This window comes from Elgaria multicarinata, chromosome 2, assembly GCF_023053635.1.
Source record: "Elgaria multicarinata webbii isolate HBS135686 ecotype San Diego chromosome 2, rElgMul1.1.pri, whole genome shotgun sequence".
Classification (NCBI taxonomy): domain Eukaryota; kingdom Metazoa; phylum Chordata; class Lepidosauria; order Squamata; family Anguidae; genus Elgaria; species Elgaria multicarinata.
The window spans coordinates 84436575-84508663 of NC_086172.1; the positions used below are offsets into that span (position 1 = coordinate 84436575).

General features: G+C 43.8%; 1 protein-coding gene across 2 annotated transcripts; it reads left to right on the forward strand.

Moving 5' to 3' along the window:
* The first annotated feature begins 1645 nt into the window (after window positions 1–1645).
* LOC134393679 (ras-related and estrogen-regulated growth inhibitor-like) lies at window positions 1646–38652 on the forward strand. 2 transcript variants are annotated; one of them, XM_063118741.1, is made up of 4 exons: window positions 1646–1812; window positions 28249–28305; window positions 33710–33783; window positions 36671–38652. In XM_063118741.1, the coding sequence occupies exons 1-4, from the start codon at window positions 1716–1718 to the stop codon at window positions 37154–37156; spliced, it is 714 nt and encodes a 237-aa protein (XP_062974811.1). In that variant the 5' UTR covers window positions 1646–1715; the 3' UTR covers window positions 37157–38652. The 2 variants fall into 2 exon arrangements, with proteins under 2 accessions (XP_062974811.1, XP_062974812.1); XM_063118742.1 differs by lacking the exon at window positions 28249–28305.
* The last annotated feature ends 33437 nt before the right edge of the window (window positions 38653–72089 follow it).

The following is a 72089-nucleotide window of genomic DNA, read 5'->3' on the forward strand; positions in this document are numbered from 1 at the left end:
CACATGACACCTTGAACTCTGATGCTTAACCAAAAGCCTTAACCAGCAGGGTTTAAAATGTCTTCTGAACACGCCCAGTGCGTAGTAGAATGACAGGAGTTTATGTTATTATTTTTAGCTCAGGTCTAATTTCATGCAAAAAAGTAAAAAAAGAGAGCTTTCCTTCATTAAATACTTTGTGCATTTAATCTCCTTCTGACTTCATTGTTTACAATTTTCTAACCCCCCTCCCCACACCATGTACTGCATATAAACATGAAAATCCTCATAATACTCCTTGCATCTGATGAAGTGAGCTATAGTCCACAAAAACTTATGCCAGAATAAACCTAAATGTTTAAGGTGTCACAAAGCTCTGTTGTTTTTGCTGTTAATAAAGTTTCTTTGAATTGATATTCATGTGGACATTAAAGGGATATGGGTGGCATATGAGAAGCATTTTTGAATGTCGAATATGAATGATTTGGTGTCAATCTTCAGGCTCCCTCCTCAGGGTACTCCATAAGATATATTTGTCTCTAGTGCACCTGCACAGTAATGCAATGTCCAGTTGGCCATTTTATATGCTGGGGTGGTGGTTAGTATGAACAAAATATAAGACAAAGCTGTTTTTCTAGTATAGAATTATTTATTGGTGCGTTCTCTTCCCCTCCTTACTGTTTTATTATGATTTTCTTAGAATGTAAGCCTATGCGGCAGGGTCTTGCTATTTACTGTTTTACTCTGTACAGCACCATGTACATTGATGGTGCTATATAAATAAATAAATAAATAAATAAATAATAATAATATTTATGTTTTGCAATTCCTCCAGGAACTAAAGTTCTCCCCGTTTTTATCCTCACAACAATCCTGTGAGGTAGGTTAGGCTGAGAGGGAGTGACTCAGACCATCCAGTGAGAAATGCGAGGCAAGGTTGGGGGACAGCACTAGCTCTGTTATGTGTTGTGTCCTGTTTCGCTGTTGTGGCTGAATGAGGCTGTGAGTCCATCTATGCCTGTCTGACTGTCTGTCTCTCTGTGTGTGAAGACAGAGCGCGTGCGAGCGCTTCCTTTTGTGTTTGTTTTTCTCTGTCTCTGCGCTGCGTGTTGTAAAAGGGTACGCTTATGTCTGTATCTGAGTTCTTACCAGGAAAGAGATATTAGTCTTTTGCTTCCAGGAAAGCATGGAAGATGATTTCCAATAAAATACATAATGGGAAATGTTTTTGCATTATTATTGAACATAGTTGACTGCGTGTGTGCATGCACAAATGTCATGTATGAGTTTGGGGGGCAAAGTAGGGCCCATCATGGCCTTGATCTGTTCCTGCCTTCCCCTCGTGCCCAGTGAAGGAGAGAGAGAGAGAGAAAGAGAGACTTCTTCGGGTTATCGCACAGAGGGCAGCTTTGCGCCACCCACGATCCATCTCCTCGTCTTCTTGAGGGGGTGGCGAGGAGGACTCTTTCTCTCTCTTTTTTCTGCGCTCTCGGGGGCTGCTGCGATCCCAGAAAGAACGGGCGCGTCGTCGGTCGTCGTCGGTCGTCGGCAGCAGCAGCACAGCCCCTCTTGGGCGGAGCTCGCCTCTCCGCTTCTCGCACGGACGCCGACGCTGCTGCTCGCCCGCGAGTTTAGTGGCAGAGCCGGAGCCCGGGCGCATGGAGCTCCCAGCAGCAGCAGCGCTCTGACCGTCGGCTGCCCCCACCGAGCGCGCCTCCCTCGCCGCCGCCGTCGCCATGAGCTTCCCGCGGCCCCTGCGCCGGTCCGTGAGCCTGAGCCCAGGGCGGACCCTGAGGCTGGTGGTGCTGGGACAGGGCGCCGTGGGCAAAACAGGTACCACTCGGCCACTTCCTCCGGCGGCGGGTTTCCTTCGCAGCAGCTGAGAGAGAAAAGCGGCACTTTTGCCCTCCAAAGCCCGGTCTCCCTTCCGTCCCCACCCAATCCGGGCCCCTCCTTCTACGTGAGGACTGACTTGTCCTCTGTCTCTCCCCACGCTGAGGAAATCGCCCCTCGCAGGCTGGCGGCGACGGCACCTCCTCCATTGCACTAAACTTTCCAGACCGGATCAAATCTTCTCAGGGACGCGGGGTTGTTGTGAACCAAGCGGCGCAACACCCGCGGAACCAGCGCAGTCACAATTGCCCCGGGTGGAGCGGGGGTGGGGGAGGGCTCGGGGGGGGGGACATTTCAGTTTCCCTCAACGATTCAGGGCAGCGGGTAGAGCCCGTCAGCGTGGCCCACGTGGGCTGGGACCTCCTTTCCTGCCGCAGCCCCTGTCGCCCTAGATTTGCAACTGGAAAGCTTCGTCGTGAATGTACTGCGAGGTCTGGGGAAGGAGCTCCGGTCCCTCCCCCCTTGCTGCTGCTGGCTCAATTCGGAGATTGTTAAGGGGAAAGAAGCGCTGAAAACGTCCCAGGGAGTAATCGGGTGGGCAGACTGCAGGAGTGTCAGATCTTTTTCCTAGAACCCCCCCCCCCCCGCAGGTACACTGGCCAGAGCCAGGTGCAAAAGGCAAACACGTGGAATGAAAGAACAGGGTGCCTCTGAGCATGTTTGGAGCCTAGGCATTTGTTTTGAGTACCTGAACTGAACTGAGCTCACCGTCCCTTTTACTCAAAAAACCACCCCTGGTTAACTCGCAAGCTTTCTTCATTACGGCAGCTTGATTTAGGCGGGAAAAGTAATTTCCCAACTAAATTAGGCGACTTGGGAGTCAGACAAAGATCACTGATGTAAAAATTGTGGAGTTGCTCTGAATCTAACCTAGATTGTGGGGCTGGGACCATGTGTTACTCGCTTCTTGTGTTAGCGGAGGGATGAGCCGGTTTCAGTCTTGTGTGGTCTGTTTTGATCTTAAAACACACACACACAACAGACTCCCCCACAGCTCAGTAACGTTTGTTAAATTTACAAAGCAATATCACATATTCAGGCTCTTTTTAACAACATGAAATTGATGTGTTAAGTGATCCTGAGTTTATAGCTGCTCTTGCTTGAGAATATAAGAATTGTCAGGATTAGATCAGTGACTGCATTCTTTACCAGGATCCAAGCAATAAGGAGGCACCAGGACAAAGCAGTGTAACAGAAACTGGCTCCCAGTTGGTTGCTTTGCAGCTATTAATTTATTTACTTTTTATTATTGCATTTTAATCCCCCTCTTCCTCCAGGAGCTCCGGGCAGCATGTATTTTGTGTCTCCCTTTTATCTTCACAACAACACTGTGAAGACAGCCCCAGGCCATTCAGTGAGTTTCATGGGTTGGGCAAAGATTTGAACCCAGATCTCCAAAGTCAGACTCTCTTATCTGCTGCCCTATGCTGGCTCTTGTTTTATGTTCACCATATGCCTGGGGTCACTGTATGAGCTTTATGACTGTGGAGGGATTCTAAGTTAGACCTTCTGTATCCTTCTCCAACACTCTCTCTGCTGACTTGCCCTTTTGATTAGCATTAAAAAACCACCTTTAAAAGCATGTGTGGAAATAATCTCCTTGCAGATTCACTCATGCATTTTAAGTGTGGAAGGGGATAAAAAGAAGGGGCTTATAATGCCCCCCCCCAATACCTCTTTGCATTTACAAAGCAACTTTGTCATTAAAAGGATCATGCCCCCAAATCCTTTGCTGACTGAAAGGGAAATGAACATCGCTCCTCGAATCCCACACATCTTTCTCACACACAAGATTTATCCTTGCAATGTATGCTTCCCCCTTCTCCCAATAGATTAAGCCTGCTTTAATCTATGGCCAACACCTTGACTAATTGTGCCTCAGTTCTAGCTAGAGCCTCCCAGCCCCCTCCCCTCTGCCTTTTGCTGTCTCTGAGGGGTAGGTAACCTGGTACCCTCCAGGTGTTTTGGATGACAGCTCCCATAATCCTTGACAATTGGCCATGCTAGTTTTCTGGGGCTGATGGGAGTTGTAGTTAAAATCATCTGGAGGGAACCCAGTTACCTACCCCTTTTCAAACCATATAAACTTCTTTTCCTCTCTTTCTTATTCCCCCTAACGGCCCCCTGCAGAGCATTCAAAACAATCCAGCCAAACTCACAGCACAACTATGCTAGGTTTATGGGGATGATGGGAGTCGCAGTCCAACACATCTGGAGCGGCCCAGGTGGTGGAAAGCTGTCGAAGATGCATAAAACCTCCCAGAGAGCTTTGGTTATGGGGTGGTATATAAATGTAATAAATAAATAAATAAATAAATAAATATTGTTTTTGCTTCAGCAGACAAACATGGCTACCTTTCTGGGAATTCATTTCTACTAGGAGTGTTGTTGCTTCCATCCTGGCTCAATTTACACCAATCCTCAGTTTCTTTCAAATGAAACAATACTCCACTTCTTAACACCACCAGTGCTATGCATTCCCACTTCCTTGAGTGGTAAGATATTCCAGGGGCAGCATTACCTGGGTTAGGTTCCTTTGGATGAAAGAGCACTGGAGACTGTAGGTTTGCTTTATTTGCACATTTACAAGCAGAGTATGGTGGGGCTAACTGGCTCTTAGAAACAACCAGCAGATATGCTCCCCCACTTCTCCAGGTTGCATCTTAATTTTCAGCTAACTCCGCTGGGAACTCTCAATTGTCTCTCCCTGCTAGTGAGGACAGGAAACCATCCACAGGTATTCGGAAATACTCTGCTTCTTTTGTCGGGTCCCTGACTAGGGATGTATGAGAATTTTGTTTTTGTTTGCAAAACATGAGAGCATGCCCCGTTTGCAGCTGCAAGTGTGAGTGTGAGCACATGTCTGCCAAAAAATATTTGTAACTTGTTGAACATGTGCTCATGTTTGTCTTGCTCCCAATTCCCAGTTCAATTTGCGCAAATTTCCTCAGCAGGCGAAATCAGGCCTGCTTTAGTCCATGGAGGATATTTATACAAATTTGGAGAGATTTGCGCAAAGTTCCATTCAATTGCTACTTGATTCGCACAAGTTTTTCATTTGCACAAAGCAAGCAGCAGCAGGTGCAAATGGGAATAGGACATGAGATGAGCAACAAGACAATATCACTTGTTTGCCCATCCTTATTCCTGGCCATGGCTGGATTGTGTCCCAGGATGACACCAAATTATTTAAGGTTCTTAAAGCACAAAGGGATTGTGATGAGCTCCAAAGGGATCTCTCCAAGCTGGGAGAGTGGGCATCCAAATGGCAGATGTGGTTCAATGTAAGCAGTGTAAGGTGATGCATGTTAGGGCAAAAAAACCCAACTTCAAGTATAACCTGATGGGATCTGAGCTGGCGGTGACTGAACAAGAAAGAGATCTTGGGATTGTGGTGGACAGCTCGATGAAAATGTCCGCCCAGTGTGTGGCAGCTGTAAAGAAGGCAAAGTCCATGTTAGGCATTATAAGAAAAGGAATTGGGAATAAAACTGCCAGTATCTTACTGCCTTTATACAAATCTATGGTGCGACCACAATTAGAATACTGTGTACAGTTCTGGTCACCACACCTAAAAAAAGATATTATAGAGTTGGAAAAAGTGCAGAAAAGGGCAACTAAAATGATTAAGGGGCTGGAACATCTCCCCTATGAGGGAAGGTTATAACAGCTGGGATTGTTTAGCTTGGAAAAGAGGCGGCTAAGGGGAGATATGATAGAGAATTATGCGTGGTGTGGAGAATGTAAATAGGGAGACATTTTTCTCCCTCTCTCAAAAAAATACTAGAGCCAAGGGTCATCCCATGAAGCTGATTAGTGGAAGATTCAGGACAGATAAAAGGAAGTACTTCTTCACACAGTGCATAGTTAAATTATGGAATTTACTACCACAAATTGTAGTGATGGCCACCAATTTGGATGGCTTTAAAAGGGGGTTGGATAAATTCCTGGAGGAGAAGGCTATCAATGGCTAGTAGCCCTGATGGTTATGTGCTACCTCCATTATCCGAGGCAGTAAGGCTGTGTGCACCAGTTGCTGGGGAACATGGGTGGGAGAGTGCTGTTGCACCATGTCCTGCTTTGTTGGTCCCTAGTCAACAGCTGGTTGGCCACTGTGAACAGAGTGCTGGACTAGATGGACCCTCAGTCTGATCCAGCATGGCACTTATGTTATGTCACTTCCTGGGGGCTGGATAGTGCGTCCCTCCCCTTCTACTCTAGGAAGTTCATCAGTTGATAAGTTGTATTTGTAAATGATCTATCACAGAGGCAATGCAACAGATCAAACTGCTATTATCACCTCTCTTATCTCAAACCTGGAGCAAGAGCTCATAAGACAAAGTTTTGTCTCAGACCAAATCACCAGTACCCTGATCAAGTCATTTCACTTTTCTGTGCTTCTGTTTCCTGTTGTCTCTTTAGTGTCTCTGGGTTTTCTTTGCATATTTCATTAAGAGGGTGCATTATTTAATGAAAAGGGAACTACATAATACCTGGGAATATGGATGAGTGGCTCTGTCAGGGTCCATCTTGTTGGTTCTCGGTTTTTCACTGTAAAGATAATTCTGTTCTGGTTAGGTATGAGGTTCCCGCCCCCTTTCTTCCAGAGATCCATACCTATTTTGTGCACATTTTTCAAATGTACACATTTTTGTATGCATGCACTCACTGACTGGGTTCGGCCAACTCAATAATCAGCAATGAGTTAAATAGTCAACAGTGGGTTAAATAGTAAACGGCTGTTTATTGTGTTGTCTGTTGGGACTTTTTCACACCACAGTTGGTTATTTGGCCTAAATAACCAACGGAAATAACAAACACTGTGCAGAGTTGATTTTTTGAATATATTGTGTCATATGTTGGGCACCATTGACTATTTCATCACACACAGTTGGTTATTTTCAGCAACGACAGAGTCCCCTGGCAAGAGCAACCAAAGCGATGGCTGCCACTCTAGGCCAGCCAGCAGAACTTGCAATGGCTGATGGGATACCAGTGGGAGGACTGAGCAGGGGGATGCATCAGTCAGACACACAGTTGACTAATAGTCAACTGACGCTGGCCTTATTTCACACCATGGTTGATTATAATCATGTCGTGTGGGGAGCACCCTCTCGATGATCAACTGTGCAGTTGACTATTAACCCACCATTTATTGTGTTGTCCAAATGCAGCCACTGACTAAAGTCTTGTTTGTATGCATGAAAGAATTATATGCAGTTTTATTTGCACATTTTCCAAATGTGTGCGTGTTGTCAAATGCATTTCCCCTTTTTTTCGTGGAACTCATCACAAGCTCAGAAATATACAGATTTCCAGCCACAAGTTGCATTTGGTTCTTCGTTTAGCTCCAGGGGGTGGAGATTGGGTTAAGCCATTTAAAAGAAAATCTCAATGGAATGAATTTCTCACTCATCTTTACCTGGGAATATGTTGGTGCTCCACAGTAGCCTACTCGCATGTCTGTTTAAACTGTCCTGCTACTCTTACAAATAAGAACTTACTATAAAGCTAGGTGGGTAAAGCGTTCTTGGTGGTAATTTATCATTCTTCCGTTTTTGAGTGTAACACTACTTAAAGGAAATATTTTACTCCATATGTGTCTGTTATGAAGCACTAAAAGGAAATATCTCTTACCATAACAGATAACAGTGAGGGAGTGAGACATCAATCTTGCAAAAGCTGTTGCAGGTGTATCATTCTTGTCCTCCAGGCATCAGTGAAGTAAGTTGAAAATGATGGGCTTGAACATTTACAAAGGGTATTGAGAGCTAGTTTAGGTGGCTGTAGGCAAGCTGCTCCTTCTCACCGTTTGCCCCACATCAGTAATGCAAGGGGTGACAGTGCTGACCTTTACCATATAGCAGCATTCCCCAACCTGGTGCTCTCCAGATGTGTTGGACTACTGGCAGGCTGGGTGGGGCATGCTGGAAGTTGTAGTCCAACACATCTGGAGGACACCAGATTGGGGAAGGCTGCCTTATTAAGCTTTTATGAGGATTACTGAGAAGTAAATAATGGGAAGTGCTTTATTTAAATGTTAAGCATATGAGTAATCCGAGATTCCTTTCATAGACATTTTCTCTGGGTTAATGAACTGTTTAAAAAGTGAGGTGAAAAGTACAGGTTGCTATCTCGAACTATGGTAGAGTCTTTGCTTCTCCTCAACTCCTACCTCAAAGCAATTGCTTACAGTGGTGGACTTGGCTTTCCACTAGTTCAGTGGGGGCAATGTGTTTAGAAACATGCTAATTACTCTTGTTTAACCTGGCAATTAAAGTAAATTCTAGTGTAGGAATTGAGAAACCTTGTGGGGTGGGGAGCTCATGCTGGCAGTGCAGGAGCAGAGCCCCATCCGCCTTCTCTCTCTTTCTACTACCCCCTTTTCTCCCTCCCTCCCCCCCCCCCCAGTGGGACAGGAGTTGTTCACACTACATTTATTTATTCATTACCTTTATATATCGCCCAATAGCCAAAGCTCTCTCTACACCATGGGTTATTTAACTTACAGGGAGGATGTAGTGCATGCAGCCACCACTTTAAATATCCAACCCCCACTCAGCGGGTGCTGTATGGTGCGAATCCAGCAAGTGTGGGTTATATGAGGGTTAAACAACCCTCACATAACCCATGCTCAGCAGGTTCGCATGATGTGAGAAACCCTGAGCAAGGGTGGCATGTGCAACGACGCCTGTGGGCATCATGGCTCACTGTGAGTTAAATAACCAGTGCTGAGCTAGAATGTGTAGACGGAACCCGTTCACGAACTTTTTGGCTTCACTGGCCCTTTAGTTCTTGGCATACACTCTCAATCTCCCTTAATAGTCCTGGGTGACTTTTCATATCCCTCAGGAACGGTGCCGTTTGAAAACATTTTTATTACTGACAGCTTTCCCCAATCATGAACATCCCCCAATCATGAGCAGCTTTGCCTGAGTATATATAAGATTTTCTGATGAAACTGGAGAAACATGCTGAGGCTGAAAATACAGCCAGCTTTTAGGTATTAGGTTTCAAAGAATTCTGCTTCCCTATTAATTTTGTTTGCCCCAGAAAGGAGGTCGTCTTCACAAGCCACTGCAGAGATGATCTGGTTTCTTTAATCACAGCCAATGTGGGGGATGTGCTTGGGCTGAAGGCACCCTAAGAACATAGTCTGCTTCCCCATAGAGTAAGTTTAATTCCAAAGTTAGCAGGTTACTTTCTTTGACGCAAGTGAAGGCGTTCCACTTTTGTTTGGAGTGTATGAAGAGAAGTCGAACAATTAAAGTGAATATTTTAGCCAAGCCTTGTACATCTTAATATTTATGTTGAGTTCAGAACTTTAATCTAGGAGGAAGGGCTATTTGGAATGTGAAAGGAGATCAGGAATTTTATTTTAAAAAGCAACCCAAATGAATAATAGCACTTCAGTAGCTCTGTCCACCACTAAGTAGGCAACCCAGATCACTTATATAGCTCTCATGCAGCTTTTGCTAATTTCCATTTTCACATTACAGAATATGTCCGTTTTGCAGCATGCCCTACTAGGAGTTGCAATTGCTGCCTTTTTAGACAAGAAAGGGAGGATGAGTTTCATGGTCAAGGGAATTTCACAGGTTGAAGACAGACATTCCGTTGCTCCCGGTGCGTCCCATAAATGTGGCACCTACATGAGGTTCTAACACTGTCATATTGAATGTGATCGTATCCAGAACCAGCAAGAGCTTCCACATGAGAAGAACCCATGCGTGTATGCTCAGACATCCACCCACTGCCCAGGTGCTGCCTTGCTTGCAACACTGAGCTGAGTCCTATGGCTAAAAGCTCTTATTATGGAGTAACTGTAAGTGGGATCCTGTGAAAAACAAAAGCAAAGCAAAGTAGCAGATGGGAACTGAAATTGCTTCCATGGTCACATGAACTGTATTTCACATAGCAGATGGTGGGATAGCTTACATACTGCAATTGAGGGGGAAATGTGTAGAGAGAAAAAGTGAGAACTAGTAGAAAAACCCAAAGAACTAAGGTCCTGTGGACCTGTTGTAAAGTTAAATGGTTTCATCCGTCAATTGCAACAGCATAAAGCTGTTACTCAGTAAAAAATATAGGGCTTTGTCTAAACCAGTCTTCCCCAACTTGGCACCCTGTAGATTGTTGGACTATAACTCCTATCATCCAGCATGGTTGGGGATAATGGGAGTTGTAGTTCAACACATCTGGAGGGAGTCAGGTTGGAGAAGATTGGTCTAACCTTATAGCAAGCGACATGGTCATGTTTCCAAGCTGCCGTGGTGGTGGAAGCCTGTTAGATTCCTATGACCCTAGCCCTTTTCAGACAATATCCAGGCTCCAGTGAACATGTAGAGGGCCAGAGCAAGATTTCACCCACCCCAACCTCTACACCTTCATTTGAAGGTTGGAACACAGATTGCATGGATACAATTGTATGCATTTAAGTAGAGTGACCATATGAAAAGGAGGACAGGGCTCCTGTATCTTTGTTGCATAGAAAGAATTTCAGCAGGTGTCGTTTGTATATATGGAGAACTTGGTGAAATTTCCTCTTCATCACGACAGTTAAAGCTGCAGGAGCTATACTAGAGTTACCATTTTAAAAGAGGGCAGGGCACCTGCAGCTTTAACTGTTTTGATGAAGAGGGAATTTCACCAGGTTCTCCATATATACAAATGACACCTGCAGAAATTCCCTTTTCAATACAACTGTTAAAGATACAGGAGCCCTGTCCTCCTTTTCATATGGTCAGCCTACATTTAAGGCTCTACATCAGCCTTCCTCAACCTGGTGCTGCCTCCAGACTTGTTGGACTTTAACACCTATAATTTCCAGGTTCCTCTACACAATGAGGAACCCTGAAAAAGCTGCAATTCAGATTGCCTGAAGCAAACCATACATGCATTGGCTCTGTTGTGACAATCTTTAGTGGCATTCATGAAGGTTGTGGTGCGGCCAATGAGCTGCTTCCCCCATTCCATGTGTCCATTGAAGACAATATCGTCTGAAAAGAGTGTCACCCTTTTCATTTCAGCCCTCCGCCCCATCCTGTTCAGCATGCAACATTTATGAAAATTACAAAAATAGAGGGGGAAACTGACTCGAGCTATGGCCTAACACTTTTCCGCTGTTGTTTGCCCATTCTGGGAGCTTTCATTGCTGATCTTTAAGATGCATCAGTTGAGATGCCAATTAATGGTTGAGTACCTGGACACTATTTAAGAAAGGTCAGCAATTGTTTAGAAACAGTCTCTAAAAAAGAAAAGGAACCTGTCCATCCAGCTGTAACCATATTATTCACCATATTTAAGTCCATTTCTGTGGTTGTGATACTGAATCAGGTCTAAGCACTACAGTCCTTCATAAATATAGAAAGCTGCCTTTTCCGGAGTCAAACCATTAGTGCCATCTGGCCTGTTGGTCTTCAGCTATGGGGCGGTATGTAAATGTAATAAATAAATAATTAAGTTGGTGGGCCAAAATCCATGACTGGATTTTAATAGCCGTGCTATCACCATATAAATATATGGGTAAAAATTGGGTCCCAAAATGCATGATTAGGCTAATGGGAAGATCTGGAAAGCTTTAAGATTTACCAATCCAGCTCAATGTGGTCTGCTCTAGTGTGATGGGTAATACCTCTCCAAATCTCATCTAGAGATCTTTCTCTGCCCCACTAGCACAGATTCTCATAACTGAGTTGCCAAAGTTTGTCCATGGGAACAGAACTTACAAACATGAATACAAAGCATGCTCTTTCCACTGTGACCTGAAACACACATTACTTAAAGCTGTAGCTGCTAGTAAGCACAGTGACCTTCATCTGGATTGGGACCCTAGCTTGAGTGGGTGGGGTAGGCAGCCTTTAATCCTCCGCCAGCTATGGTCCAATCTGGATCACACTCCATCACCACCCCACCTACAATTTATTAAAACAAGTGGATCACTTATTGGCAATGTATATATTACAGCCACCCCCAATCCAGATTGAGATTGCAGCAGGATAGGAAGGGCTAAAGCTCCACCCACAACCCGTACACTAGGGTGCAATCTGGATTAGGACCCCTGCACTTATTCTAAAGTTTTTAAAAATGTAGGTGCTAGGTATATTTTTAAAGTAATGTGAGAGTTATGCTGCTGGTGTCACAAATGTTTCAATTGTAGCTTGTGGTGTTAGGAAGTCGCATTCTGGTTGTGGTGATCCACACTGAGACAGACCTCTGTCTAGAAAGGTTGCATAAGCTGTCAGCAAGCAAGTCCGGCTGGGGCATGGAATTGGCTTGTCTTGGAGCCATGGGGAAAATGTGTCTCCCCACATCCTTTTCCTGGCTGGGACAGAGAGCTGATTCTTATGTTCATTTCTGATGTGGAAAAGTAGCCACAATGCCATTTTGTATGTGTGTGCGCGCACACGCACGGGGAGCATATTTCTTGGAAACTCCTGAATAAAGGAACTTGCTGTTTAACAGCATTTTATTTTAGAGATGTTTTATTATTATGTTTTGCAATTGCAAGCCTTTGCGAGAGTCCATTGATGGAAGAGATCGGGGTGGTTATAAATTTCAAAAGGAAATAAAAAACTAGATTCTATAAAGCTAAAGCTGTGAGTAACTGAAGTGGAAAGGGATTTTCCTTTTACATCGGAATTTTGACCTGATACAGTTTCCTTAAAAATCCTTTCATTTTTGAGATAGAAGGTGTTGCTTAGAAGACTCGGGGCATTTTTTATATTGCTAGGACTCAAAAGCATTCACAGTTGTTAAAAATTGAGTTATACAGAAATTTGTGATGAGGTTGACATAGTATTTTATAGCTACTTAAGGCTGCAATCCTGTGCACATTTACCTGGGAGAAAGCCCTATTTAACACAGTGGGTATTAATTTCTGATTAAACATGCATATCATTGTTCTATAAGCATCCAGTCCTTAAGTTTGTGAGGTAGTCTTGGATTTCTTGGCTAGAATTACTGACATTGTTCTTAGTCCCATTGCTGATAGTATGAACACATCTGAATTTGGGGTGTTTGGAACTTTAGAAAGGGAAGATCCACTGGATCAGCCATTTACTCCATGTAGAAGTACTAGTGCTTTATAGTGAGAAAACTCATACTACGAGATCTCACGGGACCTCTCAATTTTAGAAGAATTCCACAAGACCTGCACTAATTTGAGCCACAAGATGAGAACATTTAGAATAAGTTGGAAATATTTGTTTTTTCTTAATAAGAAGCGGCAGTTTCTCATTCCCAAATGTGCCCTTGGGTCCAAAAAAGTTGGGGGCCTCTATCCTATCCCGTTTGGCCACTCTTCCAAAATGGCTCCATTGGCCTAGTTCCATGCATAAGGGTCTGACTGGATCAGGCCTCAATTGGGAGAAGGTAAAAGGATTGTGGGGGAGAGGTGAGCAGGATAAGTTGCAGTTGTCTCATCTCTCAGATAAGCAGCCAATCTAAACGTAAAGAGGGACTCTCTCCAAGTTGCAACCTGGCAACCCTAAAGGCTTTAGTTTGATAACAAGGGTTCCTTGCAGGATTATTCAGTGGGGCCTCCAACATGGAGCCCATGGGCACCAATAAGCCCACTGATACTTCTCTTGACTCCCCACCAGGCTCCCCGCCCTTCTAGATTTTTATTTTATTTCTTTCTTGTTTAGCTGGGATACTTGAATGCTGCAAAGTGAAATGCTTTCCTTTAGCACCCATTATTTGGGTTTTGAAGCTCAGACCCCCACCTGTGCCAAGTTATTTTTCTTTTAGTCTCACCATTTTGCCTTCTGGGAAATGAGTGTTCTGTGGCTGACCATGCCCACCTTGGCAGCCATTTTACAAAAGGGCAATTCTCTCTAGTAGCCTTTTTGTGAGAGCACCTATGATACTAACAAAATTCCAAGTGTGCCCATTGAGCCAAAAAGGTTGGGGACCCCATATACACACGTGTGTGTGTTCTCCCACTCTGACCTCTTGAGAGTGGCATCAGAAAATATAATTAAAAATTAAATAACCTTTTCTACTCTATAAACCTCTTCCACTTTTAGTATCTGCATAAGCACCCACACCACATTTTCTTTGTAATGTTACCTGCAATAAATGGAAATGCTTCTGAAATTCTGTTCTCTGCATGGCCTTCAGGCTTTGAGGTGGACAAAAATGGTATGGCGGTGCCTGATCTCGATGTCAACCTTGTTAAGTATATGAAAAGAAATACTTGCTTAGTCATTAAAATTGTGTGTGTATGGCTATTTCAGGGTTAAACAGAGAAAGACTATCTGTGGGCAATTACCTTGAGATAGAGGCTGTTCTGGGAACCTTGCCAAGATTCTAAGTTAGCCTCATCACAGCTGTATGTAATGTAGATAAGAATTGTGTAGATCTGTATATAGTTTCTCACTTGTGTAAAATGGAACTGATCACTGCTTACTGATCACTGCTCTATGATCACTGCTCTCTGTGTATGCCTCAGTGTGCTGATCTGAACTGATCTGAATTGAACTGCACAGAAGCCTGAAGGAAATAAACCAGCTCTGCTGTGTAAGACCTGTGTGATGTGTGTTTGTTTCTGAGCACAAACAGAGTTCCAGAGAGAGAAAAGTTCTGGCACAATAACCCAACAAAGGTTATGGGCCCAGTCCAGTCCAGGAAGCCTACGCCAGCCTAATCCAGGCAGAAGAACCAGAACTTGATGGGAACGGTGCAGTATCAGAACCAGAACCAGGAGTCTGCTAAAACAGAAAACTGTTGATGAAGGAAGACATCAAGCTAAAGCCAGTGCTGCAAAGTGAGGAAAAATCTCAGTCGGCTGACTCTGAGGAGGACTCTGAGCAGGAGGACGGTGAGATACAAATTCCTAAAGCAGAGGAAATGGCAGGAGCTAATATGTCTGGTTTGCATCAATTGTTGGAAAAGCTGAATGACTCTAACTATGCATTATGGTCTTACAAAATGCAAATGTATCTGATTCAGGCTGAACTGTGGTATGTAGTCACAGAGGATCCACCAGATAGAGCAGATCCACAGAATGCTAAATGGTTTAATGACGATGCAAAAGCAATGGCAGTTATTGCATTAGCTGTGGAAGACTCTCAAATTTCCTTCATTCAGTTTTTGAATACATCAAAAGAGTGCTGGAATGCGCTACAAGCTGTATATCAAAGAGAAACAGCGGGCAGTAAAGTAATTCTAACCCGGAAACTGTATGGAATGAAGCTGAAACCAGGGGAGTCTATGTCAAACCATTTGAAAAGCATGAGAGAAATCTTCAATCAACTCAGGGCACGAGGGATGGAGTTTACAACTATACACCAAGTCTATGTGATTTTGTCAAGTCTTGATTCATCGTACGATGCGGTTGTCACCATGATGGAAAGTCAAGAGGAGAAAAATTTAACCCTTGAGTATGTAGCTGGAAAACTACTGGAAACCTATGAAAGAAGACAAGCTTCAAAACAACAGAGCCTTAAACTTCCTGTGGCTGAATTTCAACAAAGCCATAAATCTTCTGACGTGGTAGCTGCATTAAAGGCAAGGAAATGCTTTAATTGTGGTTCCACAGGACACTTAAGGCGGGATTGCAACAACAAGAAAAAAAAACAGTCGACAGCAAAGTGGAGAGAAGAGAACAGCATGAATGAAGCTGAGTCAACAAAGAAGTGTCTTCTAGCAAGAGTCAAAGAGACAATGAATCCTTGGTTTTTGGACTCTGGGGCTTCAATAAGAATGGCAAAAGACAAACTTTCATTTGTAACCTTGGAAACTTCTACTTCAGAGCAAAAGTGTGTTATCCTTGCAAATGGAACAAAAATCCAGATTTGTGGTGTGGGTAATGTATATTTTGATTGTCTGGGAGTTGAACTACAAAGTGTTTTATATGTACCAGAATTAGAAACAAACCTTCTAAGTGTGTTTCAGTTAACAGAAATGGGGTATGAGGTTTGTTTTACTGAAGAAAATTGTACTATAAAACAGGGAAACAAGGTGTGTGTGCAGGGAATAATGAAAGATTCTTTGTATGTGATTAATACTTGTACAAAAAATGAAGTTGTAGCCAGCAAAGTCACAACAAAAACAATAGCCAATTGCAAACCACACCAAGAGTGCATCCATTTAACTCATAAAAGGTTTGGTCATGCTAACTATAAAACAATTTCTAAGATTCCAGAATTGTGTGAAGGGGTGAAAATCAAACCATGTTCTAACTATGTAGAATGTAATGTATGCAGTGAAACCAAGTGTCATAAGTCAAACATTCCAAAACATAGTGAGAGAACAACAAAAAGAATTTTTGAATTAATACATGCAGATCTTGCAGGTCCTTTTGAGACAAGTCAAGGAGGAAACAGATTTTTCTTGTCTATTGTTGATGATTACAGTAGATTTGGATTTGTGTATGTGTTAAAACAGAAGAGTGAAACTTTTGGAAAGTTTAAAGCGTTTGTTAAGTGGAGTAAAAATAGATTTAAAGAACCTATAGCTAATCTAAGAACGGACCGGGGAGGTGAATTTCTCAGCAACCAATTTAAAAAATTCCTCAGTGATGAGGGTATACAACATGACCTTACTGCTCCATATTCACCATTTCAAAATGGAGTTGCAGAAAGGAAAAACAGAACCTTGCAGAACATGTTAAGAGCTCTATTGAAAGAGTCAGGATTGTCTAACCTGTTCTGGGCAGAAGCTTTGTCCACCTCAAATTATTTGTTAAACAGGCTTTACCACTCTGTACATGAAAAAACTCCATATGAAATGTTTTACAAAAGAAAACCTAGAGTGTCACATATAAGGGTTTTTGGAAGTAAATGTTTTGCTCATATTCAGAAAGAAAACAGACCAGGAAAACTAGCTCAGAGAGGTTTGGAATGTAAACTGTTGGGATATGATACACAAACAAAAGGCTATCGTTTGTGGTCTCCATATCACAAAAGTGTAATTGTGAGCAGAGATGTAGTTTTTCATGAACAAATGCAGGAAACAAAACAGTATGTAAGTTTGCCTGTAGAACAGAAAGCTGTAGAAACAGAAGAAATTCCTGAACAATCTCAGCAAGAGAGGGAGGGGGAAGAAACTGTAAAGGAGGAAACTGTGCCTGTAACTATGCCAAAGCAACCAGAAAGGGAACGCAAAGCTCCAATTCGTTATTCAGATGAATACCAAAGCAAACAGGTTTCTCATAGAGCTTTACTAATAGCCTATGAACCTACTTCATTTGAGGAAATTCAGGAAATGGAACCTACAGAAGCTCAGGGCTGGCATGAAGCAATGTCAGAGGAAATCAGAGCAATGGAAAAAAATGAAACGTGGGAGCTAGTACCTTTACCTGAAGGTCGTAAAGCCATTACCTGTAAATGGGTATTCAAAGTAAAACAAAATGAGAAAGGACAGGTGGAACGTTACAGAGCAAGATTGGTAGCAAGAGGATTTGCTCAAAAATATCTAATAGATTTTGAAGAAGTTTATGCACCTACAACAAAATACTCAAGTGTAAAACTTTTGTTAAAAATTGCAGCAGAAAAACAATTGAATGTATTTCATTTTGACATCAAAACAGCTTTCTTATATGGAGATTTAACTGAGGAAATTTACATGACTCAACCAAAAGGTTTTGTTAAAAATCCAGGGTTAGTTTGTAAATTGAAAAAATCCATATATGGTTTGAGGCAAGCAGCAAGGTGTTGGAATAAGAAACTGGACAATGTATTGATCAAAATGGGTTTTAAACAAAGCAAAGCTGATCATTGTTTGTACACAAAACAGGATGGCTCAAATGTAGTGTATTTGCTGATTTATGTAGATGATTTGTTACTGGTTTTTAATGAAGAAGAACAGAAAAACACATTTGTAAACCAGCTGCAAAGACATTTTGAGTTAAAAGACCTTGGTTCAGTGAAAAGTTATTTGGGAATGCAAATTTCAAAAGATTCTAACACAGGGTCATTTCTGATTGAACAAAGTGGCAAAATTAAAAAATTGCTGGAAGAACACAGCATGGAGAATTGTAAAATTGTTGCCACTCCTATGGTCACTGATTTTCAAAATCAGACAGACAGTACTGAAATGGAAGACATACAGAAATATCAGAGTGTGATTGGAAGTTTACTTTATCTAGCAAACCTAAGTAGACCAGATATTACATTTGCTGTAAATCTTTTAAGCAGAAAAATGACAAAACCTTCTGTAACTGATTGGACAGCTGTAAAACGTGTATTGAGATATCTAAAAGGTACAATCAATTACAAATTGGAAATATCTACACACAAAGATGGAAATTTCTGTGTTTATGCAGATGCTGACTGGGCTAACGCAATTGATAGAAAGTCTACCAGTGGAGCAGCATTCTTTTACAATCAATCCTTGATTGATTGGTATACAAGAAAACAAAATTGTGTAGCAACCTCTAGTGCAGAAGCAGAATATATCAGCTTATCTCTGGCTTGTAATGAGATTGAGTGGTATAAACAATTATTTGCTGATCTAAGGTTGGAAATTGAGACACCAGTAACCATATTTGAGGATAATCAGGCATGTATTAGTATGGCTACATCTGAAAAGTGTAAACCAAGAACTAAACATGTGGATGTTCGTTATTCTCATGTGAAAGATATAATTCAGAAGGGCTGGATTAAGCTTGAATATTGTCCATCTGAAATGATGTTGGCTGATTTATTCACAAAACCAGTATCAATGGTAAAACACAAAGAGATGCTTTTAAAGCTGGGTCTCAGATTGTAACACAATTTAAACAACATGCGCAAGAGGAGGACTGTTAAGTATATGAAAAGAAATACTTGCTTAGTCATTAAAATTGTGTGTGTATGGCTATTTCAGGGTTAAACAGAGAAAGACTATCTGTGGGCAATTACCTTGAGATAGAGGCTGTTCTGGGAACCTTGCCAAGATTCTAAGTTAGCCTCATCACAGCTGTATGTAATGTAGATAAGAATTGTGTAGATCTGTATATAGTTTCTCACTTGTGTAAAATGGAACTGATCACTGCTTACTGATCACTGCTCTATGATCACTGCTCTCTGTGTATGCCTCAGTGTGCTGATCTGAACTGATCTGAATTGAACTGCACAGAAGCCTGAAGGAAATAAACCAGCTCTGCTGTGTAAGACCTGTGTGATGTGTGTTTGTTTCTGAGCACAAACAGAGTTCCAGAGAGAGAAAAGTTCTGGCACAATAACCCAACAAACCTCTCCATTCCTTCCTTGTAATGTTGCCTTCTGTTGTTTTTCTTGACATTTTTAATCAGTTTAATTGGGTTCTCTTCTTAATATAGTCACATGCACTTTAACTTTGGGAGCCTGCCCAGTTCCTGCCGTGGAATCCGGCACTTCTCAGAACTCCGGGCTGATTTTGTTTCACTGTCTTGGCCTTTACCAGTAAAGGCCTTAAATACGCCAGTAATTACAGGCTGCTACACTTTGTTGTTAATAATCTAGCTGTACTCACCTGTGGTACAACACTCCATGTGTTGTCCTCTTAAAGCTATTTCTAGAAATGTCTCTCAAATTAAGCCTGACCTTTCTTACATCCGATTACCTCCCACTGCACTGCAAAACTGCCCAAGTGAATACACAGCAGTATTCCACTGTGCAAAACACCCTGGTGAGGCAAGTGTGAAGGATGAGAGCTTTGGCACTGCTTTTTATGTAGTCCTCACCTCATGGGGTGAGTATCCTCATCCTTACCTGGTTCTGAATTGGCTCAGTGAAGCAGCAGCTTGTGTTCAGACTTTCCTCTTGACTCAGAGGTACAACTGGTGCCTGCACTGCTAGTGTTTTGCCACCAAAGGAGAAAGCTAAAGGATATTTGTCCTTTGTTGTAGCTCAAAGGCAAACATAGGAAATATCCCAGCAATTTGTAGAAGCTTCTCTGCTCTATTTGTCTTCTCATTGTAGAGGTTGAGGCCTTCATTATTTCTGGTTCCCTTGGTGATTGTTTGGGTGACCTATTATTAAGCTCCTCATGCAAAGCTCCATCACCTGCACTGATTACCAGTTTGTTTGGGAGCTCAAGTCAAGGTGGGGTTTATTACCAGGTTAACAGAAGGACAAGCTGGGCCTTACAGACAACCTCAGAGGCACTGCTCACAAGCTCACCATCAAAATCTATTAGATTGGTAAGCTCTAGAAACAGGGCATTTTTGGTAGTGACCCCATGTTTCTGGTACAGCCTCCCAATGGATATATGTCTGGCCTGTCGTTATTAGCATTTGAACAGGCCTTTACAACATTCTTATTCTAACCTACTTTTAATTTAAGTGCTGTGCTTGTGAGCTGTCTTTGGGGGTGTGTGGCTTTGTTGGCATATAAATATCAGAAATACAGGACTGTCCTCTCAGCTCTCCAAAGTAGAGGATTATCTCCTGTAAAGTAGGACAGCTGGCCTCTCTATTGTCAAGCTGGCAACATATATTTTACTGTTTTCTCCATGGGCTTCCACCCTGGAGGGTAAAGCACAGTAAACACTGTATAAATAAATTACATTTTGCAAATACTAAAAGAAAACAAATGTCAACGTTTTGACCTGTTTGCGTTTCATGGTTTTGCATGAATCATGTTTAACATTGTGGGATCTGTGAGGAGAAACATACAAATGTCATCCAAGAATTCTTGCTTTTACCGCTAAAACCTGAAATCCATAGCTGGTCCCACATTCTGCACATGGGACCTGCTGTAAACACATTAACAGGGGAGGGGCGGCACCTATTTTGAAATTATTGGGGAGGCTGTTCCCTGCAGGGTGTCTCAAATTCTTTAGGGAAACATGTGCTTCCCCAATATGCAGTATGTGTATTGTGGGCTGCTTCTTGTACTGAATTATGGCTGAGATGCATTATTTTTCAAGATCAATCCCCTTTAATGCTATTGATGTATATAAGATATTTCTGTACTAGAAGCAATTTAATAAATATGTATATACAAACGAGAAATAGTGCCATGTGTGGGCATGTGCTACTCTTGGGCAGTTGCTGAGGTCCAGGATCCTGGCAAGGCCAATACCACTGATGTCTGCTATTGGCCTCCTTTTAAAATTTTAATTTCCCACAATGCCTCCTGTGTAGCATCACTCTGCAGCACTGTGGGAAAGTAAAATGGCTGTTGACAGTCTCAGCTGCTTGGTGCTGATTGGAGTATTTTGCTTCCTCTTACTGCTGATTCTGCCTGGGGCCAGTGATACAGGAGATGGCTCTCCTGAGAGCATTTTGTTGCTGAGTGTTTCCTCAGACCCTAAGGTGGCTCTGAAGGGAAAGATACTGCAGGCATTTATGTGTGATACCAAATGTCTGTACCTGTTGTAAACTGCTTTAAAGACAAGAGCAAGTAAATGCCTTGCTCTTAACAAAAAATGCTGACCTCCCTGTGTAAGTTGACATGTAATCTTGCTGTTTTTGAAAACAGTGATGTGTGTGAATTGAACGTTGTAATTCACGCTCCTCGTTGCTTTAATTTTTAATGAATCTCTATGAGATATTAGAGCCATTGTCTTCAGTTATGAATCCATGACTGCACATTTCTTAAGAGTGGGAAGTGTTATGCTGCAAGCCTAATGTTAAACCACAGTTCTCTGTTTCATCTGAAATGGGGACCTGTGGTTTAGTGTCAATTTACTTACCAGGTTCCTATTCCATAGTTCGATCCTGGTTAGTAGTTTGACATTAAACCATCATTTCCCTGTAACAGGGAACTGTGGTTTAAAGAGACCAGGATTGCAGGGTTAAAGGAGAGCGGGGAGTGCTTAATAAAATATGGATTATTAAGTAGGAACATTACATCCAAACCAGCACAAATGCTTGATGAAACATAAAGTCTTCCAACTTTTCTGGAAATGGCAGGGCTTTCTTTTGTTGGTGGCACCCTGATTGTGGAATGCTCTTCTGGTAGAGATTCAGGTGTTGTCATTTAAGTATCAGTTAAAAACATGTTTATTTGTGCAGGATTTTCGGGGGGAATAGGCAAGTGCTCTGTTTTTGATTGAATGTATTGATGGTTTTACTGTATTTTATTATGCATATGTATTTTTAGAGTGTTGAATTGAATCTTGTTTATGCAGTGTGCTGTCTTTTATAGAAGTTGCCACCCTTGGCTCATTGTGAGGAAGGATGAGATATAAATCCAAGAAATAAACCTTTCCAGAAATACTGCAATGAAAGGGGCTTTATAACCTCTTAAGGACCGCGGTTATGGAAAGCCCTGCCCGGAGTCATTGCTGTTTGAAGCTGTTGCATTGATTAGGGTGACCATATGGAAAGGAGGATAGGGCTCCTGTGTCTTTAACAGTTGTATAGAAAAGGGAATTTCAGCAGGACAAGAGGGCAGGGCTCCTGCAGCGTTAATGAGGAGGGAATGTGATGAGGAGGGAATTTCAGCAGGTGCTGCATGCATGCAAACGACACCTGCTGAAATTCCCTTTTCTATACAACAGTTAAAGATGCAGGAGCCCTGTCCTTCTTTTCATATGGTCACCCTAGCATTGATGGAATGAATAGCGTGGCCAACTGATTAGACCTCATTTGGCAAGTGGGCTCATTCAGTTTGAGGATGCAAGGCTTTAAAATGCTTTTGTGTCTGTCTGTATTTTCCCAATTGAATTTCCAGTATCTGTTGTGTTGGGGCCAGTGCAATTCCCGTACTTCTTTCATTAAAGGAACCATCTTCCTAAATTTACTCCCTAAATGATGGAGGCACGCAGACTTTGTGCTTAGTCTAGGCTTTAATCACATATCTCTTTCCCAAACAGGAGCCCACCCATCTCTTTTTCCACTTCTTTCAGTCTCTGCCAAAACCATGTACATTCTTTAACCTCTGAATCCTCTATATTGTCCTTGTCTGCCCCTCTTGCCCCTAGCTGGCTGGATGCTTTGTACAGAGTTCTCTGTATGTGTCCTTGGAAGGGTGACCAGTACTTTCATAATCCAGTCCTTTGTATTCCCTCTGGCTGTAAGTAATAGTTTGGTCTGTGTAATTTATTTACTTTTGGTCTATGTAATATATTTACTTTTTTTAACCCCTACATTTAGAGGAACAAGTTATAATGGCTATAACTGTAGTCCTGATTACTTCAGTTGCTCACACAAGGGATATTATGTGAAAATTACTATGCTGTTTTAGAAATTTCCAAGTAATGTATAGTTCGTTATGCTAGTTTTTTAAAAAATAAGAATATGAAAAGTATTGTTCTGATGGGCCAAATGGTTATTTGCAAGTGTTATTTGGTTTTGTTTACTTTTGTAACTTTTTATCTCATTTTTCAAGATGAGTTCTTTGAGTAGCAACTTGAGATGAGTCTGCATACACACACACACACACACACACACATACACACACACAGAGAGAAAGAGAGAGAGAGAGAGAGAGAGAGAGAGAGAGAGAGAAACCAGTGTTACATGCTGCCTCCTTGTCCTTCATGAAACCAGTTTATTTATTTATTTCATTTCTATATCACCCAATAGCTGAAGCTTTCTGGTCAATTCATGACCAGTCCATGCCTGATCCCAAATGGGAATCATAATTGCCACTTAGGATTTGCCAGGAGGAGTAGGGAACCAAGTTAGATTACTTGCACCTCGGTAGTTCTTAGACGTAATACTCTCCTTACAGATTGTGTACCTTTTCTTTCACCATTGAAGGTTCTACAAGATTGCAGTTTATTTCTCTATGGTGGGTCATGGAAATCTGAATTCCTGAATTCCTTCACCTTTCTTCCCTGAATAATAACCATGTGAATGGGCTATGCATTCAGCATGGACTTGGGCTTGTCGTAAGGAGCACATCAAGATCTAGAAGACTTAAATTGAAGTCCAATAATTAACTTAACAGTGTGGCAGGAGCATAAAGAGCTGTTTTCCAAATGTTGGCCACCATTCTGTACAGCAGCCTTCCCAATATGGTGTCCTCCAGATGTGTTAGACTAGAACTCTCCTTTTTCCCAGCCAGCATGGTTAGGAATGATGGGTGTTACAGTCAAGCATATCCGGAAAGTACCAGGTTGGGGAAGGCTGGAGTACATAAAAGAATACTAAACCAATGTCATTCCAGATTCTGGGTTTGTTTTGGCTTTGATAGGTAAGATGTTCCTGGTTTCAAGACAATTCTGCCTGCACAATCTTACACTCTTTTCTAGTGGGCATCCAGATCTTTCTGACATCCAGGCAAACAGGCATTAGATCTGAGCAAATTCTAGGAATCTGAGCAAAGCCCTTCATGGTCTTTCTCTCCTCTACCTCCTGTCACATGTAATCATGTAGTTTTTGCAGGTGCCATGGGCAAATTGTGTAGGTGACTCATTCCAGCAAAATGCGCTTGCATCTATTTGTCCACAGAAATTTCTCTCAAACCATCCCAATATTGTAAAATGGAAATATTAGTTATGAAAAAGTATTCAGTTTTCCTGCTCGTTGGAGGGGGTCTTGTCATTTTCATGACACTGTTTTGTGTTGCTGTTCTGGCCACCCGATAATCTAGTAAGTAGATTATCATGTAGCCAAAGCAGCAACGCTCAAAGTTCTTCTTCCATTCTCCATTCATCTGCATTTCACTCAGCAGCCTTATGGAAAGATATAGCTACATTTGTATAGCCTCCCTCTGGGAATAGTTTTTTTCTGGCCCTGCTGTGCAGTCTTAAAGTCATCTTTGTTCAGAGTGAACGTGCTGGGAGATAGGACAGAGACTCCATACTTTTCCATGGTAAGAGAGGGAAGAATAGACAGCTGCAACATTTTATGGGACCTTTCAGTCCAAATTACTGTTTCAACACAAGCCCCTGCCCTGATTAAATCCTGCACAAAAGGCATTTGAGCCTTAGATGCAGATAGCATATCCCAGAAGAAAGCTTTTCCATGACCTCCTTGGGCTGTAGATGTTCTCACCTTACACTCTTCTCATTTAAACAAAGCAGAGAGGGAGTGAGGTGGAGAGAGAGAGAGAGTGCTGTCTCTTGACCGAATGATTGCCTACCTAGCCATTATAATGAAAAGAAGAGCGTTTTTCATGGCTTACTTCTTCCATTGTTTACCAGGAAACAAGGCAAACTCCCACTGGGATTAGCATAAGGGTCATCCCAAAATATCTCCTCCTGCTCTTCCCAGGGCAATGGGTAGAGATTCCCAGGCATAAATGCCGCCCCTCTGCGATTGTGTTGTTGTGTGTGGCATGTGTGCTGTCGAAGGCATCTGCTTAGCTCAGAGTGGGGAAGAGTCGAAGGGCTGCAGACGACCTGCATTTCAAGCTGTTTCCTGCACTGACAGTTCTGCCTGGCTCTTCAAAACCTTTCCCCCACTCTCTGTCTGAGAGGTTTGACACATTTGTGTTGCAGGTTTCAACTCATTCCCCTCCCTCCCTAACTCACTATGATGTTGTTTATGTCAGCTGTGTGTAGGCTGCCTCTGAGTCTGCACTCCCGTATTTTAATGTAGGAAATGCATGCAGAATACAGTTGAGAACATGTGTCTTTGAAATGTCAGAATGGTCAGACTTGGTTGGGTGACATGTGCACGACAGAAGGCCTGTGTAAGCTTTTTAAGATGCTTGCCTCATCCTTGCATTGGATTGTCCTCTCTCTCATTGGGCCTGTTCAGACAACGTACTAAGCCATGGTTAGTTAGGCCGTTAACCCTTTTACAGCAAATGGTTAGTGTAGCCACCATGGTTAGGAATGGTTCACATGACACGCTAAGTCATGTTTCCCCACCCCATATATACTGTGGTTGCTTCCCCATTTGTGTGTATTAAAATATAGGTTGGCAAATCAAATTTCAGAAACAATCCTACAATGTCATACTTCCTCACTCTGGTTCCCTCCAGATGTGTTGGGCATCTGGAAGGCTGGGAAAGGCTGTTATGTGGCATTTCTAGAGGAAAGCCTAGAGCAGCAAATATAGCACAGACCATAGCCAGATGAAAGGTTGTGAGAGCTCTGTGTTCAGTGTTGTGGTCAGCCTCCCCATGGTGTGTCTGCCAACATTCTCTTCTGCCCACCACATTTTTTCCTTGATTGCTTCTTCATTTTAGAGATGACCTATTAGGCTTCTCATGCTAAGCAGTATTCTGGTCCTCTTGGGAGAAAGTTTGGGGCCTAGGAATTCCGGTACTTCTAGGTCCTTCACAGCCTATTTTTATCCCCTCCCCATCCTTCCCTCTATATGCTAACTTCCAGTTTTCCTGCTTTGGCTGCCTGTTATAGCTGTGGACGGCCATGGTGGTTCTGGCTTGCTGGTTTGTTGTATTCCAGGACATGATTTGACTCACAGAAACCTCTGTTCTTCCTTCAAAGCCAATTCAGATGTCCATTGCCTGAAATGGAGCAACCCTTCACATGTCGGTTAGAGTTGTATGGAGTCAGATACAGGATCTGGTTTACAAATATATATTCCACTTCCATTCTCATGTGAGGAGTTGCCTGTATGAAAGTGCCCCTGTGTAAAACCAAATACTGTAGATAAAGCATATCCTACTTCAAAACTTTTGGAACTTGTTTAAGTAAGTACTAACAGGGACTGGCTGGCGAGATCACATTACGCCAGTCCTTTTACAACTTCATTGGCTGCCAGTCCAGGTCCAGGCCCGATTCAAAGTGCTGGTATTGACATTTAAAGCCCTAAACGGTTTGGGGCCAGGTTATTTGAAGGAACGCCTCCTCCCATATGTACCTACCCGGACCTTAAGATCATCTACAGGGGCCCTTCTCCGTGAGCCCCTGCCAAAGGAAGTGAGGCAGGTGGCTACTAGGAGGAGGGCTTTCTCTGCTGTGGCACCCCGGTTGTGGAATGAGCTCCCCAGAGAGATCCGCCTGGTGCCTACACTGTACTCCTTTCGTCGCCAGCTGAAGACCTTTTTATTCACTCAGTATTTTAACATTTAATTTTAACTTAAATTTAAATTATACTGTTTTAACTCTGTATTTTAACCTTATATCAATTTTGCTGCGTGGTTTTATCCTGGTTGTGCTTTTTATATTGTATTTTGTATTTGTGTTTTTAACTTGTTGGTTGTTTTATGATGGTTTTAATTTTTGTGAACCGCCCAGAGAGCTTCGGCTATTGGGCGGTATAAAAATGTAATAAATAAATAAATAAATAAATAAAGTGAATCTGATCCATTACTGATGGTGAATCTAGAGGCACAGCGTTCTAGTTATAAGAATATGAATGTAATCTTGAGTTATGGCTTCAGTATTTAAGATAGCACTGGCTTAATATAATGTCCAGTGCTATGCCAAGTTTTTGTGAGGTTTGTTTTTTGCTACGAAAGTTCCTGTTTTAGGGTGTATTATTATTATTTATTTATTTATTTATATAGCACCATCAGTGTACATGGTGCTGTACAGAGTAAAACAATAAAATAGCAAAACCCTGCTGCATAGGCTTACATTCTAATAGAATGTATGAAAAGTTCAGGAAAGCCCTGTACCTCATACTCTTTCATACGTCTTCGTGTCTATTCAAAACTTTTGCTTTGATCTGCTCCATTTCTGGCAATGTTCTGCCTGCCCCTTGAAAAGTTTCTTTGCTCCATGATGCCGGCCAACTGGGGATCATGTACTGAACATGATGATGTCACAGCACTAGGCGGTCAGGTTTGTGATGACATCTCTGAAGACAAGTGAAGGGGGAAGGGGAAACCTATCTCTGTTGCCCAGACAACCCAGCTGATGCTCTTTGTCTTGTCACATTGCATTGACAGGTTCTTTGCCTGCTGATGGACTTGGCAAGACATTTGTTCAATCCAACTCTTGTTGAACATGCCTAGTTGGGGAAGAATGTGAAAATCCACGTGCACATCCCATTGAAAGTGGTGCAGTGCAGAGGACAATATCTGCCTTTTGATGTGCATCTTGATGCTCTTCCCACCCACATACTGCCCCAACTAGTCATATAGGCTTGACTGGGTTGGTGTGGGGGAGCGTCAGCCGAGTTGCCTCAATGACTGGAATATGCTTTAGCTCTCCACCAACAGTTCCATAACCTTTCTCAAAGGAGTGCAAACGTTGCTAAAGGGAGATACATTTCAGAAAAGTGAGAATGTTCTTGAAATGTACTTCACCATTTCAACTTGGCATCAGTCATTTTCTCTCTCTCACACACACGTATCACATTTTGTTTCTCTAGGAATAGGTGCATTCTAACTATGGACAGAAGAAACTGGACAACAGACCAGTATCATGTGGGCCCAGGGCTCATGTGTTGATTCTAGTCAATCATCTGGAAGTGAACTCCCTTTTGCTCTCTTTCTTTTGCTTCCCCCCCAAAAACTGCAGCCAATAGTCTGAAGGCTTGGTCATAAGACCCACCCACATGCTGGGTCCTCCACTGTGGTGATAGGCTATTATATATCTGTATCAGTTTACTCTGCTAATCATAACATGTTTTTTTTCCTTTTTCCAATGAAGCTTTGACAGTGAGATTCATCACCAAGCGATTTATCGGCGATTATGATCCTACTCTAGGTACGTCTAGCTTCCTGCTTACCTGTGCTGTGCCAAATCAGGGTGTTGGTGGCTTTTGTTTTTGGAGAGAGATATCCAGCTGCTAAGAGAAATTGCCATTTTGCTCTTATTTACAAAATCTTTGGGGGAAGGGGAGAAGGGCTGTAGCTCAGTGGTAGAGCACATGCTTTGCATGCAATACAACCCAGATTCAATCCACAGCATTTCCAGGTAAGGCTGGTAAAGACTTCTGTTTGAGACCCTGAAGAACAGCTGCCAGTGAGTGTAGATCAGGGGTGGGGAATGTGTGGTCCTCCAGATGCTGTTGGACTGCAACTCCCATCAGCCCTAGTGAGGGATGAAAGGGATTGCAGTCCAAAGAAATCTGGATGGCCACAAGTTGCCTGCCCCTGGTTTAAATAATACTGTGCTAGATGGACTAATGAATTATATTCACACAAGATACTAACACACACCTAGGCCTTAGCTAGACCAGCCTTTATCCTGGGGCAAATCCCGGAATCGTCTCTGTGCATCCAGATGACGCACAGGGGATCCCGAGATCAGAGAGGGATCGTCCCTCCCTGGCCCCAGGATACAGCCCTACACTTTGGGCCTGCTTTTTCCGCGGTCCTGGGCCGAGCCCCAGACTGCGGAAGGTGTGGCCCAGCCCATTGCCGCAGCTTGAGCCAGCTCCGCGCGATTTCTCGCCGGGAGCCGCGCACGGGGCGCAGCGCTCCTTAGGAGCACTATGCCCATCAGAGCTAGAGTGGGGGGAGTGGGGAAAGTAGTTAAAATTTAAAAAACCCTTACCTTTGTGCACGACCGTTTTTCCGCTCTGGCTCCTTTAAAAATAAAAAAAAATGGCAGGAGCAACACCTCTCTTCTTGAGGTCATTGCGTCTTACATATAAACAAGGGCAAGATCTCGCGTTATTCACAATGCGAGGTCTCCCCTCCTCTCCCCCGGACTTTCAGGTATGTCTGGCAAAGGCCTCAGTGGTTGAGTGTGCGTTGTTATTGAACCATGGGTTATTGTGTTCTTTGAATGCAGCGTGTTTTCCACAGGATGGCTTGGTACCCATGTAGTATAGCTTGCTAACCATCCTAAACCAACACTTAGTGTCATGTATGTGCAAACCAGGTCAGAGTGTTCATGTTTAGGAGGATGTTTTTCTATCTGCAAGGGATTCCCCCCCACACACACAGTCCATTTGGTAGTAATCTATAGAAAATTATACTAATCTCCATTATGTCCTACTTTCCCTCATTTTGCCTTCCTTTCTTTGTTATGACTGTAGAGGTGCTTTCCACAGAAGCAAGAGCTGCTTTTCCACAAAAGCTTTTCAGGGCCTGGAACATCAATGTCTGTGTCTGTAAAATGTTCTATGCATGTTCAATAAGACAAGGCCCCTGTCTATACGACAATGGGATTGCTCCTCATTGAGTATAAACCTGAATTTTCGTAGATTCAAATCTATGTAAAGAGCGTCACACTGCAGCATCAACAGTGATTTATCTCCTGAATTTTTTTTGTAGTGCAGTTACTAATGCACACATACGATGCTATGGAGTATAGATGAGCTAAGCTATAAATTTTATCTGCGGAGCTCTGCAGATTCATAGAAGAGGAAAACCGAGGGCAGAAAGGAACGAGGCAGCCAAGGAGGATGTGAGAGGGGACTGAACACGTCTCCTCCCTCTTGCTGCCTGTTCCCCACTCTTTGTTTTAATTTTAAAACGTCCATCTGCGGACCTCTGCAGATTCATATAATTCAACATGAAAACGGCAGGAAGGAACGAGGCAGCCAGAGGACACGATAGGTGGGAAGGAGGGAAATTGGCCAATCACTTTGTCCTGCCCTCAAAGTTATGCCCACATGTCAAGATGCAATTTAACTCCCCCAAGGACACATAACTATAATGCAGCGCAAACTCGTACGTTGATCCAAAAGTCACGGTAAATCGCAACTACGAATATGTGCATTATCGTGTTAAAAAAATGATGCTGCAGCAAATGGTCGCCTGTGTCACATGTCCTGAAATGCAAAGCTGCGCATCTACATTGGGGTAAAGAGCCCGTATAGACATCCCCAAGGAATCCTACTTTGGAGAGGGTAGGAGGCTGTCAACACTGAGAAGAGAGATGTAGTGATTTTTGAAGTCATGAGCATGAAGAAGAAATATGTTGCCATAACTAGCGAGGTAGCTTGGGACACTGGCACCCTTGGTAAGAATTCCTGTTCTGCTGAAGTAACGTCAGAAAAAGCCTCCATTTGGAATGATGTCTTTTGAACTTATGCTGGCAGGTCTGCCTAGTCTTTGGAGGATAGCATGGGCACAAAGGGGTGGGGGGTGCCTTTCCCCCGGGCTTAGTTACCGGAAATGTCACCTCCTCTTCTTTTTCTTTTTCAGCGTTTTCCCTCCCTTCCAGCTGAAAAGTGACTTGGCATGACTGCCTTGCCTTTTCAGCATTTCTCATTCTTGGGCTGTGACCCATACAGTGTTTTTGAAAAACAAAATGGCACTTTTAGTATTTTGCAAGCTAATTTTGACCATTTTAGTATCAGGTAGCTGCTATGGAGTGCTCAAAGGGGGAAATTTGGCTTGCAAACAAGCTAAATATAATCCCTTTAGCACCAAGGAGTGCTACAGAGCAATTTTCTGCCAAATTTCAGTGGCAAATCACTGATTTGTTTAGATTGGGTGGGTGGATTTTAGGGCACTCTCTGGCCTGTAAAGGGGAACCCCATGGGATAAAAATGCCCCGAGACCTCCTGCAGTTGCCTACCGTTGCTATACACACTTTACCAGGGGTATGTCCCGTTGAATGCAGTAGGGCCTATTTTCCAGGTAAACATCCATAGGCTTGCACGGCATGTTATGGAACCAACTGTGCAAAAAGTGTAATGACTACTCTGTAGGATCCAGAGGGGGCTGTGGTTAGGGAGGATGGGCTGACAGAGAGAACCTAAAATCACTTCCCCACCCCCACCCTTTGGAATAATTGTGAGCAGAAAAATTCTCAGCCGTAGGCAGGCAAATGTGACTAGACGGTATCTGGCCGTTCTCCTCCTTTAATCTACAGTGTGTATATACAGGCTCTGTTATCGGCACCTAGATCTTGAGCAGGAAAAGAATGCCCTTGAGGCCAAGATGAGTTAATAAGGCTTGTTGGAGCCTGGTCATTTCAAAGTTGGCGGGCGGGTGGGAGTTTAATACGAGAATGAAGAGATTGCGAGGAGAGCTGTCACTGTGCGCAGCTACCCTTCAGGGCGTCTTCTGTTCAGTAGGCGGGCTTTCGGCCTTTCTGGGGCTGAGTTCTGACAGGGCCTCATTTCACAGAACAATTGATGCGCTTTCATTTTCTGTCTTTGGCAATGCTCCCTTTATCTTCATGGCCCCTGGTCCCAGAATGGCTCCATTTTGACATTTCAGCTGTCACTGCAAATGGGAGGCTGAGCAGTACTTTGAACTTATAATGAGCCCCTCCACGGTGGGCTCTGTTTTTATCTGCAGTCGCAGCATTGGCAGCTGCAGCTGCAGGTGAGATGAAAGTCCATGAGTTGGCAAGATCGCCTAGTTGCACCTCACAACCCTCGTGGTCTATTTTTTCTTCTTCCTCCTCCTCCTCCTCTTGTTTTCTGTTCTCCTTCTGGGTCCACACACTTTAAGTTTGTCTCTCCTCCTACATCTCAGGGTTACTTGCTTGTGTTCCATACTGAATCACCTGCATTTCTGTTGCCAGTTCCTTTGTTCTCTTTGTCCCCCATCCCACTAATCCAGTTCCTGATGTACACCAGCCTCTTACTCTTATCTGTCCTCAATCTCCCACCTGCAGTTACCCTCCCACTTAGCTCCTCTCAGCTAGAAAAGGAATTGAGAACAAAACTGCCAGTATCCTACTGCATTTATTCAAATCTATGGTGCAGTCACACTTAGAATATTTTGGTCACCACAAAAATTGTGAGAGCTGGAAAAAGTGCAGAAAAGGGCAACTGAAATGACCAAGGGGCTGGAGCATCTCCCCTATGAAGGAAGGTTACAACAGCTGGGATTGTTCAGCTTGGAAAAAAGGAGGCTAAGGGGGAGACATGATACAGGAAGTGTACAAAATTATGCATGGTGTGGAGAACGTGGATAGGGAGACTTTTTTCTCCCTCTCCCATAATACTAGAACCCGAGGTCATCCCATGAAGCTGATTGGTAGGAGGTTTGGGACAAATAAAAGGAAGTCCTTCACACAGCGCATAGTTAAACTACGGAATTCACTACCACAAGATCGGATGGCCACCAATTTAGATGGCTTTAAAAGGCGATTGGATAAATTCCTGGAGGAAAAGGCTATCAATGGCTACTAGTCCTGATGGCTAAGTGCAACCTCCAGTATCAGAGGCAGTAAGCCTCTGTAGCCTGTATACTCCAGTTGCTGGGGAACATGGGTGGGAGGGTGCTGTTGCACCATGTCCTGCTTGTGGTTCCCTGCTTGTCAACTGGTTGGCCACCACGTGAACAGAGTGCTGGACTAGATGGACCCTTGACCTAATGGCTCTTCTTGTGTTCTTATGTACTACACGACAACCCTTCTTGCCTCTAGGCAGAGTTGTGGCAACCGCAGAACAAGGGAGGCAAAGCAGAAACCTGGGACAAACCGATTTGCTCTTCTACTTATTCCAGGCTGGTTCTCTGCTGGTACCACCACTGCTGCTCCATCAAACCACAGCATCTTTCCTTTATAGTGTATTGTTTGGTCATGTGAAACCATCACTTTAGAAAAACTGCAGGGACCTCTCATTCCACAGTGCCATTTCTCTGTAAAAACTGACCATGCAACTCATCCTAAACCTCACCAGTTTGAGTGTACAGATCAGGCTATCTGGGTACTGGAGCTATCTTCAGAAGCCTCTGGTTGTTCCTGCCATTTAGCATGAGGTAGGTGGCAACCAGGGAGAGGGCCTTCTCTGTGGTGAAGCCTTCCACATGGTACTCTGTTCTCTGGGAGTCTCAGGTGGGTACCCTTATGAGTGTGTTTTCGGCACCAGGCCAAAGAGCATTGTATTTTCTTGGGCTTTTAGTATTTCAGGAGTATGACCATCCAATTTTACTGTGCTTATTTAATAGTGGATTGAGTTTTGTTGTATTTTATGTTTTTATTGTCAGCTACCCAGGGAATTATTGAATTGAAGGTGATATTTTTTAAAAATTGAATAAGTGATTAATAAAAAATACAAATTCCTAAGAGTTTTCAGAGGCAAAATGTCTGTAAGAGTTTTTTTTTCTTTCATATTAAGCCATATACATGTTTGGAAAAGAAATTAGGATGTGGAGAAATAAAGCTGTCTCATTTAGCATTCTCCTAGATTTTATTATTAAATGTCTTTTATGCAGACACCAGGGGAGTTCTCACAAATGTTTCTGTTTTACAGAGATGATTTACAGGCACACTGCTGTCATCGATGGAGAGATGGTGCACTTTGAAATCCTTGACACAGCAGGACAGGTATGGTTCTGCTTGCCACACCTCAAAAAAGCGGATATCGTAGGAAATGGGCAACCAAAATGATCAAGGAGCTGGGGGCAATTCCCCTCTGAGGAAAAAGTTACAACATTTGGGGATTATTGGCTTAGAAAAACGTAAGGGGAGTCATGATAGAAATGTATAAAATTATGCATGGTGTGAAGACAGTGCAGTCAACGAATATAAAATAAGGAATGCTAAGCATCAGCAGAAGATTTCCAGCCATAAAATAAACCAGAGGCATCTGCTTGGTCACTGTGGGAAACAGGATATTGGACTAGATGGACCTTTGCTCTGTTCCAGCAGGGGCTCTTCTGATGGCTACAGTTTAGCAGAGGGTGTCACATAAACAACTGTGCGAAAGAGGCAGAGCAACCTCTGGCTCTCAGCTTGTTACTGCATTTGTCAAGATGCGTGGAACATATTGTGGATTTTCCTTTGGTTTTTTTCATCAGCCTGAGGTTTAGCTGTGATAAAACTTACATGGTTGGCACAATATGGGGCAAGTATGGAAGATGAGGGAGGGACAAGATGAGGAACAAAGACCAAGATGGCAAGACATTCAAATGCTCATAGAAAAAAAGAGAAGAAATAGGAACTGATGTGTGTATGTGGGGGGCCTGGGGGAGAGCGAAAGCGCACGCTGGCCTGCTTGCTTGCATGCTGAGGGTGTGAGATTAGGCTGGATTTAACAAGGAACATCTTCATCTTTATGTGATAAAAAGGAAGAGATCCCTACGCAAAGATTAGAAGATGGGAGGATTTGGAGGATGGATATCAAACCCTGGGATCTGAATGAAAAATTATTAAAGTCAATTAGAGAGTCTGGCTATAATGTCCAACAGGATGTTTTGGCCAAATAGCCTGGTTAATGTCTGCATGTCAAAAGGCATTGGGGATAAAAATACAAATAAAAAATTAAGATCTGCTTCCTTTATAGGGTGAGTTTTGCAGTTTCCAAATCTGGAATACAGTGGGAGGCCGATTGTATTCAGAATTTGTAAACAGCGGTGAAGCGTTTTGTAGATCGACATGTTGCCTTTCTCTGTTTTGATCAGTCAGTGTTCCCTGTTAAGATGCCCTGGAGGATTTCTGGCAGAGATGTGTGGATATTAATTCTTAGAATGCAGAATGATGTTTAGCTCATCAGTTCTTGGGAACCAAATAGAATCAGGCTAGATCAGTTCTTAAATGGTAACTTTTTAATGGTGTGTTTCAAGAGAAGGGATCTCTCCTGTTCTGAATTAATTAACCTAGAACTACCACTTAGTGGTTCTGCTCTAAGAGTTAACTTATCACACAGAAACATGCATTAACATACAAAAGTGGAAGGTGGGTAGGACCTGAATCTGTTCTTTATTCCTCCTGATTTTATAGATTAATTTGTCAGTTAAATTGTATTAAAAGACAGCTGAGATGTGTTCAGCAACCTTGGGTGCTTCCAAACAGAGGGCTTCTGGCACTACTAGCCAGAAGGCACAATGCAGAAATTCCATCTCTTTATCCTTAACCTATTTTCTGTGTTAAGGAAAACAGGAGAAGATGTAGTGGGGAAACACAGGAAGGTTTCCAGTTGAAGATGGTGGTATCTGGACCACCTTGCCAAATTCTGTGAATGAGGCAGGGCAGTTGCAGGGTAAAAGTTTCAGGTTGGATACAGATTTAGTCAGAGTTGACCCATTGATTTCAGTGGGTCTACTGTAAGTATGACTCAAGGTCAGACACCTGCCAAGGGCACACAGTCCGTTGACCAGAGTCCCCTGGAGTATCTTCTCTTCACCAATGCAACTTGCTTGTCCACTAGGCCCTTGTTCTGGCCCAGACAGCAGTGGTGATCGATTGCATTTCTACCCTTCCTTTTTCCCTCCAAGGAACTCAAGGCGGCATACATAATCCTTTTCCTCTCCGTTTCTATCCTCACAACAACAACCCTGTGAGGTGGGTTGGGCTGAGAATCTGTGACCATCCCAAAGTCACCCAGTGAGCTTCCATGGCCAAGTGGGGACTAGAACCCAGATCTCCCGACTCCCAGTCCAACACTCTAGCCACTATACCACCCTGCCTACTTGCTCACTGGCTCGTTATCTGTCAAGCAAGCCAAATGGTAGCAATGATAAGAAAGAGGATGAGGAGCAACAGCAGCAGCTGACGACAATGGCAGTGAATTGAGGAAGGCCAGCTTGCCCAAGAGTCCCAAAAAACTTGGTGCTTTGCCCTGTTCTGACTAAATCTCAATCCAACTCCTCATCTGGAATCACCCTTTTTTACTGTGCTCTCAGGATTTCATTGCATGTTCCACCTGTGAGACAATAATTTTAGTCTCTTTGTTGGCCAAAATAGATGCTTGGTAGTAGATTCACCAATGAAGAACTGCAGAGTGGGCCAGGTGGAGAAGTAGTGAGTGGGAAGGAGGTACATACACCTAGCTCCACTTGCCACTATCCCTCTGCACATACACTCCCCCTGCTTTCCCCCATGATGTGAGCAACACACACATACGTAGAACCTACGCTGGGGGAAACAGTCATGGATGGGGGAAAGGGTCAAGCACTGCCTCCTTCCTCCTGCTGCTACTTTTTGACTGTTTATAAGCAACTGAATGTTTGGTCCTATCTGTCTGTATCTACATCAGCATTCGCTAATGTGGTGTCCTCCAGATGTTTTAGATGACAATTCCCAGAATTCCTTACCATTGGGCATGCTAAGAGGAATTGAAGTCCAAAACATCTGGAGGGCACAAGGCTGCTCTGGATGGCCCTAATGAGCCAGATACTCAGCCACAATCAGCAGTTTGTGTATAGACGCATGGAGCTCTTTGCAGAGAAGGTGCCATGTTTATATTGATTTCGGATTCCTCCTTCTGTCCTAGGAGGAAGATTCCCTACAAATTGAAGAGAAGATTAAGTGGGGAGATGGCTTTGCGGTGGTTTATTCTGTCACTGACAGGTGCAGCTTCGACGAGGTCATGAGGCTCTGCTTCCTCATCAACCACATCCATTCCAGCCCAAAGCGAAGCAGCGGGAGCGGAGAGCCACCGGTGGTGATTGTGGGGAACAAGAAGGACCTGCAGTTTGACCGAATGGTGTCCTCTGAGGACGGGGAGAACCTGTCCAAGGCCCTGAAGCACCCATTCTACGAGATCTCTACCAGGGACAGCTATGAGGAGACTGTGACAGTTTTCAACACCTTGTACAATGAGCTGATGAAGCAGGGCCATTTCTCCCCGGGGTCCTTCAAGAGGCGAGCTGTCTCTAAACTGATGGAGAAGATCCCCAAGATCCACGCCAATTCAACCCTGGCCTCAGGTGGCAGGAGTCTGAGCTTCAACTCGTTCAGAGATTACATCCCAGAGTGAACTTTTGCATTGGCTGTGGTGCAGTGATGAACAATGCATGCAGGGGCCAGCTGGAGTTGGCAAGAGAGAGGCTGCAGAGCTGGTAACACAGCAAGGCAAGAGACCTGTACAGTGTTAGGAAAGGGGGTCCTCTTTCTAACCACCTTGAGCTAGGAAGGCCAGAGGATGACCCTAGGTTGATTAGAGTAGGGGATGTAGCCATACATAAAAACAGCCCTACTGGATCAGAGCAGGGGTCCACCTGGTTTAGCATCTTGCTTCCCCAAGTGGCCAGCCAGATACTTCTGGGAAGCCCACCAGCAGAGTGTGAAAGCAAGAGCCTTCCCCAGCTGTTGCCCCTGAGCAATTGGTATTCAGAGGGAAGTTGTTTCTGTCCCTAGAGGTTCCATTCATCTATCATGGCCCATAGCTCTTGATAGCCCCTGTCCTTCCATGTTTTTCTTTTCTCCAGTTTTCAAGCCACCTAGGCTGGTAGCCATCACTGCATCTTGTGGCAGTGAGTTCCATCCTTAAGGCTGACATTCTGCATTTTTCTCCTTTAGAGATTAGTCTTTTAATTTCTGGGTGGAGGGCACCTGTGATAAGTCATTTGGTTAGGTGGCCTTTATCCCCCCTTTTGGGGCCTGCCAAAACCTAGGAAAACTGGTTGCCCTTGCAGGACAGAACTTGGACGCTGAGCTCAAGAGCAGCTCAGCCCTGTTGAGTATCTCTTGTAAGGGGTGGTGTCTCCAAACAGTGATTTTAAAAGCTGATTTAAAGTTTCCTCTCATCTGTCTGGTTATTGCTGGCATGTTGCTGGTCCCTCCTCTCGATCAGCACAACATTCACCACTTTCTGCACCTCACCTTCCATACCGGCTTGAGCCCACTGGCTCCACCAGCTTTCGACACAGTGCAGTCTTACTTATCCAGTGGTACTCGAGCACGCTGAAATGTTGCCTGGATTATAGATTTGAGTAGAGAGGGAAGAAATGGGAGTGCTGTTTACACTGGGCTACACAGCGACATGAGACTTCATGGCAAGAGGAAGGCAATGAATGCGAAGAATCGGGGAGTTCACAGAACCATAGCGCTTTAGCGACCAGTAGCCCATTAAGGGTGCAACCCTATGCATGTTTAGACAACAAAACATCCTACAACTCCCAGCATGCTCCAGCCAGCTATGCTAGTTGTTGTAGGACATCTTGCTGTCTAAACATGCATAGGGTTGCTCCCCAAGACTATTACCCTGCCATAAGGCAACTCCCCACATCCAACCTGCAGATCCAGCTATGTAATTTGCATCATCAACAGAGATTATTTCTGTGTTCTTGGTAGGTGGATGCCACTAGCAAGGAACATGTTCAACTCCTTCCCCCGTTTTCAACAGATTTCTCTGAAAGTATGAGCATACGAGGCTACCATAGAATGTTGGTCCACCTAGCCCAATGCTATTGACTCTGACTGGCAGCAAAACTTCCAACATCTCAGCTTCATTCCTTTTCAAAGATTTTATTCAAAATGCTAATTCCCTGTCCTTGGGGGTTGGGTGGGTGGGAATTAACTGGAGAAGTGAGGGATTGAACCCGGAACCTTTTGCATGCAAAGGCTATGTTCTATCACGGAGAGATGGTCCCTCCCCAGACCCTTCCTTCCTTTTCGAAGGCTTCTTCTGCCATGCCAGTATTCTGTTCACAGGCCTTAGGCACTTGCTGTTGTGGAAGGGGAGAGGACTGACTCATCGGCTCTACTTGTTCCGCAGAGGCTTCCACATGGCCTTCAACACTGGAAAATGGCAGCTTGCCTGCCTGCCTGCCTGCCTGCCTGCCTGCCTGCCTGCCTGCCTGCCTGCCTGCCTGCCTGCCTGCCTGCCTGCCTGCTACCCACCTCCTTCGCAGAGTACTTTTGCAGGGCTTCTGTGTGGGCAACACAGAGAAGCTCCTTGTGCCTCAAACGTGCAGAGACTTTACATGCACCTTGAGGGATGCTCCCGTCTTTTTGAAAATTAGAGGCATGCCTGTTTGCATTTCTCTGGCAGTGGATCAAAACTCAAGGACTGCATTTTGCTTACTTTCCGAAGTGTCTCCTGTGAGACAGTCCTGCCATCGATCAACAAGTTTGAGAAGGTAGCCTTCTCTTGAAACCAGGTTAGCTCTCATATCAGAGTCAAGACATCTTTGCTTTACTCCTCTTGCCTTGAAGCTGTGTGGCTTTATAATTACATTTCATATGCTAAAATTGTATTACATTATCTTCCACTATTGGCTAAAAGCTGTACACGAGCAGGAGGAATATGCATATGGTACAAAATTGAATCTAGCAAAATATGTTTTAAAAAAGTATAGTTACATGTACAAATATCCTAAGGCCAGAACTACCGATGCTACTGCTCCAAAATTCAGAGCATTGGGTCATTTCTTTCTCTGGTAACATCTTAGATAAACAAGATGCCCTGTATTGAGTGTGCAGTCCATTCCACTTCATGCGCTGCTTGGACTGGCCAAATTCAACAGGTACAGCTATTCGCAGCATGGAGAGGAGCATGAGCCTCTCAGAAAATAGAGGGGACAAGCCTAAATTTAACACGACAAAGATGGCTGAATACACAGGGATTCAAATCTAGACATTGAAGAACTAAGCACTCAAAGCCCTCTGCCTGGATGGATGAATCTGCCAGCTTTCTCCCACTTTGAGATTTATTTATTCTCCCATCCTCTTTGTGGAGAAATTTCATTTCATTCATTTATTTTATTTCTATACCTCCTCACAGCTGAAGGTCTCTGGCGTTTCACAAGCATTTGTGAATTTCAGTAAGTTCTTATCTAATTGAACTGAACGACATCCTCACCCATCCCGACGTGATTGATTTCAGTGGGAGTCAAGTGCAAATTACTTGCCCTGGGTTTTTGCATTTCACTTATGTGTGTCGGACGAACCTGCAGAGATGGATGAATCTGGCCTGCCATCACTGAACCACTGCTTTACCAGCTGGTTCTCACTGCCACGGCACCAGCTTCAGCATCCATAAAGGCCATGGAAACCAGCCTGTCCTCTTGCAGCCTAAGAGGGGCAGTTCCATGCCTGCCCTTTCCCAAAGGTAAACCGCCCAGAGAGCTTCAGCTTTGGGGCAGTATATAAATGTAATACCGTATTTCTTCAATTCTAAGACGACACTTTTCCCCCCATATAAACATCTCTAAAAACGGGGTGCGTCTTAGAATCGCGGGTGTGTCTTAGGTTTTTTTTTCTGTTGGTGGTACTGAAATTAGTGTGCGTCTTACAATCGATGGCGTCTTACAATCGAAGAAATACAGTAAATAAATAAATAAATAAATAACTGTGGGTGTGACTAAACCCAGCATGACAGCCCCCATCAAATAGCAGATTCTTGTGTCTCTGGTAGGATCCTATAGTACAGCATTCCCCAACCTGGAGCCCTTCAAATGTTTTGGCTTACAACGCTCAGCATTCCTGATCAGTGGCTGGGGCTGATGGAAATTGAAGCCCAAAACATCTGGAGGGCACCAGGTTGGGGAAGGCTGCTGTAACACACAACCAGAAGTATGGGGCAGTAGCCTGGAAAAGGCAGGTACTTTTTCACTCAAGATGTCCCTGTGGTCCCTACGGGAAGCCCGCCATGCTGATTGTGCAGCCTGCTGTGCTCACTGTCAGCCATGTGAAGCAACAGAGGCTGGAGTGTGCTGAATTGCCTGCCTACTCCGGGCTGTGAGTACTGGAAGTTCTGAAATAGCTGGCCCAGTGCCCAGACTTAAGGGCTGTCTGGACATTCCATCAGTCTCTCTCTGGTAAAAAAGATGCTCCTAGAGCAAACCCTTCTGCTCCCACGTTTTATTTCAGGAGGGGTCATTGGCACAATTAAGCCATTTAAAACAAAACACTTCCCTCCTTTTATTGTCTAACTTCATTAAATACAGTAATACTTCCCTCTGATTCATCTACTGGCATTTTGAGCTCGGTAACAATGAGCTGGGTTAGAAACTTGGGCTTTTTAATTTCTCCTAAAGTAACAGTGTTCCGTTGTGTTTACTGCAGGTATCTCAAGGGAAAGGGGGAAAAGGAAATAATCTCTTCAAAGGGAAACCTTTATAACCACCAATCCAGGGCAATTAAAAGAGGGATGGGTTGGAATCGTTCCCTTCTCTTAAGATACCTGGGGAGCTTTCAGACAAGACTTTTAATGTGCAATTGCCCTGCCTCATTCCCAGAATTTTAGGGGGGGGGGCAGATGTTGTTGTCTTCCATGTGTAACTCTTGCCTGTTTTCCCACCACTTCTTTTTTCTGACTGTTCAGGAAAGAAAAATGGAATAACCACTCAGTGTTTTTTTGATTGGTAGTGCTGGGAGCCCTCTGCCTGAAAACACCCCTGGCTTAAAACAAAAACAGTTTTGGAAAGCTAAAATGTCACGTTACCCCCACCACCAATGTAGAAGCAATAGCCATGTCCTAACTATTTGTGAGACTGAGTTCTAAAATGGTTTGCTTGTGCAGTAAAATATGTTATTGTCTACTCTTTTCCTTCTCTCTCTCTCGCTCGTATTTGGGGATTTTACCTTTCCCAGGTGAACTTTCTAAGAACAACCCTAATTTAGAGTTCATTTCTATTTCCATGGGGGAAGGATGTTACTGGAAGATTTCTTTCTGTTTGCTAGCTATAGACAGTGTTTGAGAAGATCTTAATTTAAGGCCTTATTGTCAGTATGTGTATTCATTAAACTTTCCTGTTAAAGAGGCCAGCTGTTCTCACCCCTGTGAGAACAGCTCTCCATACCTGTATTTTATACTATATTACAGCTATGCTAAAGCATAGCATTCCTTACAATACCTCTTGTTAATGGATTCTTTTGACCTGTCGTAGACTAAATACTTGCTCGCAATTGTAAATGTATAGTCTGGATATTCTACAGAGGATACTGATGTTTCACATAATCATCAGAGCTAGAAAAGTTAAACCAACCCTGCCATTTACAGCCACTTATACTCCCTTTGCTCAGATTTATAGCATCTCAAAGCCACTAAATCCCACATCACTAGTTACTGAAAACAGGGCCTACAGCAGTTTTCCCAAATACGTATAGATGAACCACAACAACAACCCTGTTTACTATGTCTTGCATACAGCAGCGCAATATCTCATGACGTCACTTGCGAGGTCATAAATACTCCCCACAACTGCAAATTTCAATAGACAAAGCTCACAGAAAGTTTTAAGATTTCTCTGCTGATCTAGTGTCCAGCCTACCTGTGAAATAAATCCTGGTGCAAATATAGAACATAGTCAGGTAATCAGCTATTTGATGCAATCACACATGCAAAATTAAGCAACAACAACACACACACACACACACACACACACACACACACACCATTGTTAGGTCAAGGAAGTCTAATACCTTTTTAACAGATGAATTCAAACTTGTGCATCATATTCTATTAAGCAGTTCTATTAACAGAGGCATTGTAAGAACTTGCTGCTTGTCTCTCCCCGCCCCACCCCGCCTCCACGTATATTTTCTCTGAAAGTCCTAGATACTACAAGTGCTGGATCCAGATTTTGGGGGGCTTTGGGAAAGATGACTATGGTCCTACTCATAGCAAATTCCCCTAACCTGTCCATAGAGCTAATGTGTAGGCACGCAAGAGAACAGGAGCGGAGGAGGAGGAACAGCTGTGATGGTAGTGAGCAGCAGCTATCGGGAAGGAGGGTTCTAGTTGTTTTTATATCCTTGCAGGGCGCTGTGGTCTTGGCATCTGCCTGAGCAGGCTGACCACTCATGTTGGCATGGCCGCCAAATAGAACCCCATTATTTCTTTGTGGAAATGCAGTTATTTGTAATGTAAATGCTCACGCACTCTACGTTACATCTGCAAAAGTGATGCAAGCAGTGTTAATGCTGGCTAAAGAAAAATAGTTGTTGGCAACTCTTTCTACAAGAGGCTGTAATTATGCTGTGAATTCAGCATTGCTTGGTGAAGTTCCTTTTTAGAAGTTCAGATGTAACCCAGCTCCAATGTTCAGCTGCCTTTCAGAATGTGCATTTGAGGAAAGAACGTTCTAATATTAAGGTGACTATCTTGCAGTGCATTATATTTATGGTTAAGCCTGCATCGAAGAACCCCACAGTTCCAGGAAACTACTCATAATGTTTTCCTCAGTAATCCTATATGCTGCCTTTGGAGGATGCTTCAGCTGAAATTCCCAAGCGAGGACTTCCCATTAAGCTGTACCTCTAAAGACCAGTATACGTCCATGCAGGGCCTTAAAGAGCCTTTGAGTGAGAGCCAGGAGCTGGTAATGAAGATACTGTTGTTGCCCAAGCAAAGCTCCAGACGCATTTGGAAGCCTTTCTAATCTTTCCAGGAAAGTGGCAGCCAGTGGTTGGCCTGAGCAGGTAGAATCACTGTGGAACCTCAGAACTGCCCGGGGAATGCTCTGAACCCCAGCCATGGTGGATCACTTGCACAGGGCAGTGGAAACCACTCATAGATTCCTGGTTCTGGTGCTGACCGCAACTTAGCAAAGGACATTTTGTGTGGCTCTCTGTTCCAAACCTTGAGTAACGTTTACTGTAGTATGACATGAAGAATAAACTTCAAAGTAAAAGCTTACATGTAAAACTCAGTTGTAATATGACCTGTTCTATCACCTAATTAATCTTGTCAAACTTTAAGCATACTGATCACAGGCTAGTAGCGTGTCAACAACTGATGGGCCCAGATCAAGATCCACAACACACACACACTACACATCAAAAGATGAGAATGTTTATCCATTCCTAATATTCATCTGCACCTGCTGTGCAACTGGGAGGCTGCTTCCATGAATGGATCTCCCTTGCCGGAGTGGGATGCCAGTGTCTGTCTACATCCTGTACACAGGATGTACACAGCTTGATAGAGATGAGAACATCAGGCATGTTTTTTTCCTGAGAGCAATCTGCTGTTCCAGCCTCCTAGACCACTTGGCTTAGTGTATTGGATTTGTTATGGTCTGAATGGCTTCTCATCTTCAAGCAGGATGATGTAAAGATCAACTTGCAGCCAGTTATTTGATTTCATTTCCGGAGTGTTCATTTGAATATATTTGAATACTTCTAACTAAATGCATGTCTGCCCCCAGAAGTCTCAGAGAGAGGGGGAGAGAGAGATAGAGAGAGAGAGAGAGAATAATTCTTAAGGAATAATTATCCCCTGCTACGAGAATTCCTTGGAGCATACAGTTTTCTATTTGTGATGCAGAGATTACATGACTTGCAATTTGAGGATGAAAACAGCTGTAGTCATCTATAAACAATGGTATGGCTGGATTCTCTTCCAAGAATGGGAACAATTTTTTTGGATTTCTTTGACAATTAAAGCCTGTGTTCTACTCTCTACAAAGTAGATGGCTCTCCTTGGTATGTATGTATGAGCATGCTTTGTTCATTGTATTATTTGGAAAGTGTGCATACGCTCGTGCACACACACACACAAAAACAGTTGAGTGCTGCATAAAATGCATCGTTATAAGATCTACACAAGTCTCCCCATTTCTTCCTATTCTCTGAATAAAATCAAGGCAATTTTCATGGGATTGCTGGCAGTTTCCCCTGCTCGGAATTTTTTTATTGGAATCTTAAGAGTCCCCCCCCCCATTAATCTACATTTCTAGTTCGTACAGATGCAAATAAAAAATTTAAAACATGGCATAAGTCTCTCAATCCACTAAGTAGTAATGGGAGTGGGGAGTACCCACATTTATTCCATTTTGAAATTGTAATTTGGTAAAATAGTATTATGGATGTGAGAATTGGAAGGACAAAGGGGGTCTTTTTCTAGAACGTGACTGCTGAGAATTGCCTCTCACACAACCTGGAGGGAATCTACACGTCGTACTGAAGGCGCTTCCATGCGCCCCCAGTACGCCCCCAAAATGATGGTGTGTTCCTGCCTACCTGCAGCCCAGAAGAGACGGAGGAGGCGGCTGGGGAATCCGGCCGCGTCCTTGCCGCCGCCTCCCCCTCCCCGCCAGCCTCCTGCTGCCGGGGTAAGAGCGACCCGGGTCGGAGAGCTCGGCTTCCGCTTCCGCAGTAGATTCCCTCCTGGTATTACCTGTCTATGCCTTGACTCACTTTAATGCTAAGTAAATCTTGCAAATGGCTTCCTTGGCTCAAAGAGTAAGGAAGGACTCAAGATATTTTCTTGCCTGAGGAAAAGTAGCACATGGCACCCCCACTCATCAAGGTGCACTGTATGCAAAGCAGGCCAAGTTATTTTGGCACCTGAGGTAAAAAAAAAAAATCCCACAAGTGCCTCTTCCCCTTCCTGGCAGTAAAATACAATCATAATAAATAATGAGCCATTTGCTGCCCCTTTACAATGGCCAAATTCTGCTGCCTGAGGCCTCACTCTGCCTAATGATAGGGCCGGCCTGCAAAGGGTAAATCAGCCAGGGCAGGATCTATGGGCAGAGGCCCAGGCCTCATACAGCAGAGTGAGGAAGATACCAAATGTAGCATGGCTGGCTTACTACATATTGAAGTTAGTGATGAAATACACATTACCATCTAAAGAGGGCAGGTCCTGTTAGGCTATTCAGTCCAGAGTCTAAAATTACTTAACTGTACCACTGAACACCAGTTATTATGTCCGTCCGTGCTGTACTTTTCATGATCGCCAGAATTGGCAATTCACGCCACCCTGTTCCAGCACCTCAAGCTGGTTGGTCGTAATGGCTACAGCTGATCTGAAAGCCAGCTTGAAATAACCCCAGGTTAGTTGTGCCTGTTACAGTTGGCAGCACGGTGGTGCACTGAGAAAGATCAAGTTATGCTCTGTGGAGCTGTTATGTTCTAGAATAGGGAATATCTTCTTAAGATAAAGAAGATGTGTTTGCTTTCCTTGAGGGAGAGGAAAGAGAAGAGAACTCAGCCAGACCAGCAGAGACGAATCACAATAGCTTGAATCAGGGCGCCATTATTACCATGCCAGACAAGGGCATGGTGTGCCGTCGGGGCGCAAAAGTTTATTTGGCTTTGACTGCTCCTGCAGATAAAGAGCAGCTGCTAGTGACATTAGGAGAACTTCCTCAACCCCCCACTGCGAGGCCATGTCACACAACCCCAGCAGCTCCCTTTGCTGCCACATCTTGTCTCTTCAAGGGAGTGAGTTTGAAACCACATTCAGGAGTGGTCAGCTGTGAGGCCCATGTTGGCTTGATCTGCCTCTGTGAGGATGTTGAAAGGAGACATCCTGTGGAACGGCTCCTTTCAGTCCCCTCTCACTTCATCTTTCTAAAATCACCTTGCACTGCTACAGCGATGGGACTTGGGTTGCACGAAGGTTTCTCATTGCTGCCTTGGACGGCAGCCTTGCATTTTCGAGTTTTTATTTCTCAGGAAACAATTACTCTGCCTTTCAAACTTTTCAGGGACAGGAACGCGCTGTTGGGAATGTTCCATCATTTGTGTACAACCCCTTTTCATGTTCCTCTTCAAGTCTGAAGAAAGGCATCACAGGCATGGGCTTTTCATCCAGCCCAAACCTTTCGCTCCAACAGCCATGGACAGTTGCATTGGGACCCTCCTGGCAGCACTCCATGGGGGGTGGGGTGGGGTGGAGGTGGGCAGGAGAATGCACAGCATTCCTGGACTGACATGCTTGATCGCTGATGTTGCTAACTGTCTGTCCTGTCCCGTCCCCCCACCCCCCATTGATCTCCTGGTGGAGCACATCCAACAGTCCCCATTTGCGCCAGAGACTGGGAATAAAAACAAAACCACTGTGTGTGGAGGACCATCTCCCAACTCCTACAGGCACACATTGTGACACACACATCTGTTCATGAGCTTGCACACCCACCCACACCCCATTTGGCCTGATCACAGTCATACACGTCAGAAAGGAGATTATGGATTATGATCCAGAATCTGCCTTCAATGTGTGCACACCCACCCACACCCATATCACAGCTCACGCCATTCAGCAGAGGGTCCTGATTCTGTATAGCATTTCCATGGGACTGGAGGGGCTGGGACATCCACTTCCACCAGTGCAGTTGATCCGGCTTAAATCTGGAGCCAAGTCTATATGCAATTATTGTTCCTTATCTTTCTATCGCTGTCTTTTGTGGGCTCATTTTTCAACTGTCTCCTTGCATTTTCCCCTCCTAGCAGAATTGGTTTGTTTGTTTTTTTAACCAAAAGCCCAGTTCAACCTCCAAATGTCAAAGGATTACTTGTCCTGTTCTTAACTATAATTAGAAAGAAATGATGACTCGGGCAAACTTGTGGAATTCAGGAGTGTCAATCAACGTTTACTAACAAAGTTCTCCAGCCTGCTAATGCTTTAAGCTGATGCTGATGCTTTAAGCTTGATGCTACCTCACTTGCAACCCTCCAGCCTCCTTCTGTGTTGATGTTTTGTATCACCATGTGATTATAAACAGGGCAGCCTACAGGCAAAATTGGCTGAAGCGGGGCTTCTGAAGGCAAAATCAGTAAAACTCTGGACTTAGCTGACAGTTGTTTACCCCGGATTCTTTGCATCTGCCTTGGAGATTTTCCTTCAAGAATACAGGTATTCACTACCCAAAAATAAAAGGTAGAGAAGTAATAGACTGAAAAGCATCTCTAACCCTTCTTCATGGGAAAAAGGTGTGTTCCCATAAGGACATTTTTGCAGAGAATGTTAGAAGATCTTTGTCCATTTTCCCTTCAGTAATACATGTTTTTGATTAGCAGAAGTTAATACATCTGCTGTGTTGAGATTTTAGTGACGTGAGCCTTCCCTTGCTTTGCCTGCTCCACAGTTCCTCCCAAGCTCTGTGGGAAGAGAAGACACACAGCGGCTGCCCAAGGGCAAAGCACTCTCCTAGGGAAAACCCCGGAGGGAAAGTCAACAAAGAAGAAAAGAGGAAGAGGATGAGAAGGCAGGCTGTGTGCAGCTCCCAACCACAACCCCCAGTGCCAGTGAAGGCTGTAACCTGGAAGGAGGCAGAGCTGGGCCGTGCCACAAGCTCTCCAGAGGAGCAAAGAAGAGGTCAAAAGAACATAAGGAGAGCCCTGCTGGATCAGCCCAAGGGTCTCTCTGGTCCAGCATTCTGTTCTCACAATGGCCAACCAGCTGTTGACCAGGGACCCACAAGCACGACACGGGTGCAGCAGGACACAGGTGCAAGAGCACCCTCCCACCCATGTTCCCCAGCAACTGATGCATATAGGCTTACTGCCTTGGATACTGGAGGTAGCACATAGCTGTCAGGACTAGTAGCCATTGATAGCTTTCTCCTCCATGAATTAATCTAACCCCCTTTTCAAGCCATCCAAATTGGTAGCCATTACCACATCTTGTGGTAGCGCATTCCATAGTTTAACTATGTGCCTTTTGAAGAAGCAGAGAGATCATTGCCCATGCTTAAATACATTCAGGCCACATGGCCTGCAGGACACATTCAGCTCCTCGAGGGATGGGGCAGAGCTCAAGTGGAAATAAGATTGGTAACCATTTTTTTTTCTTTTTTGCTGGACGTGATTCCATGTCTTTAATAGCTGCATCACAGGCAGAAATATTGCAGGTGAAATTTTCCCATCACTTGCTAAATTTTAGTCTGCCCCCCGATGCTGGCCACTCTGGGGTCTACACTACTGCTTTAAAATGGTTTATAATAGTAGTGACAACTGTTGAAGCCCAGGACACACTCCCTATACAGTTTTCAAAACCTTTTCAAAGTGTCATATCCTGCTTAGTGTAGATCTTATTTATGCTTGCAGAAGTATTTTTGAGACTCTCCTGTTGTCATGGTGCAATGCAGTTTTTCTCATGCTCATATCAGGTTTTACACTGATGGATAACCATGCAGGGAGATGACTTTGGAATTGCGTTTTGACATTTCTGAATTGTTAGTGTCACCAGTGAACAAATGTATCTTTATCTGAAACAATTTTTATTCTGTGTCCAACATCCCTCCACGCCCTAGAGTACTACATCTTTGGGAGTGTTTTCCCTCTCTACACATTTTGACCTATCTTCTCGGTGTAATATTATCTCTTTGATCAAGAAGATTTGAAAGAGGATTCCTTCCTGATGCCTTCTTTCTTTACTGTATGAACCTGTGCCAGTGCATATAGTAATAGGAAACAGTGAAATTGACATGTGTTCCCCCAACATCAATTTCACTGGAGAGCGATGGTGAAGGAAATAATGATGGGAACCATTTTGGGTCATTTGAGAATTTGAGAAACTGTCCTGGACACGGCCACAAAATAGCTGCCAGGGGAGGTGTGGCAAAGGGCAAGTAACCTGCCCAAAAGACTGAGCACAAGGCAGAGGTGGGGTCTAAGGCGCATCACACTATATAACTCCTTTGAACCCACAGTTTTCAACACCAACAGAAATCTCTTTCACAGCGATCCTAGCAGATGGTAAGAAAATGGGTTAATTTTTCTTAAAAGGTGGGAGGAGTAGGGCAACTTGGTGGGCATCAAGGAAAGTGCCCTCAGGTACCCCTGGTTTACATGTCAGGTTGTCACCGACCATACAGTGATGGTCCTCTTTCCATCAGAGCAGCAAAATCCAGAGTGGGCGTGGTTTCATTTGAAGCCAGAGAAGCACAATTTGTGAACTGCGTTAACAGAAATGGACTGATGTTTGGTGGAGATACCCCGGTAATGATCATTAAAGCACATTAAAGCCCAGTATCCTGTTCCCCACAGTAGCCAGTCAGATGCTTCTGGAAGCGCACATGCAGGGCATGAATGCGATTGCCCTGTTCTGCTGTTTGTCCTCCAGCAGCTGATACTGAGAGGAACAAGACCTGCAAACCTGGAGGTTCATTTGGCATATTTTGTGAGAGAATTCCATAAAGAAATGACGTGCTGTGAGAAGAAGGGTGCTCAAGAAAGTGAGCATCGTTGTGCAACTCTTCATGAGTAAGCGTGAGTCAAGCATGGCCTGCCTGATTTATCCCTTGGGCATCTGCCACTGATGCCTCTGTGGTTGCCCCCCATCTTCTTCTGTTCCAGGTAAGGTTTATGTGGCATTGTGGAGGAGGTTGCAGAGGCAATGATGGTTGCGTTGAGTACCTGCAACTGACAACGAAATGGAGCCTGCGCAAAATGATCAAACCCTTTTAGGACAAGCCATGGGATGCTCATGCATCCTAGTTGTGTGGTGAACTTTTTTGGGTGTGTCCTGCATCTACTGACTGAGTGCCTCTGACTTTTAACATTATGAGAGAGGGAGAAAAAACAGCCTCGCTCTCCATATTTATTTATTTATATTTATTATTTATTTATTGCACTTATATACCGCCCCCATAGCCAGGGCTCTCTGGGCGGTTTACAGAAATTCTAAAATTAAGATTAAAACAAGTAAACAAAATTTAAAATTCTAAAACACAGAACATACACACATAAAGCATTAAAAACTTTAAAAAAAAACATGTGGGTAATTAAGATGTGCCGCCATATGCCTGGGCAAAGAAGAAAGTCTTAACTTGGTGCCGGAAAGATAGCAGCATTGGCGCCAGGTGAGCCTTGTCAGGGAGATCATTCCATAGTCTGGGGGCCACCACCGAAAAGGCCCTGTCCCTCGTTGCCACACTCCGAGCCTCTCTCGGAGTAGGCACCCGGAGGAGGACCTTAGATGTTGAACGTAGTGACCGGGTATATTCACGTCGGGAGAGGCGCTCCGTCAGGTATTGTGGTCCCAAGCCGTGTAAGGCTTTATAGGTCAAAACCAGCACCTTGAATTGGGCTCGGAAACATACAGGCAGCCAGTGCAAGCGGACCAGAGCAGGTGTTATATGGTCGAACCTTCTGGTTCCCGAAATCAATCTGGCCGTTGCATTTTGCACAAGCTGCAGCTTCTGAACCGTCTTCAAAGGCAGCCCTATGTAGAGTGCATTGCAGTAATCTAACTTGGAAGTTACCAGAGCATGGACAACTGAAGCCAGCTTATCCCTGTCTAGATAGGGGCGTAGCTGGGCCACCAACAGGAGTTTGTAGAAGGCACTCCGTGCCACCGAGGTCACCTGAGGCTCAAGTGACAATGATGGTTCTAAAAGAACCCACAAGCTATGAACCTGCTCCTTCAGGGTGAGTGCAATCCCATCCAGAACCGGTAGAACACCCCCCCATCCTGTCAGCGGAATCACCTACTCACAGCATCTCAATCTTGTCTGGATTGAGTCTCAGTTTATTAGCCCTCATCCAGTCCATTGTTGCAGCCAGGCACCGGTTCAACACATGCACAGCCTCTCCTGCTGAAGATGAAAAAGAGAAATAGAGCTGCGTGTCATCAGCATACTGATGACAGCACACTCCAAAACTCCGGATGACCTCACCCAGTGGCTTCATGTAAATGTTAAACAACATGGGGGACAAAACCGACCCCTGGGGGACCCCATACTTGAGAGTCCACGGGGCCGAGTAATATTCCCCAAGCACCATCTTCTGTATCCGACCCGCCAAATAAGAGCGGAACCACTGCAAAGCAGTACTTCCCACTCCCAGCTCAGCGAGTCGTCCCAGAAGGATACCATGGTCAATGGTATCGAACGCCGCTGAGAGGTCAAGGAGAATCAACAGAGTCACACTCCCTCTCCTGTCTTTCGCCCGACATAGGTCATCATACAGGGCGACCAAGGCTGTTTCCGTGCCAAAACCAGGCCTGAAGCCCAACTGAAATGGATCCAGATAATCAGTCTCATCCAAGAGTGTCTGGAGCTGGCCCGCCACCACCCGCTCAAGGACCTTGCCCAGGAATAGAACATTTGCTACCGGCCTGTAATTACTAAGATTATCCGGGTCCAAGGAAGTTTTCTTCAGGAGCGGTCTCACTACCGCGCTCCATAGCATGCATAATCCTATTCACCTCTATTATATCCCAGCCACCTTCCCCTGCCCAAACTAAATGGGCCCAGACACTTTGTGGATGCCTAACTCTTATCCTTCCTAACACTTTGCAAGGTCCTTGAAAAATGAAGCAACATCATCATTGTTGAGCGCTGGAGGGAACGGAGCAGCTGGCTTTCGGATCTGCAGGAAGCAAGCGGTGGAGTGAGCTGATGGTCTCCTCCCACACTCCCCGATGAATCAGTTCAGAGTGGGGTGTAACATGAATCTCTCCCAAATCCTTTGGCTGCTTCTAGGCATAATGGCTTGGTAAACACAAACAGCAATTTGTTGCAGTTAGAGAGGTGGGATGCTTCGAGATGATGGAAATAGGTTTCTCAGGCTCATTAGGGTTTGAGATTTTGCCTTGGCAGAGAGCCACTACTGTCCTGGCCCTTCACTAAATGGACATGAGCGCCTTGTAGCAAGGCACATTATCCCATCATGCAGCCGTCCTTAACTTGGTGGCCTCCAAAAGTCTTGGACTACATGGCCAATGGCCACCTGACTAAGGATGATGGGACTTGCAGTTCAACACATCAGGAGGGCACAGGTTGGGAAAGGCTGTCATAATGTATAATGTGTGTCATATGGTTTTTATTTTATTTTTTTGCCCTAAGTAGAAAAGAAATTCAGTAAAAACAAACAAACTATGGTTTACAAAACAATGTTAAAGCTCTACAGTTTTCTACCAAGCACCAAAAAGCAGGGAAATTGGGAGTTGAGGCTCACCAGCCTTAACGCCACATCCTCCTTAAGGAGGCAGAAAGCGCAAGTGAAATTCTCATTCTCCCAAAGCAGATAAACCATGAGGACAGGATGGAGAATAGGATATGCAGAGGTGACTGTGGGGTTGTGGAAAACTGATGACGAACAACAACTCTGTTTTTGTTTAGAGCAGCCCTTCCCCAACATGGTGCCCTCCCAAGGTGTTGGACTACAGTTCCCATCATTGCAAGCCAGTATGTCCCATGCGCTGCTAGCTGCTAGCTCTGATGCATGCACAAATTACCAGAGGAGGGTATAAACAGTTGGGATTGGTACCAGTGACCAGTTGGGATTGGTATCATTGACCAATGAATGATGTAGCATCCCTTGTTAAGGCCCATAAGCAGTCCAAAATAACTATTTTTGCCATCCTAATTCTGAGAAAAGAAAACTACCAGTTAATGAATTACCAAACATTGTGTCCAGGACAGCTGATGAGATTTTGGACTGGTCATTGGGCCCTGATTGTATAATGAATCCCCTGGTGAGAGATGTTACTGAGAATTTCCTCTCCTTTCCAGCACAATGATCCTTCAATTAACAACTTGCTTACTCTCTCTGTGTGTGTGTGTGTTCTTTTATTCTTCATTTGATCATTGTTGCTGCTTGATTTTCAATTCAATCCAAAACATGTATACTCAGAAGTATATTCTGTTGCATGTAATGAGTCTCACTTCCATGCAATAATTTGAAAGGATTTGTGGATTTTGTTGTAGTTGTCTCTGGAAGTGCTGCGTATTTAGGGACCATGGCTTTTTGTGAGTGAAGGGTTTAAGCTTCCTCCCACCCCCCATTTCTTTTTTAAAAAATCCCATGTATTTGATTTTTAAAGAACGTGTATTCCTTGAGTCCCTATCTGACTTCATAGCGTGAAGGAGCCATTTGTGGAGCCTTAGAGTTGATCTGAAGGGAGGGGGAGGGTCACAGGAGAAGAGCCCCATTGCACGGGGAAAGCAGGTGGGAAGGAGGAATATTTAGAGGAAAGTTCTCCCCTCCTTTGCTCACCCCCCTCTGGCAATCCAGTCTGACTGGGAATCACAATATGGATATATACTGCTTGGGCTCTATTAGCTATGGTGCGTTTTAATGTTGATAACTGGGGAGGAAGATGTAGTGTAGGGGGAGGTTTGGGGCTGGGGAGTCTTATCTTGAAAGAAAAGCATTACCAATTAAAAAAACAAAACCTTTAAAAGTTGAGAAAGCACTTGAGCCCCACACAGTGCTCTTCTATTTTGCCATGGCTAGGACATGTTTTGTCACAATATAGGAGGTCGTCACTTGTTTTTTGGCTGCCTGGGGTTGGTTGTAGTTAAGTGACATCCCCCCTCCCCAGCCACACATCATCATTTGAACTATATTTTACTATAAGTTTTTGTGGTTTTGGGGGGAAGACTCAACTTATCTACTGCTCCCAACACTGCAAACTTATTTTAAATTCTTTTAGAATTTATACAAGGTCAGATCCAGAGAATCGTTCAATCCCCTGGGTTCCAGGCTTTTAAAGAAAAGAATCCAGAACAATTCTTTTTTATTGAGTAATGCCTTGTCCCCTCTCACTTTTTCTATTGCCCAAAAAACCAAGAATTTTGGCCCATGTTTTTTTATCCAAAAAATGTTTAACCAATGGCGTCCCTGTTTTTTGGTGTCTTAAATTATATAAATGTTCACCTATCCTGATCTTCAGTGGTCTTGATGTTCTTCCTACATAAATCTTGTTGCAGGTACAGGTGATCATATAAATGACCCCTGCAGTGTAACAGTTCAGAAAATCTACAATCCGTGTGGATTTGCCACTGATGGGATGAGTGAATGAGGGCACCTTTTTGGTCAATTTACAATAAACACATCAACCACATGGATGATGTTTTTGGGGCCTGGAGAAATTTGACAAAGTCTGCTGCACCATGGTTTGTTGATTATTATGTCTAGTGTAATCTGTGTGGATAAGCCAACCTTTTAATTTTTTTGTTCTCTTAAATATCACCATGACACTTCAAATGATGTGTGGTTCCAGCTAAGTGTTGACAGGATCAAGCAGAGACAAGACAATTAAGGCTGCTGACTGTTTAAGGATTAACTCAAATTGCTATCAACTGACCTTGGCTTCTGAGTAGAAGGAGGAGGTTCTTTGAGATACAACAGATACTGGGCAGGGACACCCAACAAGCCAAGAACTGCTTTCTTTTACATTAAGGTTTTATTGTTTTGACTATTTTGCTAAGGTTCGTGAAATCACAGTCAAGTGCTTTTTTCAGGTTAGTTCATTTGTTGTGTTTTCAGGTGAATGGGCAAATGTTTAGTTTTAGTGTTTGATGTTAGCAAAGGATTTTAAAAAGGCCATTCATTATCTGATAGGGGTGTTGGTCAGCGTTTAATCTCAAACTGTTTAATGTTTCATTTTTAAGTTGTTGCTTGTCTAATTTGTAGTTATGTACTTGTTTTACATGTTGCTCCTGATGAAGGATAATTTCCGAAACGCATAGAGCAGATTGATGAACTAATTAAAGAATAAAGAAAAAGATTGTTTTACAGCATCAGCGCTTGGCTCTCTTCCCCTCCCCTCAGTTCAGTGGGGCTCCTTTTCCCTCTCTTTTGCACCTTTTTTATACAGGGTAAGACAGTTTGTCTGTCTAGCTTTTATGGTTGTTTTATTGTCGTTTGTGGTTTTCTGTTTTGTACACCGTCTTGGGAGGGTTCCTCCTAAAAAGTTGCTTATAAATCTTTTAAATTAAATAATTATAGAAGAAGTCAGTAAGTGAGATGTTTGTACTTCATTCCCTCAAAACAAAGGACATGATGTTTCCCCCACAAAACCGGCAAAACCACATATTATATGGGCTGGACATTTTAATTACCACACTGGAATCAAACTGTGGGTGGCAATGATCTGATATGGTCCAGTAGCCAAATGATGCTATGCTTGCAGAATGTTTAACTTAGCTTAATTTACTAGTATTTGAATCAGAATATTTGTTTGATTTAGACATTGCCATTCAGGAGTGTGCATTGGGAACCATTGTCCTGTTGGGCACTCAGACATGCAAATTTGGTTCAGGCAGAGATCAATGGGATGGGGAAAAGGATAACCCCCAAACATTTAAACATGAGCTCTTTTGACTGACTGCAGCTCTGACAAAAGGTGTAGTCTTTTCAGGACTATACCACACTCCTACAGATGGACACATGCGCAGTGCTTCCTTAAGCAGAAAAGATGTACTCTCAAACAGGAGAAGGATTTAAAAGGTCCCCCAGGGTTCATGCAAAGCTTCCCCAATTAAAGCATAAGAAATATCAAAGATTTTTTAAAATGTCTTTTTGCAACACTTTTCAAATCCTTTAATGAAAAAAGCCACAGCCTTTGAAATCTGCCTTCAAATTAATCCCTAACAAGCAAGACTTGGCAAGTCTTTTCTCAGTGCTCTAAACCTTCATGATACGACTCCAGTGAAAGTGATGAAAACTCACTGAGCCAGTTTAAACACGCAAATTCCAGGGGTTAAAACCCATGACTGACGACTTCTGGGCTCTTATTTTCACTGATATCCATGCATAGATCTAAACTGCCTACATAATATAATTGAGAATCTAAAATAGGAGGAGGTTAAATGTTTGGAGCCAAGTAGCTTTGTCCACAGTTAAATGTTGTGTATGCATATTGCAGTGGTGCTAGCAGGGCATCTGTAACTGCTGAAACTTCTACCTGTGAGCCTTTCCTAACAATTGCCTGGCTGCGATGACATCATGTCATGAAATATTCGCACACAACTGCTTAGAGGCAAAGATGTCAACATCAGAATATTCCAAAGCAGTAGAGCTTCTGTGAGGAAAGTGAAAGTTTACTTTGGATGAGCTGTTGCAATATAGTGGCTCATAGTGTGATCTCATATATATCCTTGGTTCAAATCTCATCTCATACAAAAGCGTCTTAGGTAGAGATGCATGAGCAACCCTTCGCTTGTCTAAAAATTGAGTTGAGGATTTTGTGGACATTCCATTTGAACACACACCACCCCACCCCCCCGACTTGGCCCCTGCACCTACTCTAAGGTGGCCCCAGAAACATACTTTGGGGCAGCAGCAGGTAATCCAGGTTCTAGGAGAACATCTTTTCTCATTTCACTCCTTAACAGGAAACACGTTGCAAGCCATTCCGGCTGAAGTGAAGGTTCCTTGGCCTCCCAATGCACTCTCCATGGGGAAACAGCACTCTCGTGGAACCACGACCACTTCTGCTGTCTTGCCCTATTTCTGCCCCAAGGTAAGTTTCAAGAGGGGCTTGGGGCAGAAGAAGGGGTGGCTTACTGGATCAGGGCAAACAACAGGATGGGAGCAAGATTGTGTTCACCTACATCCTTGCAGAAAGCATCCAGCCATGGATTCTCGCTTCTGTAAATGCTCCTGATTGAATGCTTATGCCCTCCCTAGACCTAGGGCTTAGGCAATCCATTATTGTTGAGCTTCAAGCCACCATCTGCAATACGGAGATCTTACTAGTGGACCTGTCTTACAGCACAGTTGTAAGCATTACTGAGAGAATGAGCTCCATCACATTTTCCCCCCTGGTATGCATCCTCGATTTCCACCTCCGTTTTGTTAATGTGTTAAGGCCTGGTGATTTGCATGTGTGTGCGCTGTTGTGCTATTTTGCCTTGTTTATCTTTTCACCTGCACTGGCTCACACTTCCTGGTATCACCGCCCCATCCTGCCCCTTCTCCTTCCACCTCCAGTTCATTGATTCTTGTGGTTGATGGACATTCTGATGGACATGGCCCCTCCCCGCCACTCTGGTTTTGTTGTCTAAAGTTCAGTGATTTAGCTAAACTTCAGGAAAATCGGCTGAGCACCTCTTACAGTGGACAAAAAAGAGGGAAGTTGAAATGGATGGATGATAGAGCAATGAGAGTGGAGTTGGAGCAGCGAAAGTCCATTCGATCAACTTGGCGTGCTGGAGGAGACATGCCCCCGGCCTCCCCTTTCATCAGCAAGACTGCCCTTCAATGCAGATGCCACCAAGTAGGGACATTCTGCAACATAGCATGAGGATGGCAGTACACAAGGACAGAAGGGCAGTTCTATCCCACATGGAGAAAAATACCGCACTTTCCCCACCCCAGAAAAACATGGAAAATGGAGAAGAGGCAAGATGACTGCAGGATAGGAATGTTGTCGTGTGAGGGTCACAGAGAAAAATGGTAAACAAAGCAGGACAAAAGTGCAATAAAATGATGGTGTGATGGAGCTCAATGCCTTCGAAGTGCTTTGAACAATACAATACATACAATATCCAGAACAGATGGATATTGTATGTAATCTGTTTTTATGCTTTTTATGGTTTTAAATTTTGTATATTTTTAATCTTGTATTTTTAATCTTTGTAAACCACACAGAGAGCTTCAACTATGGGGCAGTATATAAATGATGATGATGATGATGATAATAATGCAGTATATGAATAGTAACTCTTCATCACCATTGTTCCTCATTCAACGTTAGATTGAGAGTTAATTTCCATTAGTGTTTTTCTGCCACTATTACAAGCTTCAGAGTCACAATTGCCCACTTGCACAATGAATGTTTTACATTTTTTTTTTAAAAAAGCATATAGCTAGCCCAGGGGTGGGCCACATGCGGCCCTTAGGTCACGTGCACCCCCTGTCCTTTTTTGGGGGGGTGCCTAAAAGGCTGCTACTGTGCTGCCAAAATGCCACTGAATTATGCAGCACACAACAGTGGAAGGGAAAAGCTGCAATTTCACTTCAACGAAGGAGTGCACGGAGCATGTGCCATGTTTTATTGCAAAAACACACTCCTCTATGTGCCTTGTTTTGAAGTGAAAATGCGCCCCTTTTTTGTTGCCAAAATGTGGAAGAAATTTGGTGGTGATTTCAGTGGCCGTAGCCAGTGGTGGGGAGAATTGGTCCTTAGACTCTTCCGAAGTTGCTCCCTCCTGATGTAGCTAAACTGTCCCTTTTGACTTACAGCTCAGCGCAGGCTCTATTCTTCTGCTGGGGTGGTGGTGGTTGAGCGTGATGTTGCCATTCACCAACCTCTTCCTCACTGCTGTCACCACTTCCACTCATACAACTTGTCCCTCTAGAGCCTGGTATTCAGAGGGGAAGAGGGCAAAGCAAGCAGAGACCGCTGTTCTTTCTCTTTCCTCCTATCACTGCTCAGTTGCTTGAGAGAGGGCAGGCAAACAGGCAACAACAGCAAGGAGCAGAAGGACCAAGAGGGACCAGAGGTTGGCAAGCGGTCCCCTTTTGGGCTGTGGGCCTCGGCCTGTGCCCAATGATTCCAACTTCTGATGCCAGCCCTGTTACAGATTAGAGTGCTTTGCCTTCTGCATTCACCCACAGGAGCTGGCATCAGTAGACTGTGAGGCTATGCCATCATTGACAGTTGTAGGACTATGGGCACTTTGCAGAAACATTGATTTGAAAGGGATGATCATTTTTAATGGCTGCTGTATAGAGGCTCAGAGCAGGTAGCTCCAGTCATAACTCCTGTATTCCAGCAGGTGGTGTTGCTAAACCAGGCAGTTAGGAGAGAGGCAAGTTCAGCATCTCTTCCAGCGGTGTGATGCTGCACTGGGCCAGCAACTGCTTCAGCCGAGGAAACAAGGCAGCGCCCCCTGTGGGGACTTTCAGTCCTGAATCTGTGTGGAAACGACAGTGATGGAATCTCTATGCAAATGTCACTTTCATGTCAGGCTGTGCATAAACCCTGCTGGTAGAATGGAACAAGTATGTGGAAATAGCTGTGTATAGACATGGCACAAGACTCTGGAAAGGGGAGGGGATATCCATGAATCTGACCTGCAGATTCTGCAACAGGCTTTCTTTTCCGGAGTCACACGGATTTTGTAGATTTGCAGATGGTTTGGTTTTTTAAAAACTTTCTCAAATTCTACGCAAATTGATTAGTAGAAAAATACATAAAATTAAAAACACCAGCTGAAGCACATTTTGTGGGGATTCATGCATTTTTGCAAGTGTGAATTTGCACAAATCTTGGACATTGGAAAAAAAATCTGATTCCATCAATGAGAAGACAATGGAATGGAGAGCAGCTGACAATCCGTTATACACAGATGGAACAGATTTTACGAAGTCTCTACACCCATGATCAGTCATTCTGCCAAAGCGTGATTGTTTAACCAATCAAGTTATAACCGGACTTCAATTTCATTTCATGAAAATAATTGAATAAAATGACACTCAAAATATAAACAAATAGGGGTCTATAGGCCATCCTTATGTTTGACAGTGCATCTGAATATATATCTAGATTTTGACAGTTTTATAACATTTGTTGTAAGTAGCCGCGCAGAGTGTTAAGCGGCAGTTACTGCAGCAGAAACTCTCCCCACGGCCTGAGTTTGATCTCAGCGGAAGCTGGTTCTCAGGCAGCTGGCTCAGGTCGACTCAGCCTTCCATCCTTCTGAGGTTGGTAAAATGAGTACCCAGCTAGCTGGGGGAAAGGGAACTGCAACTGGGGAAGGCAATGGCAAACCACCCCGCTACAAAGTCTGCCAAGAAAACATCAGCGAAAGCAGGCGTCCCTCTAGGAGTCAGCAATGACTCAAGTGCTTGCATGAGAGGTTCCTTTTTGTAAGTAGGGGTTAGAGAACTCTGCCAATTTTGCTTTCTCCCATATTTGAACTTTTAACAATTTTTTTCCATTCTGTTAATGAAGAAATCTGCAAAGGTTGGTAAGTTTTATAAAATGACAAATTGAATGACATTCTCACCCATTTACACCTGCTAAATTCAAATAGGTCCAGTTGCTTCAGGCATGAAGAGGAGGGCTATGTTGTAACTGCCTGCCATGTAGTTGTTAAAAGTTGAGCTAGGCACTGAAAGGCACTGAATGTCAGTTTCACCTTCACCCACATTCAGTTTTTTTTAAAAAAATCTCAAGTTCTTTCCATCCTATTTAAGATTATCAAGATTTGCAGAAATGTGCAAATTTCGATAAGTTCCTTTAAAAAGAAGAACCAAATGAAGTTTCCACCCATCCCTCATTGCAATGCGTTTTGCTATAAATACATTATTGTATAATGGTGGCCGCTTGCTTGTTCCCAGCACATAAATGGTTTTCATATGTGTTGGATCATCAGAGGTTTTCTTTTCTTTTCTAGTCAAACTGTGAGCAAGCTTTGTACCACATCATAGTTACAATTTAACAGAGCAGATATAGGACAGATACAATGGCTTAGGGGTCAGATCCAGCCCAAGCACTGGAAGAGGATTATTCCTGATGAAGACGCACATTTCATACTTTGTGATGTGTATGAACAGGTGTGGGTGGGGCTGAGGAGCAATTAAAATAACCCTGGGGGACAGATGAAACGGCCTCTTACCCGTTTACTATTGGAGGCGAGAGAGCTACGGTTTTAGCCAAAGGCATTTGGTGAAGCTCTTATCATGTGCAACACTTATACAATTGCATTTTCAATTACTGTATATTTTATATTGTCTTTTAGTCTACTCTTACCAGCTTTGAATCTCTGAGCTGGGGAGAAAAATAGCAGCTGAGGAGGGGTGTAGAAAATGATTCCTCCTCTAGTTCCCAGATCGTCAGGCGTAGGCAACCTAGCCTGACAACATTTCCCATAAGCCCCAGCTATCACAGCCCATGGAAGTTGTAGTCCAAAACATCTGGATGGCACATGCTTGCCTGCCCCATTTGGAAGTGACAGGGGAGAAGATCTGACCAGAGGATGGGGCTCTTGTTGAAGAGGCTCCGTGTGGCCTGAGCCACAGGCAATGAAGATTGAACAACCAGCACTCATTTTGAGTGGTGCCCCTCATTTGAAGAGACGCAATTTCCTTGATGAGTGCACAGAGCTTAAAAGCGTTTCGTCGCACTGTCAGATCATTTCTCAACTTCGTGTTTTCCCATTTTACCCTCCCAAAGATGTAAGTGGAAAAATAACGCCATTACAGAAACAGACAGACTGTTGAAATCTTCTAAATGTTCATTTTGCTAAGGCCAAGCACCATGCTAAACTTGGCACTGATGATATTGGAGTAGGGTTCTTGTGAAATTATTGTGAAAATGTATAGGGCATAATCCAGTTATGTATGGGGTCCAGTTGGGTGTACTGGTGGTGGACGAGAGGGGGTAAATAGAAAGGAATTGCTCGTGTGGGAGCAGCATGCCCAGAAGGGGAGCGGAGGAGCTAACACAGCACCAGATCATGCCCCCACACAGTGCACACATACACAGCTGAGTTGATCATCATGTGGGACAAGGAAGAATTTCCCCCTTTGATCAGAAACCATGGGGCCAACTTTCTGCTGAATCATAATACCCAGTTGAGTTGCCTGGGACATCTTGCTAGATTTTATTTCCTTTCTACTTCTGCCCCTTTTTTTGTTTACATTTATTACCTTTGTACAACTTTTAAAATTACATTTGTATTCCTGCTGTAGCATGATAAGGAGGATCCAACAGCTATCTAGGGTGCTGCTCCCAGGATCATTTCCTAGGAAAACTATACATAGACGACTTTCCTCCTAAATAGATGCAGTAATGAGATCCATTCAAACAGTCAGCATGCGAATGTCAAGACATGTCAGACTCGACTAGGAGGTTTCAGTTACAACAGAGCTGGGCAATGTGTGGCCTTCCAGATGTTGTTGGACTGCATCTCCCGTCAGCCTTAGCCAACATAGCCGATGGTGGGATGTACTGTCCAACAGCAACTGTGCAGGAGCTATACTGGAGTGACCAGATTTAAAAGAGGGCAGGGCACCTGCAGCTTTAACTGTTGTGATGAAAAGGGAATTTCACCAGGTTCTCTATATATACAAACGACCCCTGCTGAAATTCCCCTTTCAATACAACTGTTAAAGATACAGGAGCCCTGTCCTCCTTTTCATATGGTCACCCTAACTGCCTCACTCGGAGGACCCCTCAGAGCTAGGCATTGGCTTGCCATTCTATGCATGGTCTCCCTGGTAGCAGCGGGGCATGTGGCTGTGGAGGACCCAAGTGCTGCTGCCGCCTCCCCTACTGCAACCACCTTCCTTGTCAGGGGGGGTCACTTGGCACCCCAGAATTTTGGTGCATAAGGTGGTCCCCTGTTTGGCCCCCCTCCCAGCAATGCCCCTGTGTTGACATGTCTTGAGACCTTGGGCACTCGGCAAGTGATCTACCATGTCTGCCCCTTTCAGCGTGTATCTGGGGTTGTGTGAATCGGCTCGGCTGCATTTCTGCAAGGCACTGGCATTTTAGTCTCCTTTATTTATTTATACTGAAAATTGATGAAGCATAATCAGGGACATTATGTTCTGCCGTTTAAAAAATCTCCCGTCAGGCTTGCTGTGGAGGAGGAATGTAAAGTATCTAAAAACAAGCACATCAGTAAGTTCCCATTTCTTTCCCACAAGGCTAAGCCTTATTAGAATAAATTATCTCTCCCCCCCATCTCCCTTGTGCATGGTTATAAGGGTCTGTGGCTAGTCCAGAGCACCTGTAACCCCCCCATGCTTCCCCCCTCCCCCCTTCAGCACAAGATCGGTGCTAAATCCTGAGCGCAAGCAATCATGCAGAAAATGCTAACACAGCAGTTCTCGGGACACAGCCAAAGGGCAGGCTGCTAATTCAGACATGGTTGCAGACTATCCAGAAGTCTCCATTCACCATTAAAAAACAACAAACCAATGGAGATCTACCTCGCTTCCATATGCCGGGGTTGGTGAGCATGAGACAGCAGTTCCAAGCTATTTAAATTGGTCTTGTTTATAATAATTAGCGGTGTGCTGCTGTACAATGAGATCTCATTAGTTTCCAGGCTGTTAAGGGAGAAGAGGTCCTTTTCTGCAGTGCTAGGCAATCAAAAAGGTCATGGGGTTTGGGGGAAGAAGCTGCAAAATATATTGGGAAATCAAGGTTTTAATTTCACTTGGGCTTTCTGGGCCTCGTGTCATCTTACTAATGGGATGCATCATGCTGAAGGCCAATGCCATCAACAAGGGAATGTCAGAGCAATTGCTACAGAAGGGGTGGGAAACTGTGGCCCTCCAGGTGTTTGGGATACAATGCCCACCAACCTTCACCATTGGCTAGTGCTGACGGGAGCTGCAGGGCAAAACATCTGCAGGCCACAGGTTGCCCACCTCTGAGCTACATGTTTGTAGCAGACTGAACCCACTGCTGATGGTGTCACGAGTCACCATTGACTTGAGTTCTCAATGTCACAGAAGGCTCAGTGGCTCTGAGGCTGGGCCCAGGATGGGTCAAGTAAAAAGGACAATAGGTTGGCCCTGGGGAATAAAAAGGAAGCTCAGGGAGGTTCCTTGCCCCTTGATTGATTTATTGATTGCTATCTGGCTGGTTATACAGGGCCAGGGCAATATAGATACATAGCTACCAGGTAGCATTAAAGTCATCCTGTTGAACTGTCTAGGGGGTGGGAACACTTCAGGTAGTGTCAGCTCCAGGTCTTGGGCCATGTCTACACCAGCCATTTATTCCAGGATAGTATTGATGTCGTCCCTACTGGGTCACATGATGCACAGCTGATCCCGCTGTGATCTCGGCTGCACCAGGAATATCTCTGATTGGTTTTGTTGCTGTTCAGCATGAGCTCTTGGCTCAGCAAACAGCCAACCCGCTGTCAGGGGTGTGTGCATGGGCATCAGCATGTTTCATCGCTGAGTGTTTATTATTATTAAACCAATATATCTTTGCGCAGGAGCACATTTCTGACACGGTATCTATCCCCTCTTGTGTTGCTGTGTATCTGCGCTGGTGTGCATCTCTCAAGAGTTATTAAAAATAATAATTCTCCGTCCGTACCCATCTGCCTAGTTCCGGCCACGTCTGCCGATATACATTCGGAACCTCCATCACGGGGCACACGTTCTCCCGCAGCGGCGATCTTTTGCTTGTGAGAAACTTCCCTTGCATGTGCCCTGTGAGTGGCGATCGCAGATCCAGGAAAACTCGCAACCACCCTTCCTCCCTTGCGAAATGTCAGTAAGTGTAGATGAGGCCATGGAAGGCCCTTGGGCAACATGCTGTACCCTCAATAGGCCCCCTCCCTCAGTAAGTCCACCTTCTCACTGCCATTATCACCAGCTGCCATTGCTCCTCTTTCTCTTTCTTATCATTGCTACCGTTTGTTTGCTTGACCGGCAGAGAGCCAGGGACCCAATAGGCAGCAGCATCTACTCCTCCTCCTTGTCACCACCACCATTGTCTGGGACAGAGTGGGAGGCAGGCGAATTAGCAGATTGCAATGGTGAAGAGTGGGAGCAACTCCAGAGGGCTCTTGTGAGTGGGGCCTTTGGCAGGTGCTCAATGACACCAACTCTTGATGCTGGCCCTAATTTCGGGATTGGACAAGATTTCCTGCAAAAGGCACTGGATTGGATGATCAAAGGGACTCTTGTGGGTTATGTCAGCTGCACGGTTGCGTGGCAATTATGCAGGCGTTTGCATTTTTCTAGAGTTACAGGAACAATTCCCTTTAATCTAATCAATGGAGGAAGCACATCCAAGCTGTGGCTCATGTCCCCCTGTGGCCACCCAGAGCCAAAATGATGCTCTTGGCAGCTTTCCATGCTTTTTCTTCTGGAATCAAGAGGCATTCCTGAGCTAAGGTGTCAGGGTAATGCCAATGAACTGCACATCATCAAAATACATGCGTCCAGCCAGCCAGCATCTCTGAGCTCCTCTGTAACACTATTTATGCAGACAGCACACATGGGTAGCACATGTTCCTTTCCGTGTGGAGGAATGCCCGAGGCTCCATGCAACAACATGCTGCCCTCATTCTTCCTAAAACACTGGACTTCAAGGACAAGATACTCCCATGAGGACATGCCTAATCTGAGCCAGCTATGAAGTTTCCAAAAACTGATCTCCAGCTCTGTTTAAATGGAACAATGTTGAGTTCCACCTGCCGAAGAGGATCTATTCTATTCCTTTAAAAGAAGAATACTTTTCAACGCCTTGGATAGTTAAGGAGGTCAAAAGTCTAGTACTTGAGGGAAGTTAACAATGGCCTAACATTTTCTGTTGAAATTAATAAGGACTCTTGGGAATAGTGCTGGGAAGTAGGGAAAATGGGAAAGAGACAAATGAAAGGCATTTGTGGTCGCACAATATCTGTCCCTTGTTTCTTATTACAGTGGTTGATGCATGAAGGCTATGTAACCCTATGCAGAGATAGAAAACTAGTTGGAATCAACAATTTTAGAACATATATTGAATGGTTCCGCCTGCTGCTCCCCCTGCATGCCCATCCTATCGTTCTCTGCAGTTCCCGCTGAGCAACAAGGAATACCAAAAGCTACCATAAAACCAGGTTAAGTACATAGATGTCAGGGCCAGACTAGAAACATTACACAGATTAGGGATGTGTAAGGAATCCACTCTGTTGGATGTTTCCAATGGAATTACCCAATCTGGTCTGCCCAGAAATTAAGCCAGACACATTTTGCCTTAGGAAATCTACACATTTCCAGACTTGCGATGCATTCTGTAAAAGAGGGGAAGTGTGTCTGATAAAACGCACACATTTTGGAAAGTGCTCAAAGAAAGATGCAAACATTTCACTTCAGTCAATGGGTGGATGTGTACAAATGCACATACAATTTGAAAGACCCACCCATTTCTCAAAATACACCAGAACATCTGTATGGTAGGGCTGTGCAAGCGTCAGGCCTCAGATTCGGAGTTCCGAGGCCCCAGTGTCCATTTTATGATGGAACTGCCATTTTACTTCACAGCCCAAGGAGTCCATACTGTTGAAAGGGCCTACAACTCCCAGCATGCACTGCCTGGGAGGAACTGACTTACTGGGGCCCACCACGATCGCCCACCCACTGGTGCAATCCAGGATGCACCAGTCCCTAGAGGGGTCACCACGTGTTCTGTAGGCACACCGCAGCTGCCTGCTTCCCCCAAAATGGATTGCTTTAATTAGATACTTAACAAAATATATAAGAACGTTTTGCAAAACCCTAAAAATGTTTTATTCCAAATCATATTCCAAGGTTTAAAAAGTGTACGATGCCATATTTGGGGCGGGTTCGGTGGGATGAGATAGAGATTAACAGTGGAAATCCTATGCATGACTAATCAGAAATAAACCCCACTGAGTTTAATGGATAATAATAATAATAATAATAATAATAATAATAATAATAATAATAATAATAATAATAATTTCTTACCCGCCTCTCCATTTTGATCGAGGCGGGGAACAACAGTAAATATAAAATGCATAAAACTGAATTAAGAACATAATATACATTGTTAAAACACCCTAAAAACATCCTAAAATTCCACTGGATAGCCCTGCCTGAAGAGATCAGTCTTGATAGCTTTCTTGAATGCTAATAGACTGTCAAGTTGACGATTCTCCTCTGGCGGGCTATTCCACAGTCTGGGAGCAGCAGAAGAGAAGGTCCTCTGCGTAATACCCGTCAGCCTAACTTTGACTGACTGAAGTAGATTCTTCCCAGAGGACCTGAGTGTGTGAGGCAGATTGTTTAACTTACAGGTAAACGTGCTGAAGAATCAACAAAATGAAAAAGAAAATCAAGTTTTTTGAGGGGATGCATTTCATGAAACCATTTCTCCTTGAATTGCTGGGTCAGTTTCACAAATGTTTGGTAGAATTACTGTTTCTAGCATGTTCCAATTATGGGAGATGTAGTTCTGGTCCTCAGATTAGCTCAAAAGTATTTTGTAACTGCTATGAACCAGAAAACACATTTAAGGAACACACGAGAGAAGAATAGTAGGTGGACATTGAGAGAGAAAAATGAGAGAGTGACATTTATAACACACTTCTCTGTCTGGTTGCATAAGAATTTCAAATATAATGACGGTAAGAGAAACATCACATCTTAAAGAAGATATGTCTGGTTTTGTCCAAGATAAACAGGAGATGACAGTAAAAGGCAAGGCTGGCCCCACTTTGAGAAATAAGAGAAATGCACCAAATGTTTTTCCTTAGTCAGGTCAAAGGAAAGCCATTTTTCTTGGCTGCAGAAGGTAAACACTGAGGACCATTCAAGGAAAACTTAACCAGATGAAATGCAGTTTTGAACTTGCTGTGATGTACCGTGGGCAAGAAAAATACTGTTAATTTTTTTACCCTGAGTGAAGGTGTATCACAGGGATGAAGGTTGGGATGGGAGACACATTTAGGCCTGACTTTTAGACTGGAAGAGGTTCAAACAGTTTCCCAAATCAGAAATCATCTTGGGAGTCTGATGTACTTTCCAAATCATAAGTGTTATTGACAGGAAAATATACCTTCCATTACCTATATCTCAACTTTTGCGTACGCTGTCTGAAAAGTATCTTCTGCATCCAGATGGGAAAGGGTGGCAAAGTTGTAGCAAATGAGAGAATGGCTGTTGGTTAAAATGCATGTTGTCATCTTATTTGATTGAGGATTTGTAGAAACAATATGGTCATCACGAGGAGAATGCTTTAAAGTTGACAGTCTCAAAGTTGGGATCCCTAGGCACAGCCCTGGCATGGTGCACCTCTTCAGTCCCCTGAGGGAGGGGTCTGTCCATTCCATTCCCTTGAAGGGGGGGACTGCCCCACAGCAGGGAGGAGGGGGCAGCCAAATAACTGTGTCCCTTGAACTGTTCCCCACTCCTGTCTTCAGAGTGTATCGGCTGCAAAAGCTATTTGCTAGTTAGAGAAGTCTGCCATTTAGTGGCTGAATATGGTATTGCATGCTTCAAACACATAGACACTTTTAAATTGATTAAAATTAATTAATGTATTTTAAAAGCCAAGAGACTATAAGGTGCACATCCCAAGCACTCTCTTAGTATGCTTGCCAAGTTTCAGATGTCTAGGTTTTGTGGTCTTAGGGCTATGGTGCTGACAGATGGACAACAGACACCCATTATTATTATTATTATTATTATTATTATTATTATTATTATTATTATTATTGATTACCTCTACCACAGAAGATATCTCAAACTGTGATATGTGGTGAATGCTCAGGACGAGCCATTCAACCATTGTGCTTTCTGGATCTTGTGAGCTCTTAAAGAGTCAATGTTCTGAGGCTGTTATGTCCATGTTCTGATTGGCTGGATCTGCTTATTTTGTTCTTGTTGTATGATTGGCTGTTATGGGCTATAACATGGGCAGTTGGGAGAAACGAAGCTTCTGTTGATAGCTATTGGACTACTTATCAGGAACTGTCTGTGTTCGCCTTTTAATGGCAGAATCAAAGAGGCCCACTCTGAAGTACATTCTAAACACTACCCTTTTTTCTAAATAGAGACCCACAGTCTGCAAGTTACAGAAGTCTTGCATGGCAGAAGACTCTTCGCCTGTCTGATATATCACTGTATTTCTGTACCTGAAAGCAGATTTCCCATTCAAGTGTGTCCTAAGTATTATCGTTTTACTTGCGCGTCTTTTGTTCCCTGACATCCTACTTAAATGTCCCTGTTTTTTAGTGCCACTTGACAACTTCGCATTAGACTCCGAAAGTATCACAGCAGAGTAATTCCTTTCCCTCCTTGGTATTTATGTACCCTTTGCATATTTGTCCAGTGCTGTTCTATCCGCCTTCCAGCCACTGCTTAGCCAAACTATACATAGTTCTTTTAATCATCCCTCTAAACTCAGCACCTCTGCTCTCTCTGCAGACTCTTTGTTGAACTCCCTCCAGTTTTTCTTGAGCTAAAATGACACTCTGCAAATGGAAACAAAGCGTCTGGGGTGTAAATTGCCTCTCAAGGTACCAAAATATGCTTTCTAACCAGCACACATTGTTACTTTCCCAAGGCATGGCAAATTGTGAACAAGCCAGCATTCCACTGCTGCTGAGTCGCTTCTACTTGTTCCTCCTGCAAGTGGGAGTAGTTAAACAAACCAGGAACCTTCAGTCAATGGTTTAGGATGTGTGAACCAGAAACTCTGGCTTGTCTCTCCCCAGGCAAGCCAGAGTCATAACTCAAGAACAAACTGTCCAGGGAGAGCCAGAGTTCCTGGTTCACATGTCACAATACCCAACCACAGACAATCCATGGTGTGTTTAGCTGTTTCCTCTTGGGACTGATTAGGCTGCATCCACCAGCGTGCGGTGCAAACAGGGCCATTCTGTGCTGCTCCTTTCACATCTGTACTCAGCCACGGAAGAAAGCACAAAATTAATGTGGAAATGTGGAAACAATCATTTGAACAGTTTTCACAGGACCTGCTAAGAAGTGCCTTTTACATTTCTTCCTGCTAACATTGCCTCATATGCCCATTGGTAATATAATTTACATTTTCTCACTAATATAACTTTTACATTTGTACTACCAAACCAACTGTTTTCAGGGAGAATTGACTTAAATTTCCTATACATTTAGAATCATAACCAGTGTCCAAAGGGATGGATAGGGGTGTGTGTGTGTGTGTGTGTGTGTGTGTGTGTGTGTCTGTCTGTCTGTCTGTCTGTCTGTCTGTCTGTCTGTCTGTGTAGCTATATACCATTTAGAGTGTCATCAGATGGGGGGGATTGTGTTTCCTTTGCATCATTGCCCCCTTGCATCTGTCCCACAATGCTTCCTCTTTCTTTACATGTGGCCCATTCAGTGGGCATTTTTAACATGCTGCTTTTCCTGCACACAGCAGGAAATAGAGGCATGTTTCACTCTCCCCTCCTCCAAAAATGGATTTATCAGGATCTTATTTGTTGCGGAAGGAAGACCAGAAGGAGAAGGAGATGTGCAGGAGGTGGACGACGTCATCAAAAGGATCTGTGAAAAACTGTGAGTGGCCAGTAATGAGCATGCGATAAAACGCTCATCTGATGACGCTGTTAGAGATATCTTTTGATATCATAAGTAGCATATAAACTGATATAATCAATTTGTATACCCCATGCATTGTCCTACAATAAAGGTTGTTTGTTCTGTGATGTCTCAAGCCACTGTCTTCTGTTGTTGTTGTTTTGAAGTTCTCACTACCCAAGGGGATTGGGGTCAATTAGAGCACAACTAACATGAACTGGTGTGTGTGTGGGGGGGGGATTAAACTGTGCATGCCCAAGGTATTGAGTGATCTAATTGACCTCAAACATGGTGGAAACTTTCATTTAACAATTAAATAACTACTTTTATGTCGATGAATCGGTTAAGACAAGGAGGTATTACTCATTTAGTGTTGTTTTGGAGTTGGTATTGAGTTGAAGGAATAAATGTATGAGTAATGTATCATGAATAGTGAGATTTTATAAGAATTGTCATTTGGAGGACATTACAGATCCCACATACACAAGCCTTGTACTATACTCTTGAGCCTCCTGAACTTTAACCTATAATTTCAATACAGTTCAATGCTTTCTGACATTAAATTGCAGTCATTGTCATTGTTTTTTGTTAAATATAATCTCTCTCACACACCGATGACCTAATTGGGGTTTTATGTGATGGACAGATATGTTCTGGAATATGTTCTGGAATATGTTGCAGCAAATGGCACCTTTGTAGGGTGGGGGGAAATAGCTGTAAATGTGGCAAGCTTCCTTGGGGACTCTTTCGAGAACTGAAAAGCATAATCTAAATAATTCCAGAAGTAAAATAAACGAATAAATACTCACTGTAAAAACTCAGCTTGTGTGATCTGAAAGTCAAGGTAGTCCTGCTCATATCTTCAATCCAGGGTGACTGTTTGCATATAGGGGAAGTTGGTATCATGGTGGCAGGCCCTGTCCCTAGGTTGTGCGAACAGACATACATGTGATTGGGAACCTAGACTTTTGCAGGGCTCCCAAATGTATATGCAGGACCTATGTTCATGGTTTGTGTGTACATAGGGTCTGTTCGCACAGCCTGCAGAATGCAGATAGGTCAGAGAGCTACAGGGCCGCCTGCCATGATTTGGCTCCCTCATCCACCCTAAAGCACAAGTCCAGGCATTCTGGACTGAAGCTGTCGACAAGGCTTCTATCCAACTCATTGTTTGGTGATTGTTTTTTAAGCCAGAAGGGCTTGTTAGGATTGATGTGTGGCTTATTTAACCTGGTATGGTACTTCTACGTTTCAGAAGCTGGATCTCATTTGGAATTTGTTAAAGACCATTTTTCTCTTATGTGTCCTTTCCCAGTACTGATAAATCACCAGCACCATATCTATCTAACTAACTAACTATCTATCTATCTATCTATCTATCTATCATCTATCTATCATCTATCTATCTATCTATCTATCTATCATCTATCTATCTATCTGTCTATCATCTATCTATCTATCTATCTATCTATCTATCTATCATCTATCTATCTATCATCTATCTATCTATC

Coding starts and splice junctions, on each gene's coding strand:
- LOC134393679 (XM_063118741.1), top strand. CDS start 1,716: ATGAGCTTCCCGCGGCCCCTGCGCCGGTCCGTGAGCCTGAGCCCAGGG. Junction 1,813..28,248: donor GGGCGCCGTGGGCAAAACAG/GTACCACTCGGC, acceptor TTTCCAATGAAG/CTTTGACAGTGAGATTCATC. Junction 28,306..33,709: donor CGATTATGATCCTACTCTAG/GTACGTCTAGCT, acceptor TCTGTTTTACAG/AGATGATTTACAGGCACACT.